This window comes from Magnolia sinica, chromosome 7, assembly GCF_029962835.1.
Source record: "Magnolia sinica isolate HGM2019 chromosome 7, MsV1, whole genome shotgun sequence".
In the NCBI taxonomy this organism is placed as follows: domain Eukaryota; kingdom Viridiplantae; phylum Streptophyta; class Magnoliopsida; order Magnoliales; family Magnoliaceae; genus Magnolia; species Magnolia sinica.
Window position 1 is genome coordinate 94,925,456 of NC_080579.1, and position 72,089 is coordinate 94,997,544.

The 72,089-nt window shown below is 41.0% G+C and overlaps 1 protein-coding gene and 1 non-coding gene across 2 annotated transcripts; both read left to right on the forward strand.

Moving 5' to 3' along the window:
- Nucleotides 1-7,075: 7,075 nt before the first annotated feature.
- LOC131252300 (small nucleolar RNA R71) lies at nt 7,076-7,182 on the forward strand. The gene has a single exon (XR_009174330.1). It is a non-coding gene; the product is annotated as a small nucleolar RNA R71 (small nucleolar RNA).
- A 34,146-nt stretch (nt 7,183-41,328) lies between these two features.
- Nucleotides 41,329-42,332, forward strand: LOC131251801 (pectinesterase inhibitor 3-like). The gene is made up of 2 exons (XM_058252761.1): nt 41,329-42,004; nt 42,157-42,332. The coding sequence occupies exon 1, from the start codon at nt 41,386-41,388 to the stop codon at nt 41,962-41,964; it is 579 nt and encodes a 192-aa protein (XP_058108744.1). The 5' UTR covers nt 41,329-41,385; the 3' UTR covers nt 41,965-42,004; nt 42,157-42,332.
- Nucleotides 42,333-72,089: the final 29,757 nt, after the last annotated feature.

Genomic DNA, 72,089 nt, shown 5'->3' on the forward strand with positions numbered 1-72,089 from the left:
AATGAATATCAAAGAAATATAACAGGTTGAGAGCATCTCCTATCTAGGAAATCTGATTGATTTAGGGTAAGCCTATCCATCAATGTGGATCTCATATGATGGAGACATATGGATCTTACAAGAGGATAAAAAAACAAAACCTAAATAATAGATAACATGTATACACCATTCTTCTTATCATTAAAACAATCAATCATTATAATCTTAAAAAATTATTAAACTCATGTGCTTCCCTTCTAGCTTGGGCTAGAGGAAACTTAGAAAAACATAATTAAATTGCAGAAGTAAAAAATAACAAGAAATAGAGAAAAAAATGTAAATAGAAAAGATCTAAAAAAAAATAACTTACAAAGCTTTAATAAAACTAAAAACTCTTTAAAAATCTTAAATTTTGCTTTGGGATACCTTGAATAATGTTTAGGAATGCCTTAGGAAGCCCTATTTATAAGTATGAAACTCCAATTTTCGTATAAAGTTGAAAAACCTTAGAAACCGTCTAAAATATATGTATTTTTTTAAAATAGACTTCTCGCTGCATAATTCGTTTAAAACAGACTTCTTGTTGTTAGTTTTCCAAAATAAACTTCACAGCTTCATAATACACTTTTTTCAGGACGATTTCAGGATTTCTTCACTTCAAATCTTTAATTTTCTTCATTCCTCACTTGGTTTTCTTGGATCTTCGGCATGTGAATTCTTCAATTTTAGTTTCCTAAGATCCATCACTTGCCTTGGTGATTTTTGGGGCATCAAATTCTTACTTTTTAGCACCATTTTTCAATTCAAGCTCTTAAATTCACCTTGCAATACATACATGAGTAAAATAGAATATTAAGATGATTTATGTTCATAAAACCAAGATATTAATGGGAAAAATTATACAATATTTGAATCTCAACACCCCCCCAACCAGCATTTTGCTAGTCCCGAGCAAAATAAGCGAAGAAAAATAAAAATAAAAATTAATTTTTTTAAAAAAAATTAAAATGAAAAAATTTCTAACTATACCACTTTCACAGGTAATCTCGATTGAATTTAGCATATGCAACAAGCCTTTAAACCCTTAGGTTTCCCCTAGTGGACGAGTTATAGTCTCGTGAGGGTTTTCAGAAATGTTACCCACAAACATTGAAAATAAGAAAAATATTTTAATACTAAAAAATTTATACAATTATGCCCCCATTCATCATATGAATTCCAAAACAAAACAATACTTAACCTAAGTCTGAAGTTAGTTAGAATTTAAATTTTCTAATCCATTACATCCTTGAGTTCAGAGACCTAATTAAAATTTAGAATAGTTATGATCCAATATCCTTAGGTGCTCCGTGACACTAGTCTAACTTTGAAAAATATGCATGTTCCCTATCCTAACTTCTTTCAATCATCTCAAGAATATGAAATCTCTAGTTATTTCATTTTTTTCATGACATTTCTTCTTTCATCATTATATCCTCATTATTATAGACCACCCTTAGATGAAGATTCCCATCGGGTTTGCTTCATAATCTAAGGTATCATACTTATAATGGTAACAGTAATGGATACTTAGGTATCCTTACTCCGGATTACTGACACAATTGTTATGGTCATTGCATTCATGCTCTATAATAAAATTTTCTTTTTTCCATCACTCTTTTTTTCTTCAATATTTTCTCTTTTAAATATATATCAATGGTACTAGTTCATTCAACCTTGTTTGAATCAAAAGTTATTATTCTAGTTCACATATCATATTCCTCACTTAGTTAGCTAGGGTGTATTGTGAATTCAGTACATCAAATTACAGCTCACTTTAAACTAGTGATTAGATAATTGAACTCAAGTCTATAATTTTTAGTTATCAGATTTCTAACTACTATCAACTTGGACTAAATATTAGCTTTGCTTTTAGAATTCGCATAATATCATGTTTACATTCTTGTATATAAACATATTATTTTGAAAATGTTGAAATTTTTTTCCATAAACCTAGAAAAAATAAACTTAAACCTAATTGAAACTTAAAAATAATAAAAATAATAATAAAATAAACTGAAACTAAAAAAAAAAAAATTCACATGGATGACTATCCACACCCCCCAACCTAAAATCTACATTATCCTCAATATAATGATAATGTAATGCAGACAACATAAAAATAAAAGAAAGGGTGGATAGTACCTACCATAAAAAGACTCACCTGCTATGTGACACTAAAAAAATTGAATATGATACAAATCCTACACAAATACTCCGTTAAATCAGAAGCATCAATCTGAATATTCTGGCTCATGAAGAGGGAAGGACTCCTCTCCCAAATGAAAGTTTTCCACATAAGACTTCAATGTCTAACCATTAACCTTGTACACATTGTCATTACGTGGATTCTCAATTTCAACAGCCCCATAAGTATAAACATTCTTCACAATGAAGGGGCCTGTCCATCTTGATCTTAACTTTCCCGGAAAGAACTGGAGATGGGAATTGTACAATAGGACCTTTTGCTGAGGTTCAAAATTCTTCCTAAGGATATTTTTGTCATGAAAAGCTTTGATCTTTTCTTTGTAGATTTTAGAATTTTCATAGGAATCTCTCCTCAACTCCTCTAATTCATTCAACTCTAATTTCCTTTGTTCACTTGCTTTATCCATATCAAAGTTTAATTTCTTTATTGTCCAGTAGGCTCTATGTTCCAATTCCACAAGTAAGTGGCAAGCGTTCCCATACACCAATCTGTATAGAGACATTCCAATCGGAGTCTTATAAGCTGTCTTATAAGCCCATAAAGCGTCAGATAGTTTGAGGGACCAATCCTTCCTATCCGGCGTTATAGTTTTCTCTAAAATGTGTTTGATTTTTCAATTAGAAATCTCAGCTTGTCCACTCGTTTATGGGTGGTATGGGGTGTTCACTTTATGCTTGATGCCATATTTTTTCATCAAAGCCTCAAATGTCCTATTGCAAAAGTGGGACCCACCATCACTAATGATGGCCTTTGGAGTTCCAAATTTAGAAAAAATACTTTCCTTGAGGAATTGTATGACCACTTTGTTGTTATTGGTCCTACTTGGAACTGCCTCAATCTACTTTGAAACATAGTCCACACCAACCAATATATAAAGAAATCTAAAAGAAGATGGAAATGGGCCCATAAAATCAATACCCCAACAATAAAAAATCTCCAATGGTAAAATTGGAGATAAAGGCATCATGTTGCGCCGGGACACTCTTCCCAACCTTTGACATCTATCACAAGCAACACAGAAAGCATGAGTGTCTTTAAACATGGTGGGTCAGTAAAAACCACACTAAAGGATTTTTGCAGTGGTTTTCTTAGCAGAAAAATAGCCACAACATGCTTCCATATGGTAAAAAGAAATAACACTTTGAATTTCATCCTCTGGGACACAACGTCTAAAAATTTAATCAGTCCCATATTTATATAAATACGGGTCATCCCAGAAGAAGTTTCTAACCTTGGTTTCAAAACGCTTCCTATCTTGTGACTTCCAATGATATGGCATTTTTCCCGTTACAAGATAGTTCATTATATCCACATACCAAGGCAATTTGGAAATCGCAAATAATTGTTCATCAGGAAAAGTGTCTTGGATATGCATCTCATCAGTGGAATCATCTAACACCAATTTAGAAAGGTGATCGGCTACTACGTTTTGTACTCCTTTCTTATCTTTTATCTCTAAGTCAAATTCTTGGAGTAGGAGGATCCATCTCAAAAGTCTCGGCTTTACATCCTTCTTAGATAACAAATATTTCAAAGCCGAGTGGTTCGTGAAAATGACCACTTTGGATTCTAGCAAGTAGGACCTAAACTTATCCAAAGCAAAAACTACTGCAAGTAACTCTTTTTCAATTGTTGAGTAGTTCACTTGGGCCAAGTTTAGAGTTTTACTCACATAGTGAATAACGTAGGGCCGTTTATCTTTCCTTTGGCCCAAAACAGCCCCTATGGCGTAATCACTTGCATCGCACATTAGTTCAAAAGGAAGTGTCCAATCTGGTGGACGCATGATAGGTGCAGTGGTAAGGGATGATTTAATTTTATTAAAGGCACTTGCACACTTATCTGTCCACTTAAATGGAATATCCTTTTGAAGAAGATTAGTCAAGGGTCTAGTAATGACACTAAAATCCTTGACGAATCTTTTATAAAAACTAGCATGCCTTAGAAGTGATCTAATATCTCTAACAGTTCGGGGGATAGGTAGATTAGCTATAATGTCGAGTTTTGAGCGATCTACCTCGATTCCATTTTTGGAGATAACATAGCCCAAAACAATTCCCTTTTGAACCATAAAATGACATTTCTCCCAATTTAAGGCAAGGTATTTCTCTTCACACATAGACAAGATAAGAGATAAATTGTTGAGGCATTCCTTAAAACTACTCCTAAATACAGAGAAGTCGTCTATGAAAACCTCAAGAAACTTTCCAACCATATTTGAAAAAATGCTTAACATATACCGTTGGAAAGTTGTTGGGGCGTTACACAATCCAAATAGCATCCGTTTGAAAGCAAACATGCCAAATGGACAAGTGAACGTGGTTTTCTCTTGGTCTTCCAGGGCTATCTCTATTTGGTTATATCCGGAATATCCATCAAGAAAATTATAAAAGGAGTGACCTGCTACCCTCTCTAAAACTTTATCAATGAATGGTAGAGGGAAATGGTCCTTCTTTGTGACCTGGTTCAATTTTCTATAGTCAATGCAAACACGCTAACCAGTGGTGACACGTGTTGGTATGAGTTCATTATTAGAATTATGCACAATAGTTATTCCAGATTTCTTTGGGACTACTTGAGTTGGACTCAACCAAAACTATTAGATATTGGGTAGATGATTCCCACATCCAATAATTTGATCACCTCATTTTTTACAACTTCCATTATGTTTGGATTGAGATGCCTTTGAAGTTGTCTAATTGGTTTGGCGTCATCACCGAGGTGGATCCGATGGGTGCATATGGAAGGGTTTATACCCTTGATGCCAGAAATGGTCCAGCCCAAGGCTCTTTTGTGGTCCCTTATAACTTTCAACAATTTAATCTCTTGATCCTTGTCTAAAAATGAAGAGATCACCACAGGATAAGTTTTATTTTCACCTAAGTATACATACTTAAGCTCATTTGGTAGTGGTTTTAAATCAAGCTTTGGAACATTGGTTGGTGATGGCAGAGGTCCAAGTCCTCAATAGATAGGATTTGAGTGCGCAGTCTCCATTGGTACATACCAATGTCCTAGGTGGTAGTGCTCTCATTATCATTAGAAATTTCAGCAAGCACTTTTTCTAAATCAGAATTTTTCAAGTCTCCAATTACTTGAATCAATTCATCAGTCAGATTAGGTTTCAATTCCTCTTCTTCTATCAAGCAGTCCATGAAATTCAGCTCATGGATCTTATTATTATCGATGGGCTACTTACATAAATTAAAAATATTTAACTCTAGAGTCATGTTACCAAAAGACAAGTTCATCATTCCATTCCTGCAATTTATGATTGCATTTGAAGTTGCTAGGAATGGGCGGCCTAAAATGATGGAAACTTGAGCACTAGCATTTACACATGGTTCAGTGTCTAGTACAATAAAATCCACGAGGAAGTAGAATTTCTCCACTTAGACTAGCACGTCCTCTAAAATTTCCCTTGGTATCTTAATAGAGCGGTCAGTGAGTTAAAGTGTAATCGTGGTTGGTTTAAGCTCACCTAACCCCATTTGTTTGTAAACTGAATAAGCTACTAAGTTGACACTTGCACCCAAATCTAGTAAGGCATGCTCAATTTGAAAATTTTCAATAATACAAGGAATAGTAGGACTTCCCGGGTCTTTATATTTGGGTACAGCCCTTTGTTGAATGATAGTGCTCACTTTCTCAGTAAGGAAGGCCTTTTTGTGCACATTTAATTTTCTTTTTACAGTGCACAAGTCCTTGAGATATTTAGCATATGATGGAATTTATCTAATGGCATCAAGCAGAGGAATATTGACAGTAACCTTTTGGAGCATATCCAACACCTCTTGATATTTCATGGGGACAGTCGGATTCCGAAGTCTAGATGGGAATGGAACTGGAGGCTCATATGACTTAGTCTCTTTATCCTTTTGTTGTTGCAACTCTTGAACCATAGCCGGTGCATCATTTTCTTGAGACAGTGGCTCATCCTTCGGTATTTCTACCGGTTGCATTATCTTGTTATCGATCTCTTTTCCACTTCTCAAGGTAATGATGGCCTTATCTTGTTCATGATGTAGCTTACTTGGATTTGAGTCTCCAATGAAATGTGTGTTTCTAGGGTTTGGCACAGGTTGAGAAGGAAGGGTGCCTTTTTTCCTAGCATTTAGTTGAGTCTCAATCCTAACCACAGCTGTCTTTAATTCCTGATTTGATTGGATTAGAGACTGATTCATTTGAGCTTGAGAGTTCATGAATGTGGTCAATGCATCCTCCACAGATGATCGCTTTGGCGGGGGCACATATGGGGCATTGTTAGGTGCCCCAAAGAAGTTATTTTGTGGAGGCATTTGAGGTGCATTGGGCGCATTAATTTGTGGTCCATTCCTCTAACTAAGATTAGGATGGTTACGCCAATTTGGATTGTACGTCTTTCCCATTGGTTGCATAACTGACCTTTGGTAATTATTTATAGCATTTGCTTAATCATGCTCATGCGTGATATTTTATACAACTGAGATTATTGGACAATCTTTTGTGTCATAATCTGTACCACCACAAATGTTATAAAAATTACCTAAGGAAGTGTTTGCTTTAACCATATCAACCTTCCTAATTTCCAAAGCTTCGACCTTTCTAGCCAATGCAGAGAATTTTGCATTAAGGTCGTCTTCCTCTCTTAGGACATACATTCCCGCTTTCTCTCTAGGAATAGGTCTAGTTTGGTCTGATTTAGCAGAGACATCCCATGTCTGCGTATTCTCTACTAATATATCTAGAAAATCCCAAGTCTCATTATAATCTTTGTCAAGAAAGGTTCCACCACACATCATCTCTATGAACTGACGGGTATCCATGGTGAGCCCCTTTCGGAAAGCATCAATCACGTGCTATGGTTCATAACCATGATGTGGACAAATAATTAGAATGTCTTTGAAATGCTCCCAAGCTTGAAAAAATAATTCATTTTCCTTTTGGGAGAATGACATGATTTCTTGTTTTAGTGCATTTGTTTTGTGCTCGAGAAAGAACTTTTTCAAAAACTCTCTACTTAAGGCTTGTCATGAAGTGATGGTATTAGGTCTCAGAGAGTTGAGCCATGCTTTGACCCGATCCTTTAGAGAAAATGAGAATAACCTAAGCTTAAGTACATCCCTATTACCATTGTTTATTTGTAACGTTACAATTACTTCCTCAAAGTCCTTGAGGTGCAAGTAGGGGCTTTCAGAATCTAAGCCATGAAATTTAGGAATTAATTGAATCACACCTGATTTAAAATCAATGTTCCCTGTGTGAGCAGGGAACACTATGCAAGATGGTAAAGTTGATCTTTCATGGTGTAAATGCTCACGTAAAGTCCGTGGTTAGTTTAACACATTCCTATGAACTTCATTTTCATCCTCAAGAGGAGGATTATGTTGATTTTCTCTATTTTAATTTATAGTTGGATCTGGCAGATTTGGATTTGGATTATCAACTGGATCTGCTATGGAATCCAAGTGATGTTGAGTGCCTCTTCTAAGTGAATGATCAAGGCCTGGAACTAATCCCCCTTCAGAGGAGAGTCGATTGTTTTGATCCCTATTCCAATGGGACATAAACCATCCACACCACATAACAAATACCACTAATTCAAATAGCAAGTATGATACTTAAAATAAAAATAAAAACTTAAATCAACAACCCAGGCGGCAGGGCCAACCATGAGGGTTCAGTCCACAAAGCAAAATAAATCAACAACCCAGGTGGCAGGGCTGACTATGAGGGTTCAATCCACAAAGCAAGATAAATCAACAACCCATGTGGCAGGGCCGACCATGAGGATTCAGTCCACAAAAAAAAAGTAAAACTAATGTAGAAATTAAACTATGCTAATATGGAAAATAGATTCAGCGGATGATCTTTGTGATCAAACAGCAACTGTAGGACAACCATAGCACTTGGGTGATAAAATCCCAAGTAGGGCAATCTTATGTCATAGTTAGTGCTTGAAAGACCCAACTGAATTTATTTTTAAAGAAAAAGAAAAGAGAAAAAAAAATCTACAGAAAATCTAGAGGGTTTAGAAGAGAACTTACCTTAGAAGAAAACTTCCCTTAGCTATCTTGCACAGATCTGATCTATTTCAGTCTCTCCCCGGCAACGGCGCCAAAAACTTGATTGCTTGCCTCCAAGTGCAGAGGTTCGTAAGTAATATCCTGTGAATACAAGGTCGATCCCATAGGGAGATGAATTGCGAGAAGAAAAAAAATCAAATGCAAAACAAATTAAGTAATAAAAACTAAACTGATAATTTGATTTTGGAATTTTTGAATGGATGTAATTCAATTGAATAAAACAACACCCAAGCTTCAAAATTCCACACATAGGTTAATGTTTCAAAATCATGATGACTTGGATAACACAACTAGGATCTGAGCACTATTGTCAACCTAATCGAAAAATAAAACAGTTTAAATATTTTAATAAATGATATAAAAGATTAGAAAATAATGGATTTGCACCATTGGCATATATTCTCAAGCGCCAGTGATTTTAAGTATTCAATATCTATAGGATAATAATATCAAAGAAATATAAGAGGTTGAGAACATCTCCTATCTAGGAAATTTGATTGATTTAGGGTAAGCCTATCCATCAATGTGGATCTCATATGATGGAAACATATGGATCTTACAAGAGGATAAAAAAATAAAACCTAAATAATAGATAACATGCATACACCATTCTTCTCATCATTAAAACAATCAATTATCATAATCTTAAAAAATTATTAAACCCATGTGCTTCCCTTCTAGCTTGGGATAGAGGAAACTTAGAAAAACATAATTAAATTGCAGAAGTAAAAAGCAACAAGAAATAAAGAAAAAAATGCAAATAGAAAAGATCTTAAAAAATAATTTACAAAGCTTTAATAAAACTAAAAACGCTTTAAAAACTCTAAATTTTGCTTTGAGATACCTTAAATAATGTTTAGGAATGCCCTAGGAAGCCCTATTTATAAGTATGGAACTCCAATTTTCGTATAAAGTTGAAAAACCGTAGAAACCGTCTAAAAATACGTATTTTTTAAAATAAACTTCTCGCTGCATAGTTCGTTTAAAACAAACTTCCTGCTGCATAGTTTTTCAAAATGAACTTCACAGCTTCAGAATACACTTTTTCAGGACGATTTCAAGATTTCTTCACTTCAAATCTTCGATTCTCTTCATTCTTCACTTGGTTTTCTTGGATCTTTGGTATGTGAATTCTTCAATCTTGGTTTCCTAAGATCCATCCCTTGCCTTGGTAATTTTTTAGCATCAAATTCTTACTTTTTAGCACCCTTTTTCAATCCAACCTCTTAAATTCACCTTGCAACACATACATGAGTAAAATAGAATATTAAGATGATTTATGTTCATAAAACCAAGATATAAATGGGAAAAATTATGCAATATTTGAGTCTCAACACACTGCTAGCTAATAGAATGTCATCAACATACAAAATCATCATTATGAACTTACTCCCACTGGTTTTAATGTAGATACATTCATCAACAGTGTTTTCTACAAAGCCATATGAGGAAATTACTTTATGAAACTTTAGGTACCACTGTCGTGATACCTATTTCAACCCATAGATGGACTTCTTAAGTTTGCAAACCAAATGTTCTGAGCTAGTAGCTACAAAACCTTCAGGTTGCAATATGTACACATTCTCATTTAGATCCCCATTGAGAAATGCAATCTTTACATCCATCTGATATAACTCTAAATCCATATGAGCTATAAGAGCCATTATGATCCTGAATGAGTCTTTCTTGGATATAGGTGAGAAAGTCTCCTTAAAGTCAATGCTCTCACGTTGGTTAAAACTCTTAGTAACAAGTCTGGCTTTATATCTTTCGACATTACCCTTGGAGTCTCTTTTGATTTTAAATATCCATTTACAACTAATCAGCCTTATTCTAATGGGTAACTCTACAAGATCTCATACTTTATTATCCATCATGGATTTCAACTTCTCTTTCATGGCATCAAACCAATGAGAAGGATCAGCACTTTGTTTGACTTGTGTAAATGATTCAGGATCCTTTTCTACCCCTATGTCAAAGTCGTGCTCCTATAAGTATACGATGTAATCGTCTTGATTTACAGGCCTTCTCTCTCTTTCAGATCTTCTTAATAGTTCAGCTTGTTGGGTGTGATCTTGATTTTCCTCATCAGTGGTGTATACATGAGGTTCTACGTGGTATTCTGCAGTGACTGCAGGATCAACTGCATCATTAATATCCATGTGATTTGAAGTGATTATGACTGGAGTCAAAGTCCTTTGTTCCTCAAATACTAAATTTCTGGTGTTCATACTCCTACTGTTTTCAGTGTCCTCAATGAATCTAGCATTCTCAATTTCAGCAATCCTGATAAAGTGGGAAGGACAATAGAATCGATAGTCTTTTGATCTTTCTGGGTATCTAATGAAGAAACAATTTACGGTGCTAGGATCAAGCTTCTTTTCATATGGGTTATAAACTTTAGCCTCAGCATGACAACCCCAAACATGTAGATATTGGAGACTTGGTTTTCTCCCATTCCACAACTCAAAAGTATTTTTGTTTACTGCTTTAATGGGAACCCTGTTTAGTATATGAACTACGGTTTTGATCGCATCACCCCACAGAGATTCTAGCAATGTCAAATTACTGACCATGCTTCGCACCATATCCATAAGGATGCGATTGCGTCTCTCAGCCACTCCATTCTGCTAAAGAGTACCAGGCATAGTGTACTGATTGACAATGACACAATCCTGCAAGTATTTAGCGAATGGCCCTAGATTGCATCCTGATTCGTCATATCTGCCATAATATTCACCACCATGGTCAGATCTGACAACTTTAATTCTCTTATCGAGTTGATTTTCAACCTCGACTTTATAGATTTTAAAAGCATTCAGGGCATCTGATTTCTCAATGTAAGGTATAGGTACCTAAAGCGAGAGTAGTCATCTATAAAGGTAATAAATTATTTGTGGGCACTCCATGAGGCTGTAAGGAATTGTCCACAGATATCTGTATGTATAGCCTCTAATAGACCTACACTCCTGGCTGCACCTTTCTTTCTCACTCTAGTCTGTTTCCCTTTTATAAAATCAATACATACTTCATAGTCAGAGAAGCTTAGAGAATGTAAAATTTCTCCTCGCACAAGCCTGTCTAATCTCCCACGAGATATATGGCATAGCCGCCTGTGCCACAATATGGAGGAATTCTCATAGTCTAGTCTTCGCTTGGATCCCACTTTATTTCTATACAAGGCATTAATGTTATAGACGTGAGAGATAATCGAATCTAACTGGTATAAGTTGCTTACTATAGAGTCGGTTCTAACTTTAATTGAATTAAAGTAAATACTAAGACCTTTATTTCCAAAGTGGAACGAATATCCCAACTTGTCCAAATAGAAAATTGAAACTAAATTGTACCTTATAGATGGCACACAAAATGTATCTACTAAATCCAAAAAATGACCAGACTTCAACTTAAGCCTATAAACTCCTATTGCCTCCACGTCAACTTTGATACCATTGCCTATGTATACTGAGCGCTGTGCATCAGTTGGTGGCCTGGCCTATAATAATTCCTGTATAGAATTGCATATGTGAATAGTAGTTCTCAAATCTATACACCGGGAAACCACCGATACATCGGTAAAATTAGTTTCAAAACAGATAAGAATAGAATGATTACCTTTCTTTATGAGCCAATTCTTAAACCCTTCGCAGTCATTCTTTAAATAACCCGTCTTTTTACAAAAGAAGCACGATTTTTCTTTAACGCATTTGCATTTTGATCCATTGCTTGATTGATTCTCATGGTTTCCAGATGGAGGACCAGAGAATCCATTATTAGAACCTTGTTTCCTTTTCCCTTTACCTTTATTCCCATGCCCCTACCCATGACCTGAGGTCATCATATTTACATTTTGAACTTTAGCCATCTGCCTAATCCTGTCTTCTTCTTGGACGTACTGAGTGATAAGTTCATCCAACGTCCACATGTCCTTCAGAGTGTTATAGTTTACTAGAAACGTGCCGAATTGGGGAGGTAGGTTGTTCATGATCAAATGAACTAGTTGATCATCAGTGAGTACAAGCCCTAGGGCACGGATCTTATATACGACCTCGATCTGCTCTACAATGTATTCACAGATATTGCCTTTTCCATCGTAGAATGAGCGAGTCAATTTATTCAAAAGGATGCCCACTTCAGATTTATCAGATTTCTTGAACTCATTTCAGTCAGGAAAGTTTTGGCATTGTTTGTTTCAAGCATGGCACCCTTCATAAATTCAGAAATCGAATACTTAATCACTTTCAGGCATGTATAATTTGATCTAAATCATGCAATCCATCGATTATATTCAGCTTCAGTGGCATTATTAGATGGTTCTTGTGGTTCTGGTATTATCAGGGCCAGATCTAATTGAAGACAGCCTAGTACAACTTCAATGGCGTTCTTCCATTGAGCATAATTATATCTATTTAGGGTAGGGACTTAATTCTGATTAGTTGAAATTGATACTGAAATACATACATATATATACTCACATTAGTTCATAATTTCACAAAGTAATTTTGTGAATGTAAGCAAAATATCAGGCAAAATTAATCAATTCAGTTGCTAAGGGAGGCATCAACTGAATCATCCAAGATGAAGATGGGCCCAACCATCACATCCTGGTGAGAATCTGTTACATCATCATCATTCATATTGTGTGTGGTAATAAAACATGTCAGTGATCCTCCTGAATATGAAGCTAAGTGATGTCGGTCATGTAAATCTGAGACACTCAATACCTGTGGGTGAAATGAGTCTTTCAGCTTTACATTACCAACACTATTTACTTCACCCGTTCACGTGTCTGTCAAATGGTAATCGTCTGTGTTTTCATTACCGTATACATGAAGACGTGAACGCAACTATATGCAATCCTCCTGATCTAATGTTGCAAGTCTGTACTTGTAAAATTTTCATCGATTGAGGTCACTATGGTGGCTAACACAACTGAATCCAACACTACAAAGACAGACTCAGGATCGCGATTTTAATCCTGCATCAATGGATTATTTCTTAATTAGTCTTGATACGGCTCACAAGGTCATTGGTATTAATTATTGGAAAATAAAGTAACCTCAGATGAATATGTATCATTCTCTATGTTCCAACAGTCTATATCAATTCCTTAAAGATGGGTAATGGGCCTATAATGAAACCAAATCAAGACTGCATGATAAATTAACATTACAAGTTTGACGCTTGACATTCACGGATAGAACGTTACAAGGTTGTATCCGAATGTTTATCTAGTGAATGAGTCGGAATTGTGTACATTCAATAGTTTGGACTTAAAATAGGATCTCTATATGTATAATCACCTTGCCTTGATTGGACCCAAAGATTCCTGGAGTGTGCCCACGAATTTGATCTGAAATTGGTTGGCCCTTAAAAGTTTGGGCCCAGTTAAAGACTTACACCATAAGGTGATCAAACCCAAGATCCTGTACAGGCCCAAAGTCCAGGGCCATGTATACCCGAATAAGCCCTAATCGAAAAATAAAAATTGTGCAACTGAGGTGCACATGTATGGCCTTCAGATGAGGGTCACTACGTTTATGAAGGACATTGTAGAATGGACCAGGAGTGCCAAACGGGCCCATAACAGAAGTCAGGCCCAACAGCCAATAAAACAGGGTAGGAATCACGTTATCGGGTCCAGAAGGTGGACCCGAATGGATTTCAATCAGGTCCACTTACCCGTCAGTTAAAACGAGAGAGAACCCATCTATTTCTCTTCAACAGGGCAGTAAGCCCTAGGCTTGAGCTCGTCTCCCAAAAACTTTCTCACTGTAGGAGAGAGAGAGAGAGAGAGAGAGAGAGAAGACGCTCTCCCTATTTGCCTGACGCATCTCGAAGGAGATAAGTCCCTCTGATTTGTTGTGTGTCTTGCAGTCGTAGAAACCGAAGACAACATCGGAAGCACCGGCTGCGACCGTGGCTGCGGCTGCCATTAATGAGTGTGAGGGCTTAAGACGCTGATGATGGCTCTGATTAGAGGAAGAAAAAAGGTTGTGAGCCATCACCTTCGTCCACTTGTACAAGGTTCGTCAATGGCCGCCGGTATGAATGACAAAGGTAAGAGGCCAATAAGGGGTTTTTAACTCCCTGACGATTAATGGGATTTTCAGGAATCTCCAGCAATGGATTCAAGAATGGAAATTCCCAATTGTGCAATTAGATTTGGGGATTTTCGAAATCCCTGATGAGTGACCGGATTTAGGGCTATTGGAACTGAAATCCCTAATCTGGATTTGGGTTCAAAATCCCTAATCTGTTGTGCTGGATTTGGATTCGAGAATCCTTAATTAACGAATTTGGGGATTCCGAATCTGAAATCCCTGATTCCTGATTTGGGGATTCAAATCTAAAATCCCTAATTTCCAACAAAATTTGAAATTCCAATTTGCCTGATTTGGGAATTCGAATATCTGATTTTGAATATGAATCTGAATCTGATCAATTCATGCATCTGCATAGTGGCTCTGATACCAACTGTAAGATTATTATCTGGATGCGAAAATTCTAGAGATCGGCTGTGCACAAGTCATGAATATCAAGGGTTCGGATGGCTTACCTAGATGAGAAGCCGCCATGGAAGCCGGATAAAAATACCAAAATACTAGAATTTCTGTAGAGCTTAGGATCTTCCTCTCCTTCACACGCTTTCTGCGATTCACAAGATGGGACTCGAATTCTGCCGTGGTATAGGATCGATGACCCAGCTCTCTTATATAGAGACTATGGAGGGGGAGTTTGAAACCCATCAAAACTCCCTCTCTCAAGCTCCACATTACTGTGTCCTAGTTCGACTTAAATTGCTATCTGCGTAAACAGCTATAGCATTCCAGCCCAAATACGCATTGCTGTGCAATCAGAGTTGCACAGCGAATCATCTGAAGTGGGGCCCATTGGTCTACTCAATCATCCAGTCCAACTGAATGACAATCCAGACCGTTGATCGGTAAGGCCCACTAGATAGAGTTCTTACACTTTTTAGTAACCGCTACTTAATAATGTGATTATTTGCAAACTATTGTTTTTTTAGAAGTTTTTTGTTATCTGAGATTAATTTTTCAATGTTTCTACGTGGGTACCTATAAATACTATTGACACTCGGTTTATTTTTCGTCACATGTGTGAATACATAACGTGCCAAAATCGATATGACAGCTTGATCTGAATTGAATTAACTTTCACCCGGAGCCCTCGAAAAAACATATATACTCAATATAAATTGCATATGACCATAATTTAAGAAGATCATTAGCTTACTCAGTCACTCATAGAAATTTGTAATGATTAGTGATAATTGCACGAACAGGCTTTTCCTCTAAAGATAGGTTGGTTTGTGCTTAAGGAAAAAATAAATAAAAAAGACTTTTTTATAATAACAGTGCAATCAAATAAAAAGAAAAACTCATGGTTGGTCATTAGGAGCAACAGTAAGAATGTATCTTTTGGAAAAGAAAAATAAAAAACTCTTTGATGTTAGATAAAAGGCAAATCTAACATATGAGCATAAATTCAAATTATAAGAATTAAGAATTATTGCTACCGAATTATCCCTACTCCTAAAATAGCTAAGATAAAATAAATTGATAAATTAGATTTGATTGAATTGGGTTGATATTTGATTTGGGTGTGTTGGTCTACTAATATATTTTGTTATGCTATTTATAGATTTCTTCTGTAGCTTCTTCTTTCATATGATTTTTCCATTACTCCAGCGGTTATAGTAGTCGAAAAGCCTTTCTCTAAATCTTTTTTTTTTGCTACGGCTCTTCTCTTGACCAAGGTTTGTTTCATTTCTTGGCTGATCGTTTCGCTTCCACACATCTCTCGACCGCTCTTTCCGCTTCTATACGCCTCTTAACTGCTTGTTCTGCTTTCATACGCCTCTCGGCGAGGCATCATTCATTTCATTTTTTGGACACCTCTTGGCTACTCAATTTGCTTTTGGACACCCCTCAGCTACTTGGTCCGCTTTTGAACACCTCTCAGTAGCCTCCCGGATGCTTCTCTGCTACTTAGTTTGCTTTTAAATACCTTTCAGCTGCTCACTGTCTTATTATATCATACTAGTTGTAATTCCGTAAAAATCACTACATGTATTATTGAAGATCTTTAGCATATTATATCCTTCCCATGCATGTGTCATTTCCAATTGGATTTTTTGAGAATGGTCAAAAATAGAGTACAATATTCCCCCCACGTTGCTTCACCTTTAGTACGTGAATGCGGTGTTGATTCGTTGTTTGATGTCATAAATGCGTTTACTTGACCGTGTAAAAATATGAATTTCAAACATCTCAATCAAACTCAACCATCTTGATCAGAAAACATAAAAGTCGTTTGACTTGTCTGAACTCGGCCATCTTGATCGAATTTGGCAATCTTGGTCGAAAAACGTTAAATTTGGCCGTCTTAGTCGAACTCGACCATATTGATTAAAAATGGCAAATTTTGGTTATATTAGTCAAACTTGACCATCTTGGTCGAAAAACAGCAAATTCAGTCATTTTGTTGAACTTGGCTGTTTTGATCGAAAAATAAAAAATTCAGCTGTACTGGTCGAACTCGACTGTCTTGGTAAAAAAATGATAAATTCAGTCATTTTGGTCGAACTAGGCCATCTTAATCGGAAAGTATCAAAGTTGGTCAACTTGGCCGAACTTGGATATCTTGGTTAAAAACAGTAAATTTGATCATTTTAATGGAAGTATGTCATTTTGGTCGAAAAACAGTAAATTCGGCCAGTTTGGTCGAAGTCGACCGTCTTGATTAAAAAAAACATTGAATTCAGCATTTTTTTATTAAACTTGGCCATCTTAGTCGAAAAATGGCAAATTCAATCGTCTTAGTCAAACTCCGTCTTGGTCGAACTCGGCTATGTTGATCGAAAGATAGCAAATTTGACCATGACAATTGAGTCAGTTAGTCATTCCATTTCGGATAAGGCTTATGGTAGACTCGGGTAGTAGTACGGCTAAGAACTTGACATGTTATCTCCTAGACCATTTGGATAATTTGGTCGTGATTCAAATGTTGAAGTTCAGCCACGTCCAGCGGTTTCTGACCTACTTAGTTTTATATTCCATGATACGGTTGATTCCCAAGGAAGGATGCCCCCAGGTATACCCTAGTTTCTTTCTTCAGAAACAATGTTTCTTTCTTACATTTCGGTCGCTTAAACTCAGCAGGTGGTAGAAGATTTCGAGCTTCCTGTAGTAGAGTATGAAGGATGTTTCGTCGTAGAGGAGATGCTTGCATTATTGGTTATATCAGTGCCAAATTTTTTTACATTACTTGTAACGTCCCAGATTTTCACTGTTTTAGATTTCTAAAAATCCTTAAAATTTTTTCTATTAATTAACTTATAATATCACTTAATGACCATTAACACTCAATGTTAATTTATACAAGGGTGTACCAGTAAAGAACCGCACAAGTCCAGTTAATCATGTAACGTCCCGTCCAACCAAAATAGTGTACTGAAGCGTCCTCATAGGATTTGCCGTAGGACCGTTCGTTTAAACTACTCATGGTTTGGTGCCACAATTAAATTAAGTTAGGATTAGCCTATTAGAGTAGACCATTCGGGTTGTGATTGGGCCAAGTACGGGCCGTCAAGCCAAATGGCCATTTACACTTGGCAGTAGCCCGTGTGGGTTATATCGCGATATGGGAAGGTTAGAAAATTATAAAAATTTAGGGGAGCATAGATCTCACTGGGCTCGGGGACCATCGCGGACAACAGACCCAGTGGACACCCAGAAGTGGAATCTGGCACTTGCCAGATGCGCCCCACCAATGCCAGAATTGAAATCTGACACGGGTAAATAAAACTGATATGTAAGATATTTCATCCATCAAATTTCTTCATAATTTACGATGAAGGTCTAATGTATTTTTCTACACCCACAAAATCTGGGTCCCGTTCGTGGCACGGTGACCGTTGATCACGAATCGGACCCGTGCAACCAAACCCCATATCCGATCGTCCCTAAATTTTACATGGCCCTTCATCGAGCCATGGAGCACCTATCCTATTAGTTTCATGGCCAGAGGGCCACCAGAACTACCCCAATTCTTCAAACAAGCTCTACACCGCTCGTTGGTGGGCCACTAGTTCCAAAACTATAGAATAATGTCCATCTTACTGGGCTTGACGCCCATCGCAGGAATCGGACCGAGGTACTATCCAGAACTGCTCAACTTGAGCCGAAGGACGAGTACATGAGAAGTGCAAATACCCTAAAGGAATGAGTTGGAACTTAAGTGAATTAAGTCATCCACTCTTATGCAAAGTTGAGGATTTCGAACTGTCAGTTTGTGACCAAACTTTACCCGTGGAGTAAGGATATTTTCCTACTCATATCCGTATAGCCGCGGCCCTGATCGACTATTTGTGACCGTTGAACAGACTTTTAATCATATCTGTCGATCAGCACGTCCAAATGGCGGGCCGATCATATACATACGTAGATCATCATTAGGGCCAATTATCCAACAGTGGGTGTCGACTCCTACGCCCTATAATGGACCCTAGAGCTTAGAAAAACCCTCTTATAGGTCTAGTATAGTAAAAACCTAGCACTTGGGGCCATTTGCACCAAATTTGGCATTATAAAAAGGGCTTCTTTGGGGCACCCCTCTCCCCATACGAATTTGCTCTAGAGAAAGGAAAGAGAGAAGAGAGAAAAGAGAGAAAGGGAGAAGAAGAAGAGGAGAGAAAAAGGAGAAGGGAGAGAGGAAGAAGAGAGTGAAGGTGGACTGTAGGTAAGTTGGGACCCAAGTGAGTTCAATCTTGCACCTCCCTACCTCTTCTTCATAAAAGAACCCTCCACCACAACCACAATTCGCTTCGTTGATCGTCTAGGTAAAAGCCCTCATCTCTTTTCTTGAAAACCTTGAGTTGAGGAAGGATTTGCTTGAAACTCTAACATGCGAATGGTTGCTTTAAGGATTCCGGCCGTCTGACCTCAAAAGCCCTCATTCCTAGGTCATTTTCCAAGCCTCCAACGATCCATAGGTGCGGACTATTATCCTTAGGTGGCCTAGCACCAATTATAGTTGGAGTTTAATGATTTTATTTACTTGGTATGTTGTATGAAAGAATCTAGAGGAACCGAGGAATGGTATGTTGTTGGATTATATGGAATGACATGTTTAGTTCTCTTTGATGTTAAATCTTGCTTCTCATGATCTAGTGTATGGATGATTACATGTTCATGTTTAGTTAATTTTTTTCTCATATGTGTTGCTTCATATTGTGTATGATTCATTTGCTCTTATGTATTTGATCCCTTGAAGTGTAGAAAGTGCTTAACTTCCTCACCAACCCACACCACACATATACCTTATTCATGATATTATTATTTTGTGTGCTAGAGAAATTTGAATTGTATGTTAAGCAACATGAGAATATGGTGTTGAATATGCTTTATGTTATATTGGTAGTTGGCATATTATGAGTCACTATTCCTACCCTTGGGTTGGTCAGGAATATGAGAAGAGCGAAGGTGGTTTCGTTGGTAGGACTACCTTGACGCTAAACCCATGGGTTTGGATGAGTACGTATGGGCGGCAGTAGTTAAGCTACATAGGTTGCTTGTACTCAATGTTATTCTGCCACATACTTGCCTGGGCTCGTGTGGTTTAGTCCACTGGCTGACCCACCTGGTTTGTTAACCTTGTTTGCCCACATATATATGGAAACTGGAACACCCTACCACCGTTATAGCCCATCGATACCGGATGAAATATTGATCCACAGTCTCAGGAGCCGGGCATGGTAAAATGGGACACTATGTCCGAGCTGTCGGCCTACACTGGGGTGATGCGCCTCCCCGTAGTGACCGCGAGCGATCCGACATTTAGCACCCCCCATGTACTTGAAGTTGGGGATGGGAGAAACCCAACGGGGTCAAGAATCGCGTGGTCTCGGCCTCACACATTGGGGGGCCTTGGCCTCGCAACTAGTTCAAGGCATTTGATGCGTGGGGTGTATCAGATTCTCAAATCTGCTGGATGAATGGACTTAACTAAAAACCCGGTTAACATCATCATTGCACGCATTAGCTAGGTTGGCGACTTGGCAGTCGAGGTCGCTTTGAGGGAGTGTTGACATATGCGATCGTTAGACGGAGTCGCTCGAGGGAGAGCTGTGGCGAGGGCATACATCATATCATCCACCATACATGTGCATTAATAAGACTAGTTAGGTGTTTGTGAATGGTTATTTTTCATTAAATTCTTATTATAATTGATGCTTGTTACAACTTATGGCAAATAGTACCCACTGAGTTGATCACTCACTCCCACTCTGGGACGGTGTTTTAAAACACTAACCAGACCCATTCATAGATGTAGGTGATACAGATTTCGTGGTGCTTGGCGATGCGAGCCTCGAGGAGGAGGACGAGATCTCTTACTTCCAGCTGATGAACGGGCCCTCATCGGACCTGTAGATGGCACGTTGGATCGCTGCGCAGAGGCTCAGCTCTATTCTTTTTGGACATATAATTCTTTGTGATTTTGTTGGGTGACACCATGTGCGACCCTTTATTATTTTTTCTTGGTCATGTATATGTGTGTGTATATATATATATATATATATATATATATGCTAATTCTCTTTCATTTCAGTCGACAGGTGCACTTGTGCTTCATGTTCCAGGAACTCCTGGCTGCGCATTTAAACCCAATTAAATGCATATTAAGGAAAATCGGTTATAAGTGACACCCGGGAACTCGGGAGTCGAGTGTATGCGCGACCCCTGATTTCCAGGGCGTTACATAACTAATATCAACAATTGGTTGGGGTACATTTTGCTTCGGCACAGTAGGTGCTCTTTCATAAAATATCATATTCAAGCTTTCAACTTGGTTGGCCATTCATTCGACTTGAATTCGTGATTGTTCGGCCTGAGTTCATAATTGTTCTGTCATATGTTGATTTCTCATTTGCATATCACGTAGCCCAATTATCATTATCTCAAAAGATTTGTTGGTCATCTCGCTTTCTCTTAACTTTCATACTAGCTCATATTATTAGTCCCACTTGGTGTGTCAAAAATTATTATTTTTGCACGGCCGGTGCAAAATGAATATTTATGACAACTAAGTTGGTACTTGGTTTGTTTTCTGTCACATGTGTGAATGCACAGGCATGCCAGAATTGATAAAATAATTCGATTCAAACCGAATTAACTTTTGACCCCAAGCGTCGAAATAAGCAAATACGCCAAATATGAATCTATATGAATAGAATCTAAGAATATCAGTCACTAACTCTGTAACGCCCTGAAAATCGGGGGTCGAGCAGGAGCTCAACTCTCGAGTTCCAACACATCACTTATGCAACATAGAAAATGATGATTAAATGGTGTATGTATTAGTGCCTTAAACATGAGTGGGATTATACCAAACAGCACATCATACTTTAGAGACAGTTAAATTTCACACAAGTGGAAGACTGTAATAGTTATATAAAATGTATAAACTGTTATAAGTCTCCAAAGTATAAACATGTTACCAGGCTAAATATATATATGTATACTCCTCAAATGGACAAAATGAATATACATGGATGCTCCAAAATGTAAAATGACAAGTGTAATGGCATCTAGACAGCATTCCTGCAACTCCGTCGATTAGAACACGGTCTACATAGACTCACCTGATAGCTGCATATAAGAGAACTCTTCCTCATCATCGTAGAAGTCCGGCTCTGCTTCATGAGCATCGCCATCATCTGCAACTACAACAAACTCTGGTTGGTGTTTAAAACACCATCCCAGAACATGAGAGTGAGTGATCAACTCAGTGGAGCTATAAAGCAAAGGTTAACATGTTATCAATTCAGTCAAGTAATAATGATAAAGCAATACAACAAGCATTCCTAAGTACTCTGGTTAATGAAAGGATAATGTGTATTAATGATGCATGCCCTCGCCTGCACTCCCTCTTGCGACAACATCTCACGATCGTGGCATGCAACACTCCCGTTGTGCTCAACTCTAACTCCAAAAGCACATACAATGCGATGCATGTGCATGATTGTCAAGTTCTTAATTAGGCATATTCATATAACAGGATTGGGAAGCTAAGGCACCTCCCTTTATATCATTTACCCAAATAATGATCTATTTAGGGTCATCAATCCTAGTTAATCGCGTAGATAGCAGTTCTATGTCACTATGGAGAGGCTCGTTACCATCAGCGCAGGCCTAGTTTATACTCCAGGTTACTACAGAAAGGCTGTCACCTTAACATAGTTCTAATGTATATTCGAGGTCACTACGGGCTCGTCACCTGATCGTAGGCCGACAGCTCCAATACAGTGTCCCATACCACCATATTCGGCTCATGAGTTTGGGTTGCTCACTGGACACTATGGGGAGGCTCGTCGCTCCAGCGTAGGCCGACACCTCGACCACGGTGTCCCATACCACCATGCCTGGCTCATGAGTTTTAGTGGATCGAGGTACCAAGGTTAAATGGGCTTTTCACTGGTGAGTTTGGTACCTTAAATTCAAACAGTAGTGTCTATACATGGTGAACATACAATGGGCCAATTGGGTTACTTGACAAGGTTGACTAGTACGAGCATATGTAGACTTGACCGACATGGAGTGCATAAGCATTCTGCGTGGCCTAACCACTGTCGTCAAACGACGTACTACTCAGATTCATCGAACATATCCGTCGTGGCCAAAACAGTTCGAACACCGACCGTGAACCATTACCGATTGCCTTGACTACATTGTAGCCCCAATCACACTTCAAGCAATGGCATTCACATGTGATAGTCAAAGACAGCATGTGACAACCAATTTCAGTATCCATCTCGTTTAAGCATTTCCACAAACACGTAGTACATATGTTAACATACATAGGCATTCCATATATAAATCATGTAGTAGTAAGATAGATTACATAAAGCAAACTGTAACTACAGATAAAGGAATTTAGAATCCTATCTCAACGCCCTCATCAAATACATTACATCAAGCATTTTCTCACTCATGCATTTTATCAAACACTTAGACTACACATATTACATACATGTAATATGTTAGTTAAAAAAATATATAGTAGCGAATCCTTTCACAAAGGAGTTGTCACGTGTCCCACGATCATGCATTAACAACTAATATTCATGGCAAGCATAAATCATAATTCCATATTCATTCAAACATTATATCAAACACTTGGAATGCATTAAAATCAACATAGTTTACATACATATATAATATACGGGAAATATCGAATCTAAGCATATGTGAAAGCAATAAGTCAGTCATAAATCATTAACCGACATTGAAGGCCTTGAAAACCATAACCTAAACATTTATAGTCCGCACTTTTCACCGATAAAAGAGTATCGAACTTAGTTTGTATGCCAAGTCTTTGTCTACGGTATGACGGCCACCTATAGCATGAAATAGGTTAGCTATTTCATCACTTACACTATTTGAAACCCTAAAACAGATTAGGGTTAGGTTTTCTTACCTAAGAACAGAATCAGAATCGCCGGAATAGCGATATAGAAGTGGTAGTTAAGCACATGGAATGGCGGGGTTGAATCCTAAGAACAAACGCCAACTCTCTCTCCTACTTTCTCTCTCTTTCCTTCTCTTTTCTCTCTTAGGGTTTTCCAAATTCGTATAGAATGAGAGAGAGAGGGGGTTTAAGGGGCTTATATAGGCCCAAAACTAATGGGAATGGCCCCACAGCAATGGTATACTTGGGTTATAGCCAAATAGTGGTTGTTTCAATCTAACGGAGCACATCTGGAGGCCCATTTTCTGCCTACGGTCAGGGGTAAGTTCCCTGACATTCGATCTGTGTCAGGCTAAGTTTTCAGTCTGATCAGATTTGTGGATCGATCGTGGCGGACCAGTTTCAGTTCAACGATCATCGTCGCTCGATCAGGGCCACGAGTACATGGACCTGTGCTGGAAAATTTTCCTGATCCGAGGGTGTATTTGGGTCAAATTCTGATGGTCTGAAAGCTTAAATTTGGCTTACAAGCGAATGGCCCAATTCACTTAAATCTGAGTTCATTTTCCAAAGGTATTCGCATTTATCACACACTTCGCTCCGGGCTCAAGTTGTGTGCTTATCTGAATTTGATTTCTGAGATGGTTGTCAAGTCCAGTAAAGCGGTCATAACCGTATGGTTTCATAGTAATCGGACTTTCGACGCGCAGTTCAAGTCCGATACGGAGTTTCGGTGTGCTCCCAAGAGCAACCGGGTTTAGAGATTGATCCTAGATTTTAGGGTAATGTAGCATTAATGATTCTACAAGTTTTGGACCTTACAGTTCGTATTTAAAGTGGTTCAAGCTAATTTCACAGATAATCTAGTTTAGCACTTAGTTAATTTCATCTAATTTATAAAGGATTTGGTCCTAAGTGATTTCTGCCTGAGGTAGTACTCGGGTCTTTGTACGGATTTTTCCGAGACGTTACAAACTCAGCCACTCGCAAAAATTTGTAATGATCAAGTGATAGTCGAAAGGCAGGGTTATTCCTTCGAATATGGGTTGCTTTATGCCTTTCGCAAAAAAATAAAAATAAAAATAAATATATATATATATATATATATATATATATATACAGAAACGCTCACTTGCGAACCAGTTCGTACGTACTACGTACGAACTTTTTTGAGAACCCATCATACGTGATGTGGATCCAAAATCTGAACCGTTCATGTGAAGCAGAACCTCCTGAAACCCCTTGGGCCCAAGTTTTACTTTGATCTAAAACTTTGATGGGCCATGAAAAATGAAAACAGTTTCCTCCCTTGATTTGCATTTCTCTTTGCTATGGCCCACCAGAATATTAGATTAGGGTGAAAATTTATCACATGGGGTTTTATGGGATTCCGCATCACATGGACCGTTCAGATTAGACACCATGGCACGTGTGCAAAGGTGCGCACGTGCATAAGTGCGCAAGGGAGCATGACTCTATATATATATATATAAACACACACACACACACACTGTTCACACCCCAAGTGCAGGGTTGTGATGTAGTAATAAACTCGGTAAGACCGAGGTCGAATCCACAGGGACTGAAACCTGTACGTTATCTGAAAATAACCAGATCTAGAACTAGGCCAAGATGAAATCTAAACCAATTGTGATTTGAGGAATAATGGTGAAACATTAATCTAAACTTAAAGAATTCAGATAAAGGGAACTAGGGATTCAGAGGATCCACTTGTAGAGATCAGGGAGATCTTATGCCTGCTTCATGAATATTATACTGAACTTACTTGATATAGTTTTCAAGAGATGAAAGGTATAAGAATTAGGTATGATTCCATCACAAATCCATGCCTAAGAGACAAGGTAAACAACAGAACTTAGACCAATCCATAACCAACTAAAAGATGTATGAGTGTTAGGAAGGATTCCATCATCCAACCATGTCTATGAGACGATGGTGAACAACAGGGTTTTCGAACATCAAAATAAAAGGAAAGGAATTATTCAAGCCATCACAGATCTACTGTAATTTAAATCACAACAAACCATTAATGACTAAAAGAATTTCTTAAATCAAAACAAAGTCAATCAGTTTAGTTCAAATCAAACCTGTAGAAGCTCCCATCACGCCACAAGCTTCACCTCTTAGCCCTAGCTAAGGGATTTAGCCTAATATAATCATAGGAAAAAGAAGAAAAATAAAGAAAAAATACATAAAAATTCTTAACACTTCTCTCTCTGCCTCTCTCTCTCTATTTGACGTCCCCTATTCAAGCATACCCTCTTCTCCACGTTTGGAACTCTTTTTATAGCTTTTGGAGTGGTAAAAATCGGATTTGGGAAGCTATCGCACGCGCAGCGAAAGCCTTTTCGCAGCCAAGTTCGGGGCTTCATAACTCTCGCGTTCTTTGCATTATTTCTGTAAAATCAGCATCTCTTGGAAGTATTTTGGCTGGCCTACACGATGGACGGTTCAGATCTGCCATATGATCAAAGATGGTGGGCCACAACTGCTTGGAAAGTCCGATTTCGCGGACGTGCGTAGCCTTTCGCACGTCCGGCGCTGACGTGATTGGTGGGCCCCACAGAGGTATTTTCAGAGAAATCCACCCCGTCCATTCGATTCAGGACGAAATTTCAGTTAAGAATGGGTGGTTTTGAACGTCCATTGACGCGGCCCAGAGAAGAAATCACCTCAAAAATCGTTTTAAACGTCGCAGGACCTCCTGTTTGTGGCCTCTGTATCGCGCACGTGTGCTTGCATAGGTCCAAAAGTTCAGCAAGGTTTTGTAGTAGTCGAGGCCCTCTACACGATGGACGGTTTGGATTGTCCACTGGGACAATGTGTGGGGCCCACTAGCGTCCGCAAAAATGGACAGCGTCCGTCCGTTTTGCCGCGTGAAACGGCAATTGCCGTATTTGGGAAGGAGACGCGGATCAGCAGCGCTGACCCGCTTTAGTTAATTCGGTGCGGCTCGCGTACATGTACACGTGCAGTGTACACGCCTCACATACAAGCCCCACTGTGATGTGATTCGAAAATCTGATCCAGCCATTTACTTTTTCATCTTGTTTAAACCGTCGAGACCAAAGTTGAGACAGTTCCAGATATCAGGTAGGCCCAGAATCAACGGTTTATGGGCTGATTTGTCAGTTGGGGTACTTGCATAGTGATCCGAGGGCTGAAATTTGATATGCACGGTTAATTTATAGCCCTCAGGCCATATATAAAGTTTTCAGCCAATCAGATGACGAGAACTATATGATCTTGCATTTTTTACCAATTTCGGGTCTCTTTAACGTGAATGGCTTGATTTTCTCGGATCCCTGGTGTGTAATTCCATCGATCTTGGTCCCCTGGAGTCCGTCCCTTGCCTTGGGTGTCATCAGAGCGTCAAATCCCTGGTTTAAGCACCCTTTTTCAATTCATGCTTGTAAATACACTCTACATCACAAACACGATTAAATCAGGCTATTAAACGGTATCAATGATTGTAAATCCATACAATAACTGGGTCTGATATGCAATATTTGACCCTCAACACACACACACACACAAAAACAAACAAAAAAAATAAAAAATAATGACTTTTTCAGACAGCCAGTGCAATCAAACAAAAAGATAAACTTACAACCAATCGCTAGAATTTGTAATTGATTTGGGTGTGTTAATCTGCTAATCTCTTTTATCATAGCTCATTTACAATATAAATTTATGAATTAAATTACTCTAGTTCATTAATTACTGTAATAATGGCTCATTTACAATGTAAATACATTGTAATTTGAGAAACAAACAGGCCCTAAGAAATGTAATCATTAAAATTTTACATTACAGTATAATATAAATCTGGAATCCAAAACAAGCACTTCTGTATAATGTATAATGATTTGATATTGAAGTTAGAAAAGTTTCATCATTACAATTTTGCTGCAATAAGCCAAAAAGAAGAATGGTCAATCAAATGCCATATTTTTAAGATAGAGACAAAGGAATTTATAATAATTGGATACACTGGGCCATAAGGGATTAGATATTACAATAAGTGAGCCCCATTGTATTGTCTTGGCCTCACTTGTCTAAAAGCACAAATACATATAAGCATTGCATGATACAGCAAACAGTATGTTTAGAGAATCTTTGCCATCCAAGTTTTAGCTTGTTTCAGTAGAATAAGGATTGATATTTTAATTAATTTCTGCCTCAAATTGAACGGTTTATATTTGCCATAGGAAGAAGTATTTTGTAGCATGTTTCATATGCATTTTTTCAGCTTCTAATGGTGTATATGCAAATGTATTTTTATTTATGCGGGAATATGCAAAAACTCCTTTTAGTAAGGGGTAGATAACAAACAAAAGCTAACGACCTTTTGGTAATATGGACGGTCACCGTAAGTTTTGTATAATAAAAGGGTTAGGATATTCACTTCCTAGATTTATTTATTTATTTTTTTAAATCCCAATCCACGGGGATGCCTTCCAGATAAACGGACTGGATGGTTGAAAATAACCCAGACCCAATTGCAAGCTCCATGAAATAAAAAATAAAAAATGAAGGAACGCAATTGTGGTTAAAGGGTGGGACTGGTAATCAGGTGGGCCCAACCATTGCTGCGATGTCCATGTGAAATCCACTCTATCCATCAATTGCACTGCCTCATGTCAGGATGAGAGTACAAGATAAGACAGATCCAAGACTCAAGTCGGCCACACCACATACAGAAGTTGGGATGCAAACTCCTACCATTGAATTCACAGGGCTCACTGTTAATATGCCATCCAACCCGTTCATAAGGTGATTCCCACCGTGATAGAGGGACCCAAAAATAAAAATATTGGCCTGATTCAAAACTTGTGGGCCCTAAGAAGATTTGATGGTGGGAATTCAATCCCCACTGTTTATTATGGTGTGACCCACTTGAGTCTTGGATCTGCATCATTTTTGGGCTGTCCTGCTAACTTGAGCTGATGAAATTGATGGACGTAGTGGATTTCACATTGGTGGATCCACAGAGCCTTAGCTCACAAGAATGCCCTGTAACATGGAAACTTGCATCCGAGATTAAGGCCACCATCACATCAGGCGCGCCGCGTAGATCAAAGCTGATGGACATCCAGATATACCTCACGCATGTGCAACACCGCTACACGTGTGGGAGAGTAGGACGTGAAGCAATGCTCTCACAGGCAACTATATCAGGTCTCAATGATCCAAACCGTTGATACGGTGGCCCCCACCTCGAATTTGAATAGACCAAAGGGGACGCGGATTGCGTCCTAACTCCGCCCGACTCCAGCTGGGAACGGGCAGGAGATTTGAGTGGCCACCGTGATGTATGGATCTTATCCATACCGCCCATCCATTTTTCCGTATCATTTTTGATAGAATCCCAAAAATGAGGCAGATCCAAGGCTCAAGTGTACTACACCACAGGAAGCAGCGGTGATAATGATTCTCACCGTTGAAACTTTTATATGGCCACCGTGGTGTTTATTTTCCATCCAACCTATTCATTAAGTTATATAGACCTCGATGAAGAGAAAACACAAATATCAGCTTCATAAAAAACTTCTATGGCCCTCAAGAAGTTTTCAACGATAAGAGTTTGATCCCCATTGTGTAGTCCACTTCAGCCTTGGCTACCTCATTTTTGGTCTTTTAAGCTAAAATGATACGAAAATATGGATGGACGGTGTGGATAAGATCCATACATCAAGGTGGCCACTCAAAGTTCCTTCCCGTTGCCGGCTGGAGACGGGGGCGGGTAGGACGCAATCCGCGTCCGACCAAAAGATTTAAAAGACCTTTGAATGGAATAATTAAAGCCTTTCATCATTTGACTCCTTTTCTTTCAACGTGGACGGTCTTGTTAACCTTTGAATAATCAAAGGGGTTCCACTATTCCAATTTGTGAGATTTATTTCCCATCATCAGCAAGTCCATCATATTAACGGTTTGGATCGTTGGAAAAGGCATAGGATCCAACGGTTAAAGCCCTATGAATGGCATAGCTGTTATATCTAGCATCATACTGCGATGATCCAAACCGTTTATATGATGCGGCTCACAGAGAATGCGTGGCTTACATAATTACATTTACTTATTATCATTTGATCATGGACCATCTATTTTACTGCTCTTTCATGGGCTTATCTTGGGGAATTTCATTGGGTATGTCACCCATCCATGATGAGGCCCATCATCTATATGGTCTGGATCATTGCAACATGAATGGTTTGGATCATCGCAACATGAGCCTGAATCCAATGGCTACGGTCGTGACATTTTCTAAAACAATAGCACTAAGGACTCACTGTAGCACACCTCTGCCGGATCCATAATTTCGGGTCCTATGCTTCCTACAACCGCCGTAGGCACTGTGTATACATACATGGGTAAACTCCCTGAGGTCATGATAAATAAGAGCTCATTTAACTCGCTTGGCTCGACTCGATTGGAAAAAGCTTAATTTTACTCCATTCGAAAAAAGCTCAAATTAACTTGGTTTGAAAATGAATTCTACCTAAGTCGTGCTGATTTTAGAGCTTCAAGCTTGTCAGGGGTGGAATCAATTCCCGGCTGCCATTTTGGATCCAGTGAGAAATTGAAGGTGCACTTTGTATGTTTGAGAAAATATCGGACATACTTAAACTCAACTTGAATGACTCAAGTTGCTAATTGAGCCAAGTTGAGCTGATTCTCATCTAATTTTTTTATCCACATCACCTATTCATTTTTTCATGCCGTTTTAGTGCATGATCACAAAATGAAATAAATCAAAAGCTCAAGTGGATCATACTAAAAGCTCAAGTGGACCTTGTTAAAGTAAGCAGTGGAGATAAGATAATGAAGCCTGTTGGGGACAAAAGATACAGAGTTCGAAGACTCGGACTTAATGCCTCGGATCGCCAAAGGATGTGTCAGATCCGAGGCATGGTTCACTAAACCGAGACAGAAGTTAAGTCGGTTCGGACGACACATCAGCAATCCGGGCATGCATCAGGCCGATCTTCTTATCAGATCGGCCAGCGCAAGATAAAGCCTCATCCCGAATATCTTGGGATAAGATCCCCGACCCCGAAGCTCACGGGATCGGATGAAGACTGGAGATGGGCACGATCCTATCTCCGTGATACCAAGAGATGATCCCGCACACGATATCAGGAGGAGAATCCTCGTACGATTAAATGCTCCACAAGCTATAAAAGAGGAACCTCCATCGTCTTATGAGGTAGGCAAAAATTCTTTCTCAAAACCCCTCAATACATTTAGACCCAGAATCCAGGCCTGACTTTGGCATCGGAGGGTCCCCTGCTCAAGCTAGGGTCTCCTTTGTCCTCTTTCCGTGCAGGTATACGAAGGTCTAAGAGGACGAACCAGATTTTTGCATCAACAGTTTGGCGCCGTCTGTGGGAACCGTACAAAAAAGTCATCTCATATTTCTATATTGAATTCCATGGTGATGACTAGAAGGACGGTCCCAGAAGAAGATTTGAACGAGATTGCGATTACAGGGCCAGCGGGTCCAGTCGCGGTCCCCGCAGCCCAGAACCCACCTAACAACCGCCAACGAGGAGCGACCAGAACAAGCAACAATCAGCGGGGTCACAACGATGGGCGGTTGGACCAGGAGGTTCAAGAAATCCGGTCTGATATGAATATGATAAAGCAGATGCTGGAACGAATGTATCAGCAGCAAATGCAGCCACTCCCGCATCCTCAAGGGGAGACAGCGCACGTACCGACTGCGGCGGTTGATCCTCAACCTTCCGCGCCGCAGTCTTTCCGGCCGAGCCAACCCCAAGGCGAATCAGAACCATCTCCAGCGCAGTCGGCCAACGCTTCCCTGCCCCCGACCGATCTTCGACACGAGATAGAGCGAAGAAGGCGCAACCGCCCTTCCATGGAAGGCACGGCAGAGAGCAGTGAACCTTGGAAAGCCGATATTCAAAATTTTAAAAGAGAAGTGCGGGAAGAAATGGCGAAAGAGATGACGGACATGAAGCATAGCCGGAATATGTATTCGACCAGATCCGAGGCAAAGGCGTCCCCCTTTGTGGACTCGGTAATGAAGGCTCGGTTGCCCGAGAGGTTTCGATTACCTCAAATCACTCCTTTCACCGGCAAGACCGACCCGACGGAGCATATCGAATGCTTCACAACCTATATGGAGCTCCACGATGCCTCGGATGCGGTAATGTGTCGGGCCTTTTCTCATACATTGACCGATGTAGCTCGACTGTGGTTCAAACAGTTGAAACCAAAGTCCATCAGCTCATTCGTTGAGCTGAGCGACGCCTTCCTCACCAACTTCATCGGTGGAAAAAAGAAATTGAAGCCCCCTGCACATCTGAACAACATAGTTCAAAAGCAGGGAGAGCTATTGAAAGATTATATCAAGCATTTCAATTTCGAATCCCTTCAGGTTCGAAAACATTCAGAAGAAACGGCTCTCAATGCGCTCATGCAAGGAGTTAGAGATAAGTCATTCCTGGCATCTCTAGACAAAACTCCGCCCGATACTCTGGCAGAATTTATGGCACGGTTGGATAAGTATGCAAACGCCGAAGAAACGCGAATTCTGCGTGAAACTAAAACTTTGGTCAAAGAGTCAGCCAAAAAGGAAGCCGACTCGGTCGGAGGAAGGAAACGCAAGGATGATCAAGCGCATGATGAGCGAAGGTCAGGCAAACGACCAGATCGAAGATTTTCCACATATACCCCCCTGAACAAGACTCAGGAACAGGTATTGATGGAAATCAAAAGCGAAGGCTTTGTCAACTGGCCCAGTAAGCTCAGGAGTAATCCTAATCGGCGGGATAAGGATAAATACTGCCATTATCACCGTGATCACGGGCATAACACAAGTGATTGCCGTCACCTAAAGGAAGAGATCGAACGACTCATAAAGGACGGTCGACTCAAAGAACATGTGGTTAAAGCTGGGGTAGCTGAGGGACGTCCGACAGAGAGTCAGCCTATGGAAGAAATTCGGACAATTATCGGCGGTCCGCGAGGTGGGGGCGACTCAAACAATGCTCGAAGGAATCATGCGAGAAAACTTAGTCAGCCTAAGTCCGAGCTTATGATTATAGATCGACCACCAAAGGAGAAGAAAAGGGAATGATATTGCATTTCGTTCACAGAGGAAGATGCCCGAGGTATCTATCACCCCCACGATGACGCATTGATTGTCACCCTGACTATCGCTAACCGAAAAGTGTTCCGGATACTCGTCGATACGGGGTCATCTGCAGACGTGTTGTTTACTCAGGCGTTCGACAAAATGGGGATCGAACGATCCATGCTACGCCCAGTTCGGACCCCATTAATCGGTTTTTCCGGAGGACAAGTACTGTCCGAAGGGATTGTCTCGTTACCACTCACTGCTGGTAGTGCCCCACATCAGACGACGATGATGGTTGAATTCTTGGTCGTCGATCAACCCTCAGTATACAACGCAATACTCGGCCGACCTTCATTGAGTCTCCTCCAGGCCGTGGTATCCACATACCATCTTTCACTAAAATTTCTGACTGAGTCGGGAGTAGGAATTGTCAAAGGAGACCAGCAAGATGCGAGGCGTTGTTATATGATAGCTGTAAAGGGAACCTCCGACAAAAGTCCGATCAACATATCAACGATCGAATCATTGGACCCTCGGGGTGAGAGTCATGAACGAGGGCAGCCGGTCGAAGATCTTATCTCAGTCCCCTTGGTCGAAACAGATGGATCCAAGACGGTACGAATTGGCTCGTCTTTACAGTCCCCCTTGAAAGAAAAGCTGATAGCCCTGCTCCGTAGGTACGCCGACGTATTTGCCTGGTGTCATGAAGATATGCCCGAGATCGACCCCTCTGTGATGACTCACCGACTCAACATCGATCCGTCATATCGACCGATCTGACAGAAGCGACGACCGCTCGGCCCTAAACGATACGCCATCATTGAATAAGAAGTCAACAAACTCCTCCAGGCTAATTTCATAGAAGAAATACACTATCCAGAATGGGTCGCGAATGTCGTGCTTGTAAAGAAATCCAACGGGAAGTGGCGAGTCTATATTGACTATACTGACTTAAATAAAGCCTGCCCGAAGGATAGCTTTCCGCTTCCGAGGATAGACCAGCTAGTAGATAGTACCGCCGGACATGAGCTCCTTAACTTCATGGATGCATATTCAGGGTATAATCAAATTGCAATGCATCAAGCAGATAAATCAAAAACTACCTTTGTCACCGACAAAGGCCTTTATTGTTATCGAGTGATGCCATTTGGTCTGAAGAATGCCGGCGCAACTTATCAAAGATTAATTAACAAAATCTTTGCTCGGCTAATAGGCCGAACTATGGAAGTATACATTGACGACATGCTCGTCAAAAGTATACACGCGGCAGATCATGTGAATGATTTGGAAGAAATGTTTCTCATCCTACGGAAGTTTCGGATGAACCTGAATCCGAGTAAATGTGCTTTTGGGGTGGGCTCTGGAAAGTTCCTCGGTTTCTTGGTTAGTCAGCGAGGAATAGAGGCAAACCCTGAGAAGATAAAGGCTTTGATTGAGATGGAATCCCCTAAAACCATTAAGGACATCCAAAGGTTGACTGGACGAGTCGCAGCACTTAATCGGTTCCTGTCCAGAGTCACGGATAAATGTCTCCCTTTCTTCAAACAGTTGAAAGGAAGACAAACAATGGGTTGGACGGAAGAATGTGAAGCGACATTCCAACAATTAAAATCATATCTCGGTTCTCCACCTCTCTTATCAAAACCCGAATCAGGGGAGTCCCTGCTCCTTTACCTAGCAGTATCCGAGGCAGCGGTTAGCTCGGCTTTGATACGAGAATCCGAAGGAAAGCAACTGCCGGTTTATTACGTCAGCAAAGCGTTATTGCCAGCAGAAACGAGATACCCAAGCTTGAAAAAAGTGGCCTTGGCTTTAATAACTTCCTCTCGCCGACTCAGGCTGTATTTCCATGCTCATACCATCATCGTGATGACCGATCTTCCGCTTCGCCAGGTATTGCAGAAACCAGAAGCTTCCGGCCGACTCACGAAGTAGGCTATCGAACTGAGTAAGTTTGACATTCAATACAGACCGAAGGTAGCAATCAAAGGGCAAGCCGTAGCTGATTTTATTACCGAGGGAACACCACCAACCGAACTCTCGGTCAACGATATGCCAAAGGATGTTGCAGTTCCAACGACAACCGCTCCCCCGACCCTACCCTGCCCTATTCCCTGGAAACTGTTTGTCGACGGTTCTTCCAACTCGAAGGCAAGTGGGGCTGGGGTTGTGCTGGAAACCCCCGATCATACCTATATACAGTATGCCTTACGACTTGGATTCCAAACGTCGAACAATACAGCAGAATATGAAGCATTATTACTCGGCCTCCGACTCGCCGCTAGCATGGGAGTCACGCACCTAAGTGTTTTCAGCGATTCTCAGTTGGTTGTTAATCAAGTTACCGGTGTATACCAGACACGGAAAGACCAATTAAGAGCATACATGGAGAAAGCGAAAGAACTTATCAATGGATTTCAACTCTGTCGTGTCACTCGGATCCCTCGTACAGAAAACGGCAAAGCCGATTTATTAGCAAAGCTCGCCTCCGCCGATGAAGATGATATACCCAGGTCCGTCCCTGTCGAATACGTCGATAAGCCGAGTATAAATGAACCAATTAGCGAGGCCGTCAATACAATCGACTCGGAACCATCCTGGATCGATCCAATCCGCCAATACCTTGACAAGGGAAAGCTGCCTGAAGATCGTGCCGAGGCTCGACGAGTTAAGATCCGAGCCTCCCGTTACACCATACTCAACGGAACCCTCTATAAGAAGGGTTACTACGCTCCGTTGCTGCGGTGCCTCAAACCCAGTGAGGCGAACTATGTATTACGTGAAATCCATGAAGGAATCTGCGGAAACCACTCTGGAGGGCGATCTCTCGCCCACAAGGTCCTACGACAGGGATATTACTGGCCCACTATCCAACACGACGCTCGCAAGCTCGTCCAAAAATGCGACAAATGTCAACGGTTCGCGGCAATTCCGAGGCAAGCCCCGAGGCACTGACGCCGATGACTGGTCCCTGGCCCTTCGCACAGTGGGGTGTCGACATCATAGGTCCACTCCCTATGGGAAAAGGTCAGACCAAGTTTGCTGTGGTAGCAGTGGATTATTTCATGAAGTGGGCCGAGGCAGAGCCATTAGCTAAAATAACCGAGCAGAAGATCACCGAGTTTATATGGAAAAACATTATCTGCTGATTCGGAGTACCCCGTACCATTATTACAGACAATGGAAGGTAATTTGATAATAGGAGCTTTCGCGAGATGTGCGACAACCTCGGAATCAGAAACGTCTATTCTTCACCTCATCATCCTCAAACTAACGGACAAGTTGAGGCGGTTAACAAGATTATCAAGCAACATCTTCGGACCAAGCTTGACCGGGCCAAAGGAGCATGGGCCGAAGAGCTCCCGAAAATTCTTTGGGCTTACCGAACTACAGCTCGAACCGCCACAGGAGAAACTCCCTTTTCGCTCGCGTATGGCTCGGAAGCCGTCACTCCCGTTGAAATTAGATTACCTTCGGCTCGAATCACTTCGTTCAATGCGGAAGAAAATGAAGAACTCCTTACACTCGGGCTCGACCTTCTGGACGAACAAAGGGAAGTGACGCGGCTGCGCACGGAGGCACGACAACGACAAGTGGCTCGATTCTACATTACCCGAGTTAAGATCAGGAGGTTTCGAATGGGAGATATGGTTCTCCGAAAAGTGTTTTTCAATACCAAGGAATTTGGATCGGGTACGTTGGGACCCAATTGGGAAGGACCCTATATCGTCTCGGACACCATCCGACCAGGAACGTATCGACTAGAAGATCTAAACGGACAATCATTGCCTCATCCTTGAAACGCTGAGCACCTCAAGATTTACTATCCTTAGCTCGGTACTCAATGTTTAAAGACTCTGAACTAAAAAAGATTAAAGCCAAGTCAAATGAATAAAACTAAGCATTTTCTTTCATTCATCAACCACATGCGAGTACAACATGTGAATACATCAATTTAAAAAAAAAACACAAGGGGCCCTGGTTACTGTCCTCCGGTAGGAAGGGTACCCGAAGCATTCTCGCATGTACCGGCCTCATCCCCAACAGTGACTTCAGCAGCGGCGTCCGGATTCTCGGATTCCGAGGCTCCTCCACCCTCGATTTCTGAGAGATCAAGGTCAGGAAAAGATTTCTTTATGTCTTTGACACATTCCAGAAATCCGCTTTGGAACAAGCGATCTCTCTCATCCTCGAACTCCGCTGACTCAAGAAAAGCTTGGACGGCTTGGTCCCTAGCCTTCTCAGCCTCCCGAGTCTTCTCGTTGGCCTGCTGAATATGCCCCGCTGCCTCAAGCTTAGCCCGAGCCAAGTCATCTGCACAAGAAGCATAGACTGCGAGAACTCGTCGGTTCTCTTCTTCAGCTCTGGAAAGGAGAGCCAATACCCGAGTAACCTCGGCTTGCGCTTCATCAAGGGCTCTCCTGGAGAAAGCCGCCTCTGCTTTTGCGTCTTCGGCAGCTTTCCGGGCAAGGGTCGCCTCGCCTATCAGAACGCCGACCCGAGTTTCGGCATCCTCGCGTCGCCCTTCGGCTTCCGACAGAAGAGTTCGCAGCCGATGAGTCGAAGATAACTCTTTGCTGGCCTTAACCAAACAAGGAGCGAGTTCAAAAAGCACCCTTGCTGCATGGCCGATGGTTTGCGATGAGGGAGCGTTGTAGAGACTGATGAACTCTTTTTCGCTCCCATGGGCTAAGGCCCAGGGAACCATCCCCGACACCACCTTCTGTAGGACGAACGGCCCTTCTTGGTTCGTTTCCTCCCCTCTGGAGGATGCAGCCCTCGTCTCTTCTTCTCCTCTGGAAGACGCAGCCCTAGTCTCTTCCTCCTGTCTCGGAACATCCATCGCAACGTGTCCCGAGTCGGGTGCCGCCTGAGGTTCCGAGGCTGCGGCCACCGTCACTTCCACCCTTTCTTCCGGGTCAGAAATTACGACGACAGTAGGGGCAGAAGAACTCGCAGGCTCCTTCTCCTTCCGCACCACTCTTTGTCTCTTCGGCGGCCGAGGCTCCGACAAAAGAACTGATCGCGGAGGAGCCTTTAACTTCGAAACCGCCCTAAGAGGAGGACGAGCTCCAGTCATTTCCGGGGGGGCCGATTCGGGAACAATCCTGAGATGGGGTCGAGCTTCGGGCAAATCTAAAAATATATAATAAAAAAAATGAAGTAAGTCGGGAAAAATTCAGAAGATACATAAAGATACATTTTCAATTACCTGTGACGGCCGAGTCTGAGCAACGATGGTTTGACGCTCACATTGTAAGAGCAATGATCCAACCTATCTGCCCGATCCAACGTCCTCAACTCTTTGATCCGAACCGAAGCACTGGAGCCGAGCTTTGGCCGCTTCTTCGGAATATCACGTCAGACTCAGAATATTACTAAAATAAAGAAGGGCAAGAGAGAAGACCCAAGTCACTGCTCTGGAACGCCCGAGGAACACGAGCCTCGCAGGACCCGGACTCAGCCCTCCCAGCGACCACAAGCCCAAAACCAACGTTCTCTCCAATGTTTGTTGGAAGTGGGAGGGTCGATTATAAGGAGCCGCCTCCGCCCCGCCAAGCAGCGAACATAAAAGCCGGGGTAGTTCGGGTTCACGCGCACTTGGTATAAGTGGAGAAATTCGACGACTGTATGTTCCATCTCAGCCCACAACACCGCACACCCGAATAAGTTCCTCCACCCATTCGGAACTATTTGCCCTGGGGCAATCTGAATACAAGATAAAACTCCCCGGACAATGGCCTGAAGGGGCAAACGCAAGCCGCATTGCATCGAGACTTGGTAGATCGCGACCGCCCCAGCAGGAGGATGATCCGGCAAGTCATTCGGACGGGGGAGAAGTGATAATCGATTCGGGGATGTGATACCCGATTCGGATTCTGTCTAAATCCGCCTCAGTTAAAACTGAAGGAACCGGTTTGCTTAGATCATCCCCCGATCCTTCTCCTTCAAACTCGGCGTGTGCCGACTTATCAACAGGAACCGGCCCAGAGGTTCCCTCGGCAATCAATATTTCCTCTTCCTCCTCCTCTTCTTCCTCCATGCCCCTTGAAAAATTAGGCCTTCCCGGGCGGGTTATTAAAGACGACCCACCACGAGAAGGATCAACGGAAGCAGGGCGCTCCGCCGGAGCTTCAGTGACCCTCTCAGAAAGAAAAGCAGCGTTCGCATCAACTGCTATCTCTGTCAGTAAGGAAGGCGATTCCGCAACATTCCAAAAACGTTGCGCTTCACCTTCATCTCCGGAAACTCCCTCCTGGGGACTTCGAGAACCTCTAGCCGCCATTATCACTAAATAAAGAGGAAGGGGAGACTCACCGGAGGGAGGAAGGAAAACGAAAATGGCGAAAGGAGCCGCTGACAGTTAAGAAAGAGGAAAGGAAGAAGACGAAAGACCGAAAAAGCTCCAAAGGAAATGCAAAGCAGGAATGGCAGTAGAAGTTCGAAATGCGGGACCCCCACCATTTTATAAGATTGCCATGTGGCGGAAGCAATTAATGGGGAAATGATTCGACGCCTGCATCGACTCCCCCACTCGACACGTGGCGTACGTCGACTGACGACAATAATGCCCTTGCTACGTGTCCAACCCTCATTGGCGGGGTGAGCGATTTGACGGCTGTCGGCGCATGCGATGTCAGAAACTGAACCGTCTCCCGTCAAAGGCGACACAGAATGCATTAAATGACTACTTATTGTCTCGGACTAAGTTATGAACCGACTCAAAACTCGCTATTCCTAAGTGTCATATGAAACACACGGAGTAAGGGGGCTTACTGTTGGGGACAAAAGATACAGAGTTCGGAGACTCGGACTTAATGCCTCGGGTCGCCAAAGGATGTGTCAGATCCGAGGCATGGTTCACTAAACCGAGACAGAAGTTAAGTCGGTTCGGACGACACATCAGCAATCCGGGCATGCATCGGGCCGATCTTCTTATCAGATCGGCCAGCGCAAGATAAAGCCTCATCCCGAATATCTTGGGATAAGATCCCCGACCCCGAAGCTCACGAGATCGGATGAAGACTGGAGATGGGCACGATCCTATCTCCGTGATACCAGGAGAGGATCCCGTACACGATATCAGGAGGAGAATCCTCGTACGATTAAATGCTCCAGCAGCTATAAAAGAGGAACCTCCATCGTCTTGTGAGGTAGGCAAAAATTCTTTCTCAAAACCCCTCAATACATTTAGACCCAGAATTCAGGCCTGACTTTGGCATCGGAGGGTCCCCTGCTCAAGCCAGGGTCTCCTTTGTCCTCTTTCCGTATAGGTATACGAAGGTCTAAGAGGACGAACCAGATTTTTACATCAACAAAGCCCACTGTTGAAATCTTCTTAGGACCCACTATAATGTTTATTTTCTATCAAATTTGTTAATAAAATTACATAAAGATGAGACAAAAACTTCTCTATACCCAGATCCATAGCTTTGGTGGTAGGCTGAGTGAAAGATAACTGTTTCAATAACGAGGCCTTGGTAACTATTCCCCGGTGGGGTGGCTAACAGTGAAGTGTAAACTGACGGTGAGTGTACTAACTAGCTAACGGAAAGAAAACAAAAAAAAAAATCCAAAATTTCTCAATCCCCTGTGTATTTTCTGTATAATGACATGGTAAAATAGATAAACGCCGTATATAAAACACATACATCATGATTGGGGCCACAGAATTTTGCCGCGTTACACTATGCCGACATCGGCGCTGTTTTCTACGCTACGCAATCCGACTCTGCTTATAGACGGTGATCCCGTACAACACCCGTTATAAGCAGCGGGTGAAAAAAGCGAAGCTATGTAATGTCTACCATGTTTATTATTTAAAACCCACCCCGTTTATCAGATGAGAAAAACTATTTATACCGTACATACATATTATGAATATTATTTTATAGTAATATGAGTCACATGAGTGGGAAAAAAAACTCATGTGGCCCACGTGAGTTTTTTTTTTTTATCATGTTAATTTTGTATTCTCTCGTCATCCTGTTAATTAAAACCTGATTAAAGCGTTTGATAGAAGATGAACACTATAGTAGCCCCCACACACGAACCTATGGTCGGCATCTCATCCTCATTGTTCGATATTGTTCTGTACATCAAAGGATTTTTATCCTTTGGGTCTCCTATAGAATATAGAACCTAATTGACGGAGTAGATTTTACATATATGATATGATGGGCCCCACAGACTTGGGTGTTGTACGCACTCGGTAAACCGTGGTGGTCGAGGATTCCAGTTAGGCGTGTCAGTGTGCCGGGCTTGGGCATTAAAACAGAGTTTTTATTATCCTAGACCGACGGCACGACCGACAATGGTCAAACTCCGGGCCAGGACTAAACCCAGGCCAGGCCCGTTGACAGCCCTAATTCCCTTCCCCTTATCCTACGCACCTCGCTCTTTATAAAAGCGAGCCCAAAACTTCGCTCTCCGCGTCGAAGTCTTTTCTCTCACCAGCTTAAACGACGAAAATGCCCCTCCTCTTCTTCCTCCTAGCTCTCCTCTCTCTCACCTCCGAAACTCGATACGTTACGGCCGGAAATGCCGATACGGCACAAAATCTCCTGCGCGTATCGTGCTCCCGCGCCCGGTACCGTACGCTCTGCGTCAAGAGCCTCTCCCCCTTGGCGCTCTCAGCCAAGACCCCCGCCGACCTCGCCAGGGCATCCGTAACGGTCTGCCTAGACCGGGCCCAAAACGCGTCGGGATTCGTGTCCCGGCTCGCCAACATCCGAAACGTCTCCAAGAGAGAGAAGGCCGCACTCCAGGACTGCGTCGAGGTGCTGTCGGACTCCGTCAACGAGCTCCGCCGCACGCTCTCGGCGCTCCAGCACGTGCGTGCCGGCAACTTCCGGTGGCAGATGAGCAACGCCCAGACGTGGGTCAGTGCGGCGTTGACGGACGTCGACACGTGCGTCGACGGGTTCCAGAGCGTCAGCGGGGTCGTCAAAACGGCCCTCAGGAAGAGGATGCGGCACGTCGCACGTGTGACAAGCAACACGCTCTACCTCATCAATCGCGCTGCGGCAGCACACACGGGGAACCGTTGAAGATCGAACGGCTGGGATCGTCCCATGGTCGAACGCTGCTCTCGGTTCCTACTCTCTCATTGTGGCATCTGTGTTAGAGATCCTGGCCGTTCATTAAGTCAGCCACGTGCGTTTGATGCGGACCGTTGATCGCTTTTTTCTCTCGCCGTCCACTGTTTTTTCACACCCAAGTTGTACTCTTGAATATGGCACGTACGTGATTTCTGGGCCACCAACACAAAAGTAGTGGGGTCCACTTGGTGAATTCAAGATCTCAAATCAGCAACTCATAAGTAGTCATGGGCTTTCTGTACTGAGGTTGTAGTATTCTCGTAATTTTTCCATATTATAAGGAAATTTCAGGAATAAAAGGGAAATCCGATTTGAAATCTAACGGCCAAGGGCATCCGCGTTCCGACGTGGGCCCACCACTCTCGTCTTTTTGTTATTATTTTTTTTTCTGGGGTTTTTTTTTTTTTTTTCCTTGGAAGGACGCGGCTTCCGTGGGATGCCTGATGTGGGGCCCACTGTGATTTATGTGTCTTATATCTACGCCGTCCATCCGTTTCTCCCTATGATTTTAGTAATTGAACTCAAAAATGCGGCAGATCCAGATCTAAGGTGGACCACACCATCGGAAACAGTGATGATCAACTATAAAAAACTTCTCGGGGCCACAAAAGTTTTTGATCGAACTTATCAACCGTTTGGATGGCAGAGGTTTAAATGGTGGCCGTTGAGTCACCACTCTTTCCTGTGGTGTGGTCCACATGAGATTTGGATCTGATGCTTTATTGAGCTTATACCATAAAATGATCTGGATAAACGGATGAACAGCGTGGATATACTACACATAAATCAACGATGGGCCCTACATTCACGGATCCGAGGAGGATGTGGATTGCGTCCTACTCCGCATGTATGGGTCTCATCCACACCGCCCATCCATCTATACGTATCATTTCAGTCATATATCCAAAAATCTGACGCGATCCATACATCACGGTGGCCAGAGCTCGTGCCCGTTCCTAGCTGTAGATAGACGGGGCAGCATGCAATTCGCGTTCATCCGAGGATGGATCCACCTAAGCTCCGGAAGGGCTTTGCAAGCGGAAACGGATTGGATTGGCTACTCCCCCTACCACCAGCCAATGGCTGATGGTCGGTGCTATGTGGGTCCCACAATGATGTAGGTGTCTCATCCATTCCGTCCATCTATTTTTTCCAGATCATTTTATGATATGACACCAAAAATGAGTATATCCCAGTCTCAAGTGGACCACATTAAAGGAAAAAGTGTTGAATGAGCATTGACCATTAAAAACCTTTTGGGAGCCATAAAAGTTTTAGATCAAGCTAATCTTTCTTTTTTTACCTTCATATGGGCCTATATGACCTAATCAAAAGATTGGATGTCAAATAAACAGTACAGTGGACCTTAGAAGTACTTTAATGGTGGATATCCAATCACTATTGTTTTCCTGAGGTGTGGTCCACTTTAGTTTTATATCCCTATAATTTATAGCATCAAGCCCTAAAATGATCTGTAAAAATGGATGAACGGAATGGATGAAACACATACATCATGGTGGGGCCCACGGAGCACCGAACACCAGCCACCGGGCGGGTGGCATGGGGAGTAGACAATCCGTTACCTCTGCAAGTGGTAACCGCTGGCAACAGCAAGTAAACTTTCTCATTACCAACATCAAACAGACGAGATCAGCGGGACCCACCTATGTGAGATCCACTCCGTCAATCAGGTGATGGGTCACATCACAAGGAACAACAATAATAAAGAGGATGCTGAGCATGGGCTTGTGTGTGCTGACTACCTACGTGTGGATGCAGTTGTCTTTTTATGTACTGTGAATGCAATGTGCCAAAACTGATGGATGTATTGGACTGTACATTACCATAACGATGGGTCCCACACCGCTCCCTTGTCACCGCAGATCCCTTCGTCTTAAATAAGAAAGTGTGATGCCTTATCCGACCGATGTGGATTGTAAACTAACCCTGCAGCGTCGGTGCTGTGGACCCCACCAAGACGTATGTGTTTTATTTGTGCGTTCCATACATTTTCCAGATCATTTAGCACATGAGCCTAAAAATGAAGTAGATTCAAATCCCAGGTGGACCACACCACAGAAACGGTGATGATTGGACGTCCACCGTTAAAAACATCCTAAGGCTCACTGTAATGTAATGTTTATTTTTCATCCAAACTGTTGATTAGGTCACCTTGATCTGGATGAAGGCAAAACACAAATATCAGCCTGATCCAAACTTGTGGTCCGCAAGAAGTTTGTAACGGTGGATGTTCAATCACCACTATTTCTTGTGGTGTGGTCTACATGAGATTTGAATCTACCTTTTTTTTGGATCATACCCTTAAATGAGCTGAAAAAAATGGATGGACGGCATAGATAAAACATATACATCATGGTGGGCTTCAAAGAGCACCGACCAGTAGTGCCGTCGGCCGTAGGCACCGGCAGTGTGACTATGCAACCAGCGTCCTTATCATCCAAGCCGCGTCCTTTTCACGCGTATTTAATCGATCCAGGAGCAACCGGGGGCGGTGGATTCGTGATTGTGGGTCCCACCATAATGTATAGTGCTGATACAAATCTCATATGGACCACACAATATGAAACATGGCGATCTAACACCCACCGTTAAAAACTTCCTGAGGGCTACAAAAATTTTGGATCAAGCTGATATTGTGAGCTCATCAAACGGTTGGATGGCAAACAAACATTGTGGTGGCCATAAGAAGTTTCTAACGGTGGACGTTCAATCATCGCTATTTCCTTTGGTGGATTCCACCCGAGATTTTGATCCATTTCATTTTTAAGTTCATGCCATAGAATGACTTGGAAGAACAGATGAACGGCATGAATGTAAAACCCATACATCATGGTGGGCCCGACAGTCACGAATCCACCGAATCGGCATCCTGACTGAGCCTGTCTGCTCCACTTCTTTGAGTCTCTCGCTCTCATCCTGAGCTTTGGTGCACTACATCCCCCTGTTGTGCAAAACAGCACATGCTTACATATGACTTTTTTTCAAATGATCCATGCGGTTCATATGATAGGCCTCAACGTGGGACGTGCATGACGTTTCAAAACAGAAAACGAGCTAACCGTCGTTGAACAAGCATGTAAATTGCGTCGTTTTAAGGTAGTTGTAAATCAGTTTTAATTTCCACTAATGTTTTGAATGCAATTGATCAATGGTGAGGATAAGGCAAGCATATCGAACTAGGGATATATAGATGGACGGTCAGATGATATGTCACGGTGTGACATGTACTATGTAAAGATGGCACTACCATATTCCATAACATCCAAAGCTCAAGTGGACCACATCAGGAGACTGATCCACCGCTCAAATGGACCACATCAGAAGAAACAGTTTGTTTCGCCACATTTTAAATAAGCGTTCGAGATCTTTTTATATGGGTTTTTCTTTTTTGGAATCAATCACCCACATGGGCCTCTGTCAACTAATCGTGGCCGTTTGCACATATTGGTGCATCAGAACCTTATAATTTCTGAAGAGTCCAACGTGGGAATAGCTAGTGATCCAGGCCACTCATTTTTCGCATGATAAAATGTACGGTTAGAAAAGAAGTTAATGAGTAGGCTTTCTTAAATTTTTAGCTAGGGCAACGATCTCCGTATACACAATCCTTGTCATTGTCTTTACATGAAGCACATCCTCATCTGTTTGTTTTACACCGTTTAAAAATGGTGGTGACGCATCTCTTCACCTGTCGCACTGATGTACAGCTATCCAATCATCTAAATTGTGGGTCCATTCTGGATTAAGCATTTCTCCAAAATCACACTGATTAAGCAATCAGAGCCGTCCAATCAATGGTAGTTCGATTAAATAAGGTTAATACTTGCTTTGCGGTGCAATTTTTTCGTTATGACCCATGGACAGTTTGATCATTGATTTGTACCGTCTGGATTGCTATACAACTGTTTGCCATATGTACGGTTGAAGAGATTCCATTTTTAAAATTGTGGAAAACCAATAATGGAATCCAACCCCAGCATGAATTATTGAAGCATGGACTGTACTAAACTTCCTATATCTAACCCTAATTTTAAGTTTTGCTGAGATGGTCAACGAAGTATGGCCTTATATGCGTATTGAAGAGAGATGTTGCATGTGATGTTTCACGTACAAATAGTTTCACGTGGGTAGAACATGCAAGATGGTGTTTGAAAATTTACAGAATATATTTTCTGCAAAATGCGAAAATTATTATTGTATATTGTATATAAATTTTTTATTAAAAAATATTTAAAATCAATGTTTTACAACAGATGGTCCACTCATCAGACAATTGCACCATCAAAATCAGTGAATAGCCTACCTAATGACTCAATTGGCCCACTTTCTGCCCCGGTGATCTCTATCAGTTGTGCAGCTGGGATGTTGTGAATTCAGAGTATCTTAACAATACATAATGGGGCAGGTAAATTTTAATCTTCAAAGAACATTCAATTCCATGTATAGGTAGCACGGGACGACCCGATCTGGCTAACTCGACTCGTCCGACTCGGTTCGATCCGACTCGACCTGAACTGAGTAAGCTTCACTGAATTTGAACTTAAACCGAGTCGAGTTCGAGTTACCTAGTAACTCAATCCGACTTGACCTTAAACTCAATCGGGTTAGACTCAACTCGATATAAAACCCGACTTGACCTGACCCGATCCCAACCTCTTTCTCTCCCTCTCTCATCCTCCTCTTTCAATCTCGACAACCACCCACCACCATCACCCTCCTCCTCCTCTCTCTCCTCTCCACTCCCTCCCTCATCTCTTAATCCGACTCGGTGCCAACTTGACCCAACTCGAAACTTCTAAGCGGATCGAACTCGGTATGGATCAGTCCAGGCAAGACCGAACTCGAATCGAGTCAGGCATGCTAGACTCGGTATCGAGTTGGATCGAGTTCGGGTCAGGCCTATTTCAAAACCGAATTGAGTCGAGTCAGCCCTAACTTGATCTGACTCGACTCAATGCCCAGCTTTAATTCTAGGTTTTAAAAGTATTTGGAGAGGGATTTAAATTAATTAGAATTTGGATAATTAGACACATTCAACTCACCTGACTCACTTTTGACTCAGCTGACATGCTTAACTGGCTGACAACTCAACCAACTGGACTCACCCTTTATTTTTTCTACAATTTTTTATGTAATTTTTTAAAAATATATTTTCTATGCTTTTAAAATATATATTATATATATTATTAGGTAATCAGTTATGGAGGAGTGAGCTGTTTCGAGTCAAATCTGAGTTTGGAGTGTTTTAAACTATGGTACCGATCATTTCTCTATCATGAACCAAAACCAACGGAAAGAACTAAATCGGGAACCAACGGGCCCCAATTAAGCTAGCTGTCCACCAACAGATGTGAAAGTACAATGGGTAGGCCTTACATGACCATGGCACATGGCCCACTGGGTACAAATACTGTAGGGCTTGTGTATGCACATGTTTCCTTATGGTTTCGTATGGGGCGCCAAGATGTTGACTATGACCCCACTCTTCACATGCATGGACCTAGACTTGGATACAAATTAAGACGGCCCGGAAGTTCCGCTTGGATTGGTTTGAAAAAGTTCAACTTAGATTAGTTCGGATCAAACCAAACTTTCAAGTCAAGCTCATATTAAAAAAACAAACCATGCTCAAATAGATAGTACTGGCTCCATTCGGCTTGATTTAGGTTAGTTTGATTTGACTTGATCGTGCTAGTATGTTATATTTAAATTGTTTCATATTGTATGATTTACTTGGGCTTTGGATATGATTCAACTTTGGGATTATATCCTAAAATGATATGTAAAGATGAATGAATGGCATGGATAACATATATACATGATGACGTAGATAATACATGCTATATGAATGCACATTGTTTATATGGTTTGGTTCGCTTGAACTTTGGATATGATTCAATTTTGAATCACATCTTAAATTGATATGTAAAAATAGGTGGACAAGACCAAATCAAGTTTAGCTCAGCTCAGATATTTTGACCCAACCAAACCAAACTCAAGCTCGTCTAATCTAAACTAAACTAAGCTCAAACAGTAGGAATAAGGTCGGAGCTTGGCTCGTGTAGAGGTCGAACAGGGAGCGTCACATAAATAAGCTGAATCGAACTTAGGTCAAACTCGATTCAGCCCGGCTCGTGTACAGCTCTACGTGGACCCATTAAGGAGCACATTGGTAGATTTTCCCTTTGGAAATGTGGCATAATACACTTGCTTGGTGACCCTATCATCACCACCGCAACGGTCTTGCTTTTGCAGGAAGGAAGGCTTGCTTCTAGAAGTGAGTCTTCCTTTTGCCGATCTGTACTATCACGCCCCAAACTCAGAAACCGAGCTCACAAAATTTTTGATCACCGAATCCGACGCCGACAGGCTCTGTAGCACCCCATTCTCTGCTCCCGGCACCCATTTACCAGATTCTGATCCTGAGATCCTATAAGGAGGATTTTTAAATTTTGATTCATAATGAGCATGACCATAAGCATAACCCACGAACAATAACCATAAGAACACCATCACAAAATCCACTATGATAAAAAAAACTTTGAGTACAATGGTTATAAAAGGAAATACAAGATAATAACAGAAACTCCTGAAGCTCGACTACACGATCTACTGCGGCGAGGCTACGTCTGCGTCCTCACATCACCTGCACTCATCAATCGTGCATAAGCTTATAGAAAGCTTAGAGGGTGGTGTAAGTGTGTGCGTAATATGAGCGTGCTCAGAATACAATGTCAGAGTAGTGCGGAATTATGCTAATGAATACATGAATGCAATCAGCTGTACCAAGGCTATGCGGTGCAAGATATGAATGTCATCGGTCATATCAAGACTATGCGATGCGAGATGCAACTCAAGCATGTCAATCCTCATCCAAATCCACATATCAATGCAGCTCATCACTAGAGCATCAAGTATCAGTACAGTTCTCATTCTAAATAATTACCGGAGTTTAGTACACTCCAAATGGCACTGCCCCTTTCCCAGGCACGCAGTCCAAGTGAGCATAAGAAACCTCACTATCCGTCTGGCCAATAGTCTGTCAATATCTATCCGGCACGTCGATAGCGGACCCATTCACGAGCTGGTCAAACTCAGCCTAGTAATGCCCCCTACCCTCGAGCGAGTAAGGCCACATCCCTTTCCAACCGACCATGACACTGTGGGAGACGCAGCCTCTTGGTATTCGGTACTCGGCGCTCATGTTTCCACTTGATCTCAACATTGAAGTCATCTTCTAGTACCATCAGGTTTAGAAATTTTCACCCAGGGACATCTATGGCGCCCCGATGCTTAGTAACAATATTTTTGGTGTCTGATCCTGCTATCCACAATGTGTCTGTGGAGGTCATAGCCATGATGTCGCTAGGGCGTATAGAAATCATATCATACAAATGCAAAGTGCATGGGTCACACCACCAGTCATGCAACAATCTTGCGTGTACCGCGCGCTCATAAAGGGCAACTCCGCATATCAGGGAGCCCATAAACAATCTGCCCGAAGGCATATGCTATGATCAGTCACTCCTCATCTCAAGCATACATATGATGTGTATGAACGTGAATCATGGAACTATACTAAACATGTTATGTGGTGATGGGTTCTGTTAATAACGAAAAAGGGCCTAGATGGCCTACACACTACAAGTATGAGCCTATCAATGGGCCCCTAGGGAGAGTTACAATGTGAAAATTTAACCATCATTGCTCTTACAATGTGGACGTCAAACCATCATTGCTCCCAAGGCATGGCCGCCAAAACATCATTATATACACCACGGTAGAATCACACATTGCAATGGACCTTGTGTACATCCCATTGGACCTCAACCTATGGGCCTCAAATATCACATCGAGCCTAATCAAATGGGCCAAGTCGAATAGGCTGAGTTGAATGGGTCAATTCAAATGGGTCGAGTCCAACTCATCTATTTTTAGAGATATCCATATAGAGTATTATATAAAAATGAACCATATCAAAAGATCAACTGGACCGTACCATATTTAACCATGGTGATAATAATTTCCACGGTTAAATTCTAGTGGGCCCCATCATAGGGTTTATTTCCCATCAAGCCTATTCATAAGGTCACAAAGACCTGGATTTAGAGGAAAAACAAATATTATATTGGTCCAAACCCTATAGCCCAAGGGTTTTAATGGTGGACGTTCAAACCCACTATTTTTCTGTAACGTGGTCCACCTGATCCCAAATCTATCTCATTTTTTCTCTTAACACAAGCCTAAGACAAGCTTGTAAAAAGGGTTGGACGGTTTGGTTGCAACACATGCATCATGGTGGGTCTGATAGGATGGACAACATAGATAAAGCACATACTTTATGGTGGGGACCACACTAATGGAAGGTGTGGAACACATACATCAGTGGGTCCCACGCGGGGCCCACCATAATGTTTATTTTCCACCCAATCTGTTGATAAGGTTACACAGACCCGGGTTAAAGAGGAAAAATAAATTTCATAATGATCCAAAACTTCTGTGACCCAGAAAGGGTTCCAATGGTAGACGTTTAATCCCTCACTGTTTCCTATGATGTGGACCACCTGAGTTCCTCATACGGTTGATTTTTAGAGGGGGCCCACTACCCTAAAGGGGCCATCAAATGCACGGTGTGGATGTTCAACACACATCACGATGGGGCCCATGGCTGGGACCCATGGTCCTTGCCCGTCCGTCCACAGTGCAGCAAGACATTGTTGCGCCGTCCTCTGGACGTCTAGCAGCAACAGCGTCTGCTGCTGTGATTTTTTTTTTATTTTATCGTGGTTTTTCCTAAGTAGGGCCCGCATCCGGAAAATCCAACCCAACCATTGGATTCTATGGCTCAAGACAGTCTAAATGAGCCCAATATTCAGTATGTTTTGGTATGTAGGAACATCAAGGTGAATCCTAATAGCCTTGAATGGTAGAAATCACAATTTTCAATGGTATGACCCGCTTGATAATCGGATTAGCTTCATTTTTCGGCTCAACGCCTAAAATGACTTGGGAAATAAGATGGACGGCATGGATTAAAGTCATACATCAAGGTGGGGCCTACACAAGTGGCCCTCCCCAAAGCTTGTTGAATCAAGCTAATATTTTTGTTTTCAGTTCACGTGGAGGCTGGACGGTTTGGGCACAACACATATATTTAAGGTGGGCCCCACTTATAGACGTGCTGTCCAGGTGGGCCACCAAAAGGTTGGATGGTGTGGATAAGACATACGTCAAGATGGGGTTCATCCGGGTGGGCCACACGGCCACATCATCACACCAAAAATAATGAAAGAGAGAGGGGGAGAGAGAGAGAGAGAGATGTGTGATGGAGGGACCCCGACATTATGGGCCCTCCCTTCCATATATCACAACATAAATCAAGTGGGTCCCATTACATGTGGGCTCACTGATCAAAATCAACGGTGGAGATTCATTCTCTACCAAAATGGAAGGTCTAGATGACCTCTTTCAAACTTAGAAAAGTAAACATTATGATTGGGTCTATGGAAATTGGCCCCATCATGGAATGATCATGTGGATCATAGCGAGCCACCGGCCACATCTAGGGTCCAAAGCGAGATCCATACCATCAATCGGTAGGACCCATTTGGCCCATCATCAAAATATGAAATCTAGACCTATAAAACACCCACCGTTCAATCTTCTTGATCTGGTGGAACGCCGATCTCCTTGCCTTCAATTTTGATGGAGGTAGATGATGAATGGGTGGTTGAGATGGGAGATGGTAGAGAGGAAAAGTGGGCCACACTTGGCTTTTGGGGCGAGAGAGCTTGAACGTTGGAAATTTTTTTTTGCTTGGGAGATTTTTTGAGAAATGAGGGAGAGAGAGAAGTGATGGGATGATAAGAGGTGGAGTGATGGGTGATAGGTGATGGGTGGAGTGATGGATGAAGTGATGTAAGGGTTGACTTTGGGGTAGCTTTTATAAGAGAGAGGTAAGGGTAGGGTATGGGTTGCTTGTACTTGACTTGAGGTGTGATGTGTATTTGATTGATGGGATTGACTGATTGATTGATTGATTGATGGGATAGGTCGTAGAGACTCTCTCGGAATTCGCAAGCGCGGCGTTTTCCTCGAAATAAACATGGGCCCATATCTTTTAGCCTGAGTATCGGATCGGTGCGTGAGTCACGGCGTTAGAACCGCAGTGACGGTACGGTCATATGAGTACAAGTTTCAAGTCGAGTCAACTCTGATATGCGGAACTCGGCTTAGGATCGCGCGCAAACGTCAGATACGGGTCGAGGGTTGCCGGAATTCGACCGGAAAGACTGTAGAAGCCTACGGAATGGTACAGACTATGATACGGGCCTTACATGTACTGCATGCCAAGAATAAAATATTCTCTATTGTGCTTGGCATAATCCAGCACAGGTCAATGCTAGATAGGATCTCACGCCAGACGCAAATGCTTGAGGCAAAATTGTAACAGATTCAAATCTAGTGGTCCAGGTTGGTGGATCCCTAACTGTGGGACCCACCATGATGTATTTTCTTCTATTCATGCCATCCACCTATTTCGTCAGCTTAGTTTAGTGCACAAGCCAAAAAAAAGAGCCAACAAAGCCAAACTCGTGGTCCAGGTTGGTAGATTATCCCTAACTATGAGGCCCGCCATGATGTATTTTTCTTCAATCCATGCCATCCATTTATTTTGCTAGCTTATTTTTAGTGTACCAGCAATAAAAAAAAAAAAAAAAACTGCAGCAGATCCAAATCTCACAGTCCAGGTTAGTGAATCCCTAATTGTGGGGCCCGCCTTGATGTATTTTTCTTCTATCCATGCCATCCATCTGTTTGACCAGCTCATTTTAGTGCACGAGCCAAAAAATGCGGCAAATCCAAATCTCAGCTGGACCACACTAGAAAACAGTGGTGAGGATCACAAAAGCTTTGGATCAAGCTGATATCTATGTGGTCCCTTTGTCCAGGTTACTGTGACCTTATCAACAAGTTGGATGGCAAATAAACATTACCATGGCTCTTAAGAAGTTTTTAATGGTGGGTGTTCAATCACCACTGTTTCCTGTGGTGTGGTCCACCTGAGTTTTGGATCTTTACATTTTTAGGAACATATACCCTAAAATGATACGGAGAAACAGTTGGATGGCATGGATATAATACAAATGCATCATGGTTATCCACATAGTCAGATCCACCAAAGCCGCTTTAGCTGTCCTGGATTTGATTGGGCCATGTTAAGGTGGCCCAATCAAATTTCGCCATGTCATGGGACTTAAGCAATCCATGTATTACTTTTCTTACACGCTTCACACGTGAGTACTTGAATCTATAATTTCATTGTTGAAACACAGTACACCTACCACTAAGTTATGCATCGGGACCTAGTATAAAAATACTCTCATGTTAATTCTTTTTCCCAAGTGTCTCCTAAATAGAAAATTCAAAACCAATTTAAAAAAAAAAAAAGAAGAAAGGATACGCTATCATGACCAACCAATGAGCATCTAATTAATCTTATAACTAGTGGGGAATGGAAACCAGGGTTAAGGCTACAAGATTGAGCAATAATTCTCATATATACACCATGTATGTGCTAGCTTGGCATGATAAGATTGGGCAATAAATCTCATATATACTTGGTAAAATTAACTGAGTACGTTGTGAGTGAAACTGACGAGTACTTCTTGAAATTCGTACTGAATACTTCATTAAATTGGACGAGTTCTTTTTAAAATTTACTAAGTACTTCTTGGAGATCACAAAGTACTTCATAAAATTGACCTTATGGATAAAACTCCAAGAAGTACTTAGCAAATTGACCTTATGGATAAAACTCGGTAAAATTCAAAAAGTACTCGGTCAATTTCATAAAGTACTTAGTCAATTTCAAAACGTTCTTGGTCAAATGTCAAGGAGTACTCGGCCAATTTTCATCGACTTCTCGGTATATTTTAGCGAGTTCTATGTCAATTTTCATGAGTTCTTCATTGATTTCCAGCGAGCACCGGTTAAATTTGACTGAGTGCTCTTGCTGAATTACTAGCTGAATTTGCACACCTAGTCGGTGAATTTTCATTAACCATAACAAACATACATTTATTCTTGAGATTTATCTCATATTAAACTTGATCTTTAACCTACCAGCATTTTTAAACATCCTTACCTCCTACAGCTGATGTACCAGTGAAACCCGAGTTGAAGAAGTAAAAGAAGACTTTATAAAGAAAATTCAAAAGATTTCAAATTTATTAATGCAACCAGTTTGAAGGAATAAACAGAATCTATTCAAGATTGTAGATATAAAATAATAATATCTTAAAATTCAATGGATATTTTAGAAAGAAAAAGGATGAAAAGAATATGCATTGGTAGGTTATTGGATATAAGTAAAAGTAGTATATCCTATGAAGCAATGGTATTTTTGTCTATAAATATTCAAAGGGTCAGCTTTGAAAAGTAAGGTTTACTTGGTTTAGAAAAGCCAGTGAATAGAATGTGACGCTTACGGCAAGAAAAATCTCAAAAAAATATATCCCAGTGAGCCTTATAAGCTCTTAACGGTGGGCGTGCAATCACCACCGTTTCTAGTGCTGTGGTCTGCCTGGATCTCCTTCCATTTTGGGCATGCCCTGAAATAAGCTGGAAAAACGGATGGACAGCGTGCAAATAAAACGCATAAATCACGGTGGGCCCCACAGTCACGGATCCCCCAACTCACTGTTCCACCTTTGCACTTTTTAAAAAAAAATTTATTTTTTACAAGGAGAATTTTTTCTCTCCTACATTTTTCTCCAATACATATTTATATAAATATGTATATACAAGCTTATAAAAAAAAAATTCTCTCTTTTTATTGATTTCGTTCTTTATTCATTTAATAAACATATCTCTTAAACCAAAATGAGTTACTTCACATACCATATAGGATTTGGGAGAAGGAGATGCTACTTTAGCTAACCAACCTACTTATTTTCTAAGATTCCATCAGGTCGATGGTCGAAAATTCATTTCATTCACTTTGAGGCCAATTTCAATCAGTTCGTGGTCAATTTCATTCACTTCATTTCACAGTCAATTCCATGCATTTCACGATCAATTCCCTTCATTTTCACGGTCAATTCACTTCACTTCACAATCAATTCCATTCATTTCATGGTCAATTTGCTTCACTTCACGGTCAATTCCCTTCACTTCATGGTCATTTCCATGCATTTCACGGTCATTCCCGGCGATTTCGTGTTGATTCATGGTCATTTCCATGCATTTCACGGTCAATTCCCTTCACTTCACGGTCATTTCCACGCATTTCACGGACAATTTGCTTCTCACTTCACGGTCATTTCCATACATTTGACGGTCATTCCCGGCGATTTCATGTTGATTCACGGTCATTTCCATGCATTTCACGGTTAATTCCCTTCACTTCACAATCATTTCCACGCATTTCACGGTCAATTTACTTCAATTCACGGTCATTTCCATGCATTTCACGGTCATTCCCGGCGATTCCGTGTTGATTCACGGTCATTTCCACACATTTCACGATCAATTCCCTTCACTTCACGGTCATTTCCATGCATTTCACGATCAATTCACTTCACTTCACGGTCATTTCCATGCATTTCATGGTCATTCCCGCTCGATTTCATGTTGATTCACGGTCATTTCCATGCATTTCACGGTTAATTCCCTTCACTTCACGGTCATTTCCACGCATTTCATGGTCAATTCGCTTCACTTCACGGTCATTTCCATGCATTTCACGGTCATTCCCGGCGATTCCGTGTTGATTCACGGTCATTTCCACGCATTTCATGGTCAATTCCCTTCACTTCACGGTCATTTCCATGCATATCCGTGAAGTAAAGTGATTGGACCTTGAAATGCGCGAAAATGACCGTGAAGTGAAGGGGCATGACCGTGAAATGCGTCGAAATGACCGTGAATCAACACGGAATCACCAGGAATAACCGTGATATGCATGGAAATGACCGTGAAGTGAGGCGAATGGACCGTGAAATGCGCAGAAATGACTATGAAGTGAAGGGGCATGACCATGAAAAGCGTCGAAATGATTGTGAATCAACGCGGAATAGGTGGGAATGACCATGATATGCATGGAAATGACCGTGAAGTGAGGCGATTGTACTGCAAAATGCGCGGAAATGACCGTGAAGTGAATGGGCATGACCGTGAAATGCGCCGAAATGACTGTGAATCAACACGGAATAGGCGGGAATGACCGTGAAATGCATGGAAATGACCGTGAAGTGCAGCGATTGGACCTTGAAATGCGCGGAAATGACCGTGAAGTTAAGGGGCATGACCGTGAAGTGAAGGGGCATAACCGTGAAATGCGTCGAAATGACCGTGAATCAACACGAAATCACTGGGAATGACCATGATATGCATGGAAATGACCGTGAAGTGAGGCGAATGGATTGTGAAATGCGTGGAAATAACCGTGAAATAAAGGGGCATGACTGTGAAATGCGCCGAAATGACCGTGAATCAATACAGAATAGGCGGGAATGACCGTGATATACATAGAAATGACCGTGAAGTGAGGCGATTGTACCGCGAAATGCGTGAAAATGACCGTGAAGTGAAGGAGCATGGCTGTGAAATGCGCTGAAATGACCATGAATCAACACGGAATAGGCGAGAATGACCGTGAAATGCATGGAAATGACCATCAAGTGCAGCGATTGGACCTTGAAATGCGCGGCAATGACCGTCAAGTGAAGGGGCATGACCATGAAATGCGTCGAAATGACCATGAATCAACGCGGAATCGCCAGGAATGACCGTGATATATATGGAAATGACCGTGAAGTGAGGCGAATGGACCGTGAAATGTGCGAAAATGACCGTGACGTGAAGGGGCATGACCGTGAAATGCGCCGAAATGACCATAAATCAACACAGAATAGGTGGGAATAATCATGATATGCATGAAAATGACCGTGAAGTGAAGCAATTGGACCTTGAAATGCGCGAAAATGACCGTGAAGTGAAGGGGCATCACCGTGAAATGCGCCGAAATGACCATGAATCAACACGGAATAGGCGGGAGTGACCGTGATATGCATGGAAATGACCGTGAAGTGAAGCGATTGGACCTTGAAATGCCCGAAAATGACTGTGAAGTAAAGGGGCATGACCGTGAAATGCACCGAAATGACCGTGAATCAACACAGAATAGGCGGGAATGACCGTGATATGCATGGAAATGACCGTGAAGTGAGCAATTGTACCGCGAAATGCATGGAAATAACTGTGAAGTGAAGGGGCATGATTGTGAAATGCACCGAAATGACCATGAATCAACACGGAATAGGCGGGAATGACCGTGAAATGCATGAAAATGACCGTGAAGTGCAGCAATTGGACCTTGAAATGCGCGGAAATGACCGTGAAGTGATGGGGCATGACCATGAAATGCGTCGAAATGACCATGAATCAACACGAAATCGCCAGGAATGACCGTGATATGCATGGAAATGACCGTGAAGTGAGGCGAATGGACCATGAAATGCGCAGAAATGACCATGAAGTGAGGGGTCATGACCGTGAAATGCGTCAAAATGACTGTGAATCAACACGGAATAGGCAGGAATGACCATGATATGCATGGAAATGACCGTGAAGTGAGGCGATTATACCGCGAAATGTGTGAAAATGACCGTGAAGTAAAGGGGCATGACCGTGAAATGTGCCGAAATGACCATGAATAAACATGAAATAGGCGGGAATGACCGTGAAATGCATGGAAATGACCGTGAAGTGCAACGATTGGACTTTGAAATGCGTGAAAATGACCGTGAAGTGAAGGGCATGACCGTGAAATATGCCGAAATGACCGTGAATCAACACGGAATCACCGAAAATGACCGTGATATGCATGAATGACGGTGAAGTGAGGCGATTGGACCGTGAAATGCGCGGAAATAACTGGGAAGTGAAGGGGCATGACCGTGAAATGCGTTAAAATGACCGTGAATCAACACTTCATAGTTATGTCCGTGCATTTCACGGTCCAATCGCCTCACTTCACGGTCATTTCTATGCATACCACGGTCATTCCCGGCGATTCTGTGTTGATTCAGCGTTATTTCGACGTATTTCACGGTCATGCCCCTTCACTTCACGGTCATTTCCGTGCATTTCAAGGTCCAATCGCTTCACTTCACGATCATTTTCATGCATATCATAGTCATTTCCGCCTATTCCGTGTTGATTCACGGTCATTTCGGCGCATTTCACGGTCATGCCCCTTCACTTCATAGTCATTTCCACACATTTCACGGTCAATTCCCTTCACATCACTGTCATTTTCATGCATTTCACGGTCATTCTGGCGATTCCGTGTTGATTCACGGTCATTTCCATGCATTTCACGGTCAATTCCCTTCACTTCACGGTCATTTCCATGCATTTCACGGTCAATTCCCTTCACTTCACGGTCATTTCCACGCATTTCACAGTCAATTCCCTTCACTTCATGGTCATTTCCACGCATTTCACGGTCAATTCACTTCATTTCACGGTCATTTCCATGCATTTCACGGTCATTCCCGACGATTCCGTGTTGATTCACGGTCATTTCTACGCATTTCACGGTCAATTCCCTTCATTTCACGGTCATTTCCTTGCATTTCATGGTCAATTCGCTTTACTTCACGATCAATTCTATGCATTTCACGGTCATTCCTGGCAATTCCGTGTTGATTCACGGTCATTTCCATGCATTTCATGGTCATTTCCCTTCACTTCACAGACATTTCCACGCATTTCACGCTCATTCCCGTCGATTCCGTGTTGATTCACAGTCATTTTCATGCATTTCACGGTCATTCCCAGCGATTCCGTGTTGATTCACGATCATTTCCATGCGGGGAATGACCATGCAATGCATGGAAATGACCGTGAAGTGAAGGGAAATGACCATGAAATGCGTGAAAATGACTGTGAATCAACACGGAATCCTTGGGAATGACCGTGAAATGCATGAAAATGACCGTGAAGTGAAGCGAATTGACTGTGAAATGCGAGGAAATGACCCTGAAGTGAAAGGAATTGACCGTGAAATGCATGGAAATGACCGTGAATCAACACAGAATAGCCGGGAATGACCATGAAATGCATGGAAATGATTGTGAAGTGAAGCGAATTAACCGTGAAGTGCGTGAAAATGACCGTGACGTGAAGGGAATTGACCGTGAATCAACACAGAATCGCCGGGAATGACTGTGAAATGCATGGAAATGACCATGAAGTGAAGCGAATTGACCGTAAATTGCGAGGAAATGACCGTGAAGGGAAGGGAATTGACCGTGAAATGCGTGGAAATGACCGTGAATCAACACGGAATCGCTAGGAATGACCGTGAAATGCATGAAAATGACCGTGAAGTGAAGCAAATTGACTGTGACATGCGTGGAAATGACCATGAAGTGAAGGGAATTGACCGTGAAATGCGTGGAAATGACCGTGAATCAACACGGAATCGCTGGGAATGACCGTGAAATGCATGGAAATGACCATGAAGTGAAGCGAATTGACCGTGAAATTCGTGGAAATGACCGTGAAGTAAAGGGAATTGACCGTGAAATGTGTGGAAATAACCGTGAATCAACATCGCCGGGAATCACCGTGAAATGCATGGAAATGACCGTGAAATGCGTGGAAATGACCGTGAAGTGAAGGGAATTGACCATGAAATGCATAGAAATGACCGTGAACCAAAACGGAATCGCTGGGATTGATCGTGAAATGCATGAAATTGATCACGAAGTAAATGAAATGAATGAAATTGACTGCTAAGTGAATGAAATAGAATTTCGACCATCGACCTGATGGGATCTGGAAAATAACCAAGTTAGTTGGTTAAAGTAGTTTCTCCTACCCCAAAATCATATAGGGTACATCAAGTAACTAATTTTAGTTTAGAAGATATTCTTGTTAAATGAATAAAGAAAGAAATGAAAGAAAGAGAGGAAAAAAATTTTATATGCTTATATATACATATTTATATAGATATGTGTTAGAGAAAATTATAGGTAGAATAAAGTTCTCCGTGTAAAAATAAAAATAAAAATAAAAATGCACAGAATGTTGTCACGGTAGTCCGTTTATGGCTACGGTTATAATCCGTAGCCATAGGGGCCGCCAGATGGGCGTGGCCCCGCCAGATTGGCATGGCCTTGCACAGGCCAGCAACTGGCGTGAGGGCCGCTAGTTCAGCGATTCCACCTCAGATAGTACTATATGGTTACGGATTAGAGTATATATGGCTATGGTTATAATCCGTAGTCATAGGTCTGACTGTAGCATATGCCATCACCATTTTACTTTGAACATCTACCATTGAAACCCTTTTAGGGGTCACTGAAGCTCTAGAAATTTGTTTTTCCTGTTCATTCAGGTCTTTGTGACCTTATGAATAGATTGGATGGAAAATAAATGTTATGGTGGGCCCTACAAAAGTTTCAATGGTGAAAATCAATTTTCTGCTGCTCTTTGTGGTGTGGTCCAGTTGATCTTTGGATATGATTTTTTTTTTTTGGATAATGCTCCGAAATAATCTCGAAATAGGGATGAACGTTGTGGATATAATAAATACATAACTGTGGGGCCATGTAACTTTGATTTCTTTTGAACCGTTCGTACAACTCAAGAGTTCCAGGAGCGTCAGCGCTCGTCTTCGAGCACCAGCCAATCCGCTTGAAGGAAAAAGCAGGCGGCACTTTCGACCTTTGGCAAAGGGTCCGTACAGCTGGGGCTTATTCTTGCAAGGTAAAATGAGGTGGGCTTGCTCTTGTAAATGGGTCGTACAGTCGTAAATGTCCCGAGACATAACTTACGTTAATACATTAAGGAAAATGGCACTACGCGGTCGACCTTACGGGAACTTCCCATGAAGTCGAGCTGTGTGGGCCCCACCGTGATCTACCCCATTAGTCATATGCACCATTTCATGGTGGGCAACGATCTTAAACCTCAAGCCAATATATGACTTGGGTGGACCACACCACATACAACAGTTGAGAGGGGCTATCCTCCCATTAAAACATTCATAATCATTTATTGGGGCCACCGAGATGTGGTTCACAAATCCATCCCATCCATTGTGTGTGTCACACTTGTATGAGGGTCACACGAAAATTCAGCCGCATCAAAAACTTGTGTATAGGTTTTATGCATGTTCTCACATGGTTTTAGATGGTATGGCCCACCCGAATTCAGTATATGGGTTATTTTTAGGATATAACATAACCTAAATGGGACCCATCAAATGCACGGTGTTGATGTTAGACACACGTCACGGTGGGTCCCACACAGCTCGACCTCATAGTACCATTTCCCATACATTAATATCAACCTTAATACATATCATTGGACGATCCCATACACTTCGGGAGCATTTATTGAACGGTGATCAACATACTATCAAAGATACTTAAACATACATAACTAAGTACTAATCAAGATTAAGTTGCTTATTACAAAGTGGACCATCAACAGTCTCTATGCAATGTGGTGGAGTGGGCCCACGATCCCCACCAGTAGATTACCGAGCAAGATCTGGACCACATTAAGTACGCCGATGGGGGCCCTAAGTAGACCGTTGGGCAGTGAAATGACGCAGTGGGCCAGCGGCAATCGAACCTCGATGTAGCATTTCGTAGGATCGAAGAGGATCAAATCGCCCATGTTGAAGATGAAGAAGAACTTGCCCGATAGATCAGTGATCGTAGTCTTCAGCAATTGACCATTGTTGCCTTCTCCACATCGTAGATCAACAGGGATCCCGGGCAGTCCAGTAGATGGTCCTGTAGGTGATGGATTGCCGTCTACGGTACAATAGATGATCCCACCAAAATTAACGGCTGAGATCTCCTGGTCATTGATTATAAGGGCCAGAGTAGATGGGGAGTGGGCCACCACAAGGAGAAGGGAGATGAGGAGGGTAGTGGGAGTGACCATCTTTTTTTAAGTGTTTGTTGCAACAGCTTTGAGACACTAGAGTGGTGCATTTATAAGGGATGGAAAATGCGGTGTATGCAGAATTTTATCTGTGCATGTACCATAAGAATTTTGATATTCCCGTCATCCCATGATTGAAGATTATAAGGTAGAGCTCGTATGAATCGAGACCGTCCATTTGGTTTTCTTATCTGTGGATGGATGGTTATTCAAAGTAATAATTGATCTGATGATTCTAGACATCTGATCAGTGTCCTTCAAAGAGATTGCAGAAAAATGGAAGGATTCAGCCGTCGACATTGCGAGAGAGAAGTTGAGTAATGATTATAGATTTGTTCCGTTAATATATATGATTTTTTTAAGAATAGGTCATCTATGGTAGGACCCACTAGATGAACGCTCCCGATTAATGGATCATCCGTCCATGTGTTCTGAGAAGAGATGGCTATACCATATTACGGTTCTTCTCGATCTACCGGATTATCGCTCCACCATGATAAGTATATTTTAAGATGTATTAATCCAGTGTCCTCGATTCGGTGGGCCAACTGGGGACGCCCAGTATACGAGATTTTTTTTTTTCCTTGGAAAGAAATCCTAACCACTCATTTGGCGGTTAACAAATGGACGGTCAAGAAAGACAACACAGCAGCTATCCCCGATCAACTAAGAAAGGGCAAGGATTGGATGGCTACGATCGTGCAATCGGGGAGATTTTTGGTGCATGGGATATCAACAATGGAGCCATAGCATCAACCATTTGGATCATGAACCATGGAAGGTTGGTTGGTAGATCCAGACCGTCCCCTTACTGTGTCCTGAGAATAGATTAGCTGAAGCAGAAAATTGCGCTTTATAGATGATCCCTTCCGTCAGTTTTTTCCTGTCGAATCTTGACCATTGATCATCTTTATTTCACTATCCATTCAAGGGATAACGTTCATATGTTATGAAAGTTCTCTCTGTGTACTTTCATCACTAGATGGCCAGTCTGGATCTACTTCCTGCACCTTCCACGTGTCAAGTATTAGGCAACGAACGCCCTTGTTGATCCAACGCGCTGGAGACAAAATCTCCGCCTTTAAGAAGGAGACGGTTGCAACGGTTTGTTTTTCTTTCGCCAAAAGCCTGAAAGGAGTACCAAAGAAATCATATTCACGTGGATGGATAGTCAGGTCCATACAGATGTTTGGAAGATCCTCGACCGCGGATATGTATACTATCCTCTTGTTTTCATATTCTCCAATTTTGGTCCATTGCTTCACTGATCCGGACCATTGATTTACTGGGACCCACGGTTAATTTGACCATGTGCCCCAAAGTATCCTTGATAGAAAATTATAACCCCTCTAAGAGTGGTTGAGAATTGACGGCTGACAAAACAAAGTATAGAAACGGTGCATATTCACTTGAGAAAATGCAAAAGATTGGTTGCATAGCACTCTTCAGTCCTGAAGATTGTGGGGGCATAGTCCATATAAGGTGGGCCACATGAGATTAACAGTCTGGATTGCACTCACATACGCAATTGTACCAACAGAAATTCGTCATCACAGGGACCTAGGGAGAGAGACAAGAGATCGGGATACTGATAATGAGTTGTACCTGATAGACCAAGTTAATCGCATGTTAGATTGTACACACCTTGAGATTCCTGGTGAGAGGAAACTCAGCTACGTACACCACTTTCAAAGGCAATGCAGTAGCCTTGTAATGAGAATTAGAACATGATGAATTAGAACTTCTCAACCCTTACATTCCTCCGATGCTTGTAAGCAATCCTTACCAATGCATGACGGATGCCTCATCTAATGAATTATCTATGGCACACTCATATGAAGTGGAGAAGATGGAAAATTATTATTGAGTCAATCCCAATACGTGAAGACTGTCAATCTTTTTTTCTTCTTTTTTTTAAGACACGCACATACACCCATCCCGAAGTGGGATTTCACCACCTATGGATACTTGAAACCCTTGACAGGGTATTGAAACTCCTAAGAGTCTACAACCGGAGCAAGAGTAAGGATCTTAAGGATCCATCTTGACACTAAGTTAGTCTCTCATATGAGATGACCTTCTAATCATATTCATATTACTGATATGCTCAATAATCATAGCTAAGATAATAAGATCCATGGACCACAAGTCTCACTTGGCAACTAAACCATTGTGTCTAATTTAAGTGCCCAAGTGCAATTAAAGTCTTTCTCTCAAACCCACATAAACATTTTCTAAAAAATTAATTACATAAATGCATCATTTCATTAATAAGGTCTAATAGTATTGATTTTTCAGGGCACGACCCTATTAAGTAAATTGTCCAAATTCAAATTCATTGATAGATGTGCACATGTATGACTCTCCATACTCCTTCCGAGCATGAGATAATCTCCATTGATCAAGGTGGCCCATCTCTATCAAAGTAATTCTAAATTGTATTAAACAAATTATTACACATGGGCCAAGAGATTATCTAGACAATCTACTTCGAGGCTAATCATGCCAATGGCTTACATCATTGAATGCTGGTACATGCCTTTCCATATTTTTTTTTAAACCATTACTGATACTTTCCCTTTATTTTAAAGATTTATTACACATTCCCTACACATGGAAATATAGCCTATCAAAACCATTGCCTTTGAGCAATTAACCATTTTATCTAAAAGGCTGGATACCATATAAAGTGGGAGAATTTTCTTTTTTGTTTTCATTGATGGAGGAGTAACTCTCATATAAAATAAAAAATAAAAAATACATGACTGAAATAAGAAAAATCCTAATTTAGGATTAGATAGGATTAAGTGTACAGAATCCAATAATAAACTAAAATCTAAATTACAGATTTTTCATTATATTTTACAGATGCATGCTAATATCATCTGTCTCATAAACAACCTGTTGAAGACTTGTGGGCCACATTACAGTGTTCAATGTCATTCAAGTGGGCCACACACACAAACACAAAGCTGAGTGTATTTTTGTCATTTGGTACATATTCCTCTTCTTCTCTGATAGAGGGAAGGTACTTGCGCGCATATCATCAGGTGGGCGACAGCATATACAACAATGGAAAAACCACCCAAAAAGCTCTAAACTCATGTGGTGGCCCTCATGGTCGTTTGATCGGCCTGATTTTTGGAACGCCCCACCTTCATAGTGTCTCGACCATGCTAGACGTTTTGGATGCCATACAAATGCCCGACTAAGCCTAGCATGCAACAGTTGTAGTATAAGATGTTGTATTTTGTTTTAACATAAATACTAAATTTTGATTTTCAAATTTTTGATTTCTCTCCACATTTAGAATTGTTGGTGTTTTTGAGTTGCAGGTTTTGTCCCATATCGGATTTGACAAAGTAAATCCTCTTGTATATAAGATAGGCTTTTTGCCTTGGGGCTTGAGTCCTATTCAGGGGACATGTGAATTTGGTCCTGTGAGGGAGTTATGCCAATAGATCTAATTTATGCAATTGATCACACGCGCGCGTGCCGAGTCGTGCCGAGTCCGAGTCCGCGACGGGTCGGGCTAGGCTAGGCACGGGTGCGGGTGCGGTGTGAGTGTACTCACGTGGGTATGTATGTATAGGTACTCGCGGGACTTTATTTGCGAGAGTGTACTTGCACTTGCGCCTTTTCGTTTTAAACCAAAGAGATGTATCCATTCCGATTAGTCATACATGTTGGGTTTAAACCCAATGTAACCCTTTGTAAATGGTGCTTAATGCACTACTTCGGAGTGCATATAAGGACTTCCATTCCAGTTTCAAACATACGAAAATCCTTCTCTCTTATAAAACACTCTCTAATATTCTATTTTAAATATTTTGATTGCTGAGTCAACTCAGCACTTTCGAGGTAAACTGCAAATAGTTCAAGCCCGCATACAGTGAGTGCACTTGGGACGCTGTCTAAGGAGAGCAAATTCGATTTCAAGCCAAGTGACTCAGTCACGCCTCGATTCAATTCAATAAGTCCTCTTTCTCAACATTTTATTTTCTTTTTTGGTTCTCGATTTTAATAGCTATTTAATTCAACCAAATATTCCAACAATCTTCAAATCGAAATTGTTGAATTACATAAACTATGGCTGCAGTAACAGTAAATGTTTCTGCTGAGTTAGCTAAAATCGAACCGTTTGCTGAACAATGCTTTAAATGATGGAAACAGAAACTGATGTTCGCATTGACTACCCTTAAAGTTTCATACATACTATACGAATCATTTACTACAGATCTAGCAAATTAAACCGAAGTAGCAAATGAAAATAATTGTAAAAATTATATTCTAAATTCTTTATCCAACGAACTATATGATATGTATGCTTCTTATGAATCTACTAAAGGTATATGGAGTATTTTAGAAAAGAAGTACATATTGGAAGATGCGGGTGCTAAGAAATAAGTAATTGCTAATTTCCTTCATTATGAAATGACAAACGATAAACCTGTCACAAATCAGATTCATGATTTTTAAAATTTAGTTCACGAACTATCGACAGAATGAATTTAATTGAATGAAGTGTTTCTGTCAGGAGCGCTAATAGAAAAGTTACCGCCCTCGTGGAAAGAATATAAGAATAGAATTAAACATAAAAAGAACAGTATTTCTTTGGAAACTATTATTGTACACATACAAATAGAGGAGGCTAATAGAACCATGGACCAAAAGGAAAATGAAAATGAGATAGATTCAAAGGCAAAACTTGTGGAATCAAGTCGGAAAAATAATAAGAAAAATGGCAATTGTCATAACTGTGGAAAACCTGGATATTATGTAAATGAATACAAAGAAGAATGCAAACAATCAATTCAAGAAAAAGAGAAATTGCTATAACTGTGAAAAACCTAGGCATCATATTAAAACCTGCAGGCTTAAGAAAAACAAAGATAAGCCGCAAATTAATCTTACAGAAACAGGTAATGAGTCTGATATGGTAGTAACTATGGTGTCAGAAGTCTTCCTTATAAACAACTTAGAGTGGGTACTAGACACTGGTGCAACTAAGCACGTGTGCAAGGATCGTAATATTTTTACCTCCTAACAAGTATCAGAAGATGATGAATAGGTGTTCATAAGTAATGCTAAAACATCTCCAGTTATAGGGAAAGAAAAAATACTTCTGAAACTTACTTCAGGGAAGACTCTGCTATTGAATGATGTCCTACATGTTCCTGACATTAGAAGAAATTTGGTCTCTAGTTCGCTCCTCAATAAGGTTGGTGTCAAGTTAGTATTTGATTCAGATAAGCTTGTAGTAACTAAGAATGAAACTTTTGTTGGTAAGGGATACTGTAGTGATGGTTTATTCATTGTAAATGTATCCAATGATAATAATAAGAAGACATCCAGTTTTGTTTATATCGTTAAACCCTTTTATCTATGGAATAGTAGATTAGGTCATGTGAATGTAGTATCTTTGAAAAAAATGAAAAGATTAGGTTTATTACCTAATATATCTAATGAAGAATTCGATAAATGTGAAACATGTGTAGAATCAAAATTTATTAGAAAATCCTTTAAACGAATAGAAAGATCATCTATTCGATTAGAATTGATACACAGTGACTCAGGTAATTTTAGAAATCACATGTCTAGATGTAGAAAAAGATATTACATAACTTTTGTACATGACTACTGTAGGTTCACTAAAGTCTATCTGTTAAGGAATAAAGATGAAGCTTTAAATGCTTTTTCGAAGTATAGAACTAAAGTTAAAAATTAACTAAATATAAAAATTAAAAGACTTAGAACAGATAGATGAGGTGAATATGAATCTTCTCAATTTAGAGAATTATGTGAAAAGAGTGGAATAGTTCATGAAACTATAGCTCCTTATATACCAGAACAAAACGGAATAGCAGAACGTAAGAATAGAATTCTAAAAGAGATGATGAATGCTATGTTAAACAGTTTAGGCTTACCCTCAAATATGTGGGGAGAAGCAATTCTATCTACTTGTTATATCCTAAATAACATTCCTTCTAAATCTTCTGAAAAAACACCTGAATGAACTTTAGAAGAATCATGTTCCTAGTTATAAATATATTAAAGTATGGGAGTGTCTTGTTAAGGTAGGATTACCTGAAACTAAGAAAAGAAAATTAGGTCCTAAAACGACCGACTGTGTATTGATAGGTTACGCATAAAACAGTGCGGCATATGGGTTTCTGGTTTTAAAAACTAAGAATAATATTTTAGATCCTAATACAATTATAGAAGCCAGGGATGCAGAGTTCTTTGAGAACGTATTCCCTATGAAATATAAATATATAGGAATAGAGAAAGTTAATGAATCAGATATCGTGTCTACTAGTAAAAGTGTTTGTGAGAAGGTAGTAGAAGAGATACAACCAAGAAAAAGTACTAGAATTAGAAGAGAAATTAACTTAGGAGATGATTTTTTCACATTCTTAGTAAAAGATGATCCTACAACTTATACATAAGCGATTAACTCTCCAGATGCAACCTTTTGAAAAGAAGCAATAAATTATGAGTTGGAATCTATTATATCTAATAACACTTAAAAACTTATAGACATACCACCTAAAAACAAATCAATAAGCTGTAAATGGGTATTTAAAAAAAAAAAAAAAACTAAAACTAGATGAGATTATTGATAAGTTTAAGGTTAGGTTAGTAGCGAAAGGCTTTAAACAAAATGAATGAATAGATTACTTTAATACATATTCCCCTGTAACTAGAATTACAACTATCAAGGTCTTAATAGTGATAACCTCCATATATAAATTGGTGGTATACCAAATGGACATTAAGACGATTTTTCTAAATGGAGATTTAGAAGAAGAAAATATATAGAGCAACTTAAGGGTTATAAGATATCAGGTAAAGAAAATGAAGTATGTAGATTAATTAAATCACTATATGATTTAAAACAGACTCTTAAACAATAGCATGAAAATTTTGATAGTGTTTTAAAATCAAATGGTTATCATATAAATGATGTAGATAAATGTGTATATAGTAAAATTTCTAGAAATGATTATGTTATCATATGCCTTTATGTTGATGACATGCTTATTTTTAAAATTAATATTAAATTAGTTATTACGACTAAAAAACTCTTGTCATCTAAATTTGACATGAAAGACTTACGAGAGGCTAATGTAATATTGAGTATTGAAGTAACCAGGAAAAATGGTGTTATTGTATTATCTCAATCTCATTACGTTAAAAAGATACCGAGGAAGTTTAACCATTCTACTGTTTACCTGTCAGTACACCCTATGATTACAGTGTGACTCTCATGAAGAATAAAGAAAATAGTATGTCTCAATTAGAGTATTTCAGAATAATTGGTAGCTTCATGTATCTAATAAACTGCACTAAACCAGAGTTTGTAGTAGAAAGTCTAAGTAGATATACACATAACCTTAGAAAAGAGCAGTAGAATACCTTATCTAGAATTTTGAGATACCTAAAAGGCAGTATGGCCTATGGTTTATATTATAATGGTTTTCCTACTGTATTAGAAGGATACAATGATGCTAACTAGATTAGTGATTAAGATGAGACAAAATTCACTAATGGATATGTCTTCACTTTAGATGGAGGAGCAGTTTCTTGGAAGTCTACCAAGCAGACATGTATCGCTCGGTCGACTATGGAATTCGAGTTTATTGTCTTAAAAAAGGCTAAATCAGATACCGAGTGGGTTAGAAATCTCTTAGCTGATATACCGTTGTGGCCAAAGCCTGTATCAGTCGTATCTATTCATTGTGATTGTCAAGCAGCTATAGCAAAAGTAAGGAGTAAAATATATAATGGAAAGAGCAGGCATTTTAGACTCAGACACAACATAGTGAAACACATGTTGCGTGATGTAGTCATATCTATTGACTTTGTGAGGTAAGAAAAGAATCTAGCAGATCCTCTGACCAAAGAACTATCTAAAAGGTTAGTCAATGATACATCGAAGGGAATGGGATTGAGCCTAATATATGAGCTGCCAGTGTCGACAACCCAACCTATACAAGTGGAGATCCCATGAGATACGTTCAATGGGTAAACAATAAGACACGAGGTAGATGATTGCACTGAGTTATATGAGCCATTTTTATGGTGTACAGTGCGAGCAGCAATGCAGAAGAATGAGTTTTTTAAAACTTTTAATGGATCCATAACCATATATTTAGTGGTGTATACAGTTGCTGTACACACTTGATGGAATTCACATATATGGGTGTGGAAATAGAGGCCGCTTCTTATGAGAATATAGGCAAATTGTTTAGAGCACTCATGAAATCCAGGTAGTGGTTTATGGCCAAAACACACCGAACCACAGAATCACTTACAGAGAAAGAGTTATGTGAGTGGCATGTATTTGCGATATACATTAAAAGTATTTAGATTCAAGACTATGGTGTCACCTGATTTTTGTAAATCTATCTTGCATACTCTGATGTCGGTTCAAGTTATGGTGACACCAGCACCATTGCACAACTATTACGCTTTAACCCAAAAGATTTTTATTTTAAAACATGTGGGGGATTATTGTATTTTGTTTTAAAATAAATACTAAAATTTAATTTTTAAATTTTTGGTTTCCCTCCACATTTGGAATTGGTGGTGTTTTTGAGTTGTAGGTTTTGTCTCACGTCGAATTTGACAAAGTAAATCCACTTGTATATAAGATAGGCTTTTTACCTTGGGGCTTGAGTCCCATTCAGGGGACATGTGAATTTAGTCCTGTGGGAGGGCTATGCCAATATCTTTAATCTATGTCATTGACTACACACGCGGGCGTGAAGAGTAGAGCCGTACCGTGCCATGCCGAGCCGAGTCCGAGTCCGTGTGCGTGTGCGTGTGAGTGTACGTGTGCGCATGCGTGACAGGATAAGACGGCTGGGCTGGGCATGGGCGCGGGTGCGGGTGCGGTGTGAGTGTATTCGCATGGGGGTGTGTGTGTGTGTATGGGTACTCGCGGGACTTTATTTACGAAAGTGTACTCGCACTTGAACCTTTTTGTTATAAACCAGAAAGATATATCCATTTTGATTGATTGCATCTGTTGGGTTTAAACCCAACAGACCTAACCCTTTGTAAAGGGTGCTTAATTCACCACTTTAGAGTCTATATAAGGACTTTCATTTCAGTTTCAAACATATGAAAATCCTTCTCTCTTATAAAACACTCTCTAATATTCTGTTTTAAGCATTTTGATTGCTAAATTCGTCGCTGAGTTAATTCAACACTTTCGGGTTAAATTGCAAGTGATTCGAGCCCGCATACAGTGAGTGCACCGCTGGGACCGGGTCATAGTCGTTGTATCCTAGAGGTCGATTAATCTGGAAACCTGTTGCACTTGGGACGCTATCCAAGGGGAGCAAATTCAATTTCAAGCCGAGTGACTCAGTCACGCCTCGACTCAATTCAATAAGTCCTCTTTCTCAACATTTTATTTTCTTTTTTGGTTCTTGATTTTAGTAGTCTATTTAATTCAACCAAATATTCCAACATAAGCTTATTTTAGAACGTTTGTAGAGGAACATGCCTCTTCATGAGAAGATCTTGGAATTTCTACAAAAACATAGGTTTGCAACTTTGGCTGTTGGATCTTAATCTTTTTTCGATGATCCAGACCATTTGTGTGATGGACCTTAATATAGATGGGAGATGCCAAAAAAAAAAAATCTAGATTTAAACATATCAACCCTATGATTTTTCAAAGCTTGAGAGACCATTTGTATTCAAAGAAAAAGAGTGGAATGATCCAACAGTTGAGACGTTCCATCGTAAGATTTTACATTTCTTGTATATTCCTCCATCGATGGTAAGGCCATCGTATAAACGGTTTGGATCATTGAAAGATGGTCAGGTCCAAGGGCTAGAGTCCTGATGTATCCCATTCCAATACATTGGGATGTATTCCAACGAGAAAAATATAGGGCCCATTTGGCCGGACAGATTGGAAGGGATTGGATGATATTGGAAGGGATTGGAAGTTAAATCCTAGGATTAGTCGGGCGTGCCAAACAAACTAGGTGATCTAATCTCGGGATATAACAATCTCATGGATCTTAAGACAATCCACTGACAACACCATTATTACCTTT

What these genes read in the sequence shown, in the direction of transcription:
- LOC131251801 (XM_058252761.1), top strand. Translation starts at nt 41,386, where the DNA reads ATGCCCCTCCTCTTCTTCCTCCTAGCTCTCCTCTCTCTCACCTCCGAA.